The sequence below is a fragment of the Mesocricetus auratus genome, unplaced genomic scaffold (genome assembly GCF_017639785.1).
Source record: "Mesocricetus auratus isolate SY011 unplaced genomic scaffold, BCM_Maur_2.0 Super-Scaffold_100028, whole genome shotgun sequence".
NCBI lineage: Eukaryota > Metazoa > Chordata > Mammalia > Rodentia > Cricetidae > Mesocricetus > Mesocricetus auratus.
In genome coordinates this window covers 18,507,428-18,579,135 of record NW_024429209.1, presented here as the reverse complement: position 1 = coordinate 18,579,135, position 71,708 = coordinate 18,507,428, and the positions used below count along the sequence as shown (strand labels likewise).

Below are 71,708 nucleotides of genomic sequence, written 5' to 3'. Positions count from 1 at the left end.
TATCACTGTCCACCATTTCTCTGAAGGCCCCAGGGACAAACCAAGCAGAAACCACCCAGGTTCACTCTGGTGGACCAAGAAGTTTATTGGGGCTCCTTACAAAGCATGAACGAGGGAACCCCACAGGCCTGTGCATGGTCCTCCCCACAGACCTGTGCATGGTCCTCCCCACAGACCTGTGTGTGGTCCTCCCTCAACACACTGTGCCTGGAAAGCCTTTACCTACTTGGGATGATGGCTTCCTCCTGGCTGTAGCCCTTGCCACCCCCCCCATATACTTCAGTCCCTCCTTTGAGGCCACCTGAAATTAACACAGAGTTGCAGACAGTAAACCTAGCTGGGATGATTCTTTTGCAAGGGCGGCTCTGTTGAGCTCCCCAAGATGACAGATGTTCAACACAGCTGGATTTTCATGCATTCACCAGTGCGGGTCTCGTGGGGTCAGGGTAAGGATCCCCACCTTGTCCTGGTATAGACCCTCCCACCGCGTGCAGAGCTCCGACTCTCCGTTGCAGAGAGGAGTAATGGTCGGTCTACTGTCACAAGGGGATGTGAAGACCTAGGCAGGCCGTCCCTCAGCAAGGTCCCTGTCCTCTCCTTCCTTGTTAGGTAACCACCCCCTTTGTCTGCTACTGGCCAGCAAATGCCTCAGGGCTCCCCTCCGGCTGCATCAAGGCTCTCCCAGGGACCAGGACTCGCTGCCCAGTGCTCACCACCACCAGCACGGCCCTGTCCTGTAGCAATGGGATACAGGGCCACTGCGGGCTTGGACCCTTGCTAGGTGTCTGAAACCTGAGATGGCCATTCTTCCTACCTCTGTTCGGACCAGATCCAGAGAACCGTAAATTGCAGATTCCAGATTCCTTGGAGACTGCAGTTTGTTTTACTGAACAGAGTTCAAACATTTTACCAAATATTCAGCTGGGATGCTTTTTGTAGAAATATATACACAACCAACTTTCCTTTATTTGAAGGGAAGCCGGATGCTCGCGAAAGTAATCGAAAAGTCTGGGAGTTTCTGAACATTCCCGCCTCGCTGAGTCCACAACGAGAGGACTTGGCGCCATCTTCCGGCCAGGTTGTGTATTGCTGCTCAGGAAATTCTAAGAGAGGATTTTTGCTGGGGAGTTGTGGTGTCATCCTTGAACAGGCCAAGGCTTCAACGTGTTTACATTACGCAGACAAGCTTCTTAATTAAAAATTGATTTTTGCCGGAGCGGGGGTGGGGGTGGAGATGGGGGTGGGGCACCGTCTCAAGAAGCACTGCACTGAGTCTTTTGGGACCCACTGGTTCCACCTGGGCGTCTGAAAGCTTCCTACAAACAAAACAAAACGAACAAACAAACAAAATCCCAAACAGAGAAGGCGTTTGTTGACCCCCTGCCGGGAGTGTGGTGTCAAAGAAGGGAGACGTTCTCAATTTTCATGTTCATTCGGATGGAGTCCCCGCCAGGCTTCTCATTAGAACCTGTAAGCCAGGAGTGGGCGCTGGGCGGGGTGTGGGGGGCGGGGTGAAGGTGTGGGGGTGGTTAATGACTCATCTGAGACAGCCTCTGAAAACCTTGTGAGGAACTTGTTGCAGATAAAGGCAGTAATGGCGAGCTGGAGGAAGGCACATGGAAATCCCAGCTGTAAACAGGAGCGTCCACGTATTCCTAGATTGCGAGCGTATTCGAGAGACTTAGCATAGATTATTACCCTGCAGACAGACCTCTGGGCTCACAGAGCAACAAAGAAAACGACAACGATAAAACCCACTGGAGTCTCCCTTTATTCCTGGTGACCTCACGCCCTCACCGGACCTCTTCAGTTCACCTTTCTGGTGAAACTATAATATCAGATATAAATGGAAACACACCACACTCAGAGACTGCGGGGAAATTAACTGGTGGTCGGTGTGGTAGAGTCTGGTGGGAAAAGCTGAGAGCCGGTGAATGGGGACTGTGTGCACCGCCCACTGACAGGGAGCACCCAGATTCGTATTTAAGACTTTTTTTCCCCTGGAAAATGGATGAAAAGTCTATTCAGAGAAGGCAGTCTTACCTGGAGGGTGGTGACCAGCAGTGAGAACCATAGAGGCTTGGGATCCACGTCCCAGGATAGAACAAAGCCCCCTTTACAAACTGCAAAGCATGAGTCTGAAGCGAGTCAAAAATGAAGGTTGGACTTGTTTGCCAACACACAAAACATCAAACACATTTACGTAAGAACCAGCTCTCTGTCGGGGAGGGGATTTTGGGTGCTTGACTGTGTCTGTGTAATAATTTATACATATGTCTAGACTGACCCACTCTGTCCCTGGGGGCCTTGACAGGGCAGCAATTGCCAGTTGTTATTTACTATTAACACTTGTGATTTGGTAACAAATCCCGCCAGCCAGCTCCCAAATAATGACACGGAGACTTATTAATTAAGAAAGCTGGGCCTTAGCTTAGTCGTATCCCACGGGCTCTCCTAACTTAAGTGAACCCATTTCTATTGATTTATGTTCTGTCACATACCGCTCATCCTGACTCTTTTGCGTCTCCCTGCATCTCTGACATGCCTAGATTCATCAACTCCCCCTGCTCTCCGCCCTGAGGCCCTGCCTACACCTTCTGCCCAGCTATTGGCCTGTTCAGCTTTTCATCCCACCAACCACAGCAGAATGTTTTCACATACTGAGCTAGTGTCCCACAGCAGGGTTATTTCATTTTATTATGCTCTCATCTTCATAAGAAGATGGAAACTTAGAAGAGGACACGGGTTTTCATTAAAAACAGATTTTTAAGGATGCCATTTAAAAAAAACCTGGCAAACATTCATGTACAAAGCCTTTGTGGGGAGCCTCCTCTCCCCCCAGGGGGAAGAGCATTTCCTCTGTGTGTTTGATGTACAACATTGTTTATATCAGATGAATAAAACATCTGACCTGAGTAGGCATTTGAGCATTTGAGTTTTAAACCTTTGCGGAGAGAAGAGCTGTAAGAAAGGGGTTTAGGGGCTTTTGTTGTTGGTGTTTGTTTTGTTTTGAGAGACAGTCTCACTCCACAGCCTAGACTGGTCTGGAAGTCACTATGTAGCCCAGGCTGGCCTCCAATTTGTGGTGACCCTCTTGCCTCTGCCTCTGGAATATTAAGAGTATAATGGCTCTTGATGGACATACATGAACAAAAGTAACAACAGCACACCAGTGTGTGTGTGTGTGTGTATGTGTGCACGAGTGTGTGTATGTGTGTGTGCGAGTCTGTGTGTGTGTGCGAGTGTGTTTGTGTGTGAATGTGTGTGTGTGTGTCCATGCGCTTGAGTGCAGGTGACACAGAGAGAGACTTAGAGAGACAGCACTTTAGTGGAAAGCACTTTTAAGCACATACTACATTCCAACAGAAAAGCCTGGGTGAGGACCCCCTCCTGGGTCCGGGTGTGTAGGTACCGTCCTCCTGACAGAGCCTGTGCTGATGTAGCCATTGACAGCCCAGATGGCATAGGGGCGTTGGCAATGTTCATTGACAGCCCAGATGGCATAGGGGCGTTGGCAACGTTCATTGACAGCCCAGATGGCATAGGGGCGTTGGCAATGTCCATTGACAGCCCAGATGGCATAGGGGCGTTGGCAACGTTCATTGACAGCCCAGATGGCATAGGGGCGTTGCCCAGATGGCATAGGGGCGTTGGCAATGTCCATTGACAGCCCAGATGGCATAGGGGCGTTGGCAATGTTCATTGACAGCCCAGATGGCATAGGGGCGTTGCCCAGATGGCATAGGGGCGTTGCCCAGATGGCATAGGGGCGTTGCCCAGATGGCATAGGGGCGTTGCCCAGATGGCATAGGGGCGTTGCCCAGATGGCATAGGGGCGTTGCCCAGATGGCATAGGGGCGTTGCCCAGATGGCATAGGGGCGTTGCCCAGATGGCATAGGGGCGTTGGCAACGTTCACTGTTGCTCACCATGGATAGGCCAAGCGCCATGAGGGTTTTACTTAAAACCACTGCTGCTCTCTTCAGGAAACCAGCTGTATTGGTTTGTGTTAACTGTCCACTTGATGTAACCTGGGAAGAGTCTCACCGAGGAATTATCTGGATGAAGCGGGCCTGTGGGCATGCCTGGTGGCTAATTGCCTGATGGTTAATTGATGGAGGATGACCCAGCCCACCGTGGGTGGGGCCATTCCTTAGGCTGGAGGTTTGAGAACAAAGACAGCACAGAAGCAAACATCACCCTCACATCTCCCTGCTCCCAACCCTGGGAGTCTTGCTTAGGCCTTTACATGATAATTGACTGTAACCTGGAATTGTGAGATGTTTTCTGCCTTTATCCCCCCCCTGCTATTGTCTGCCCTGGGCAGGTGGTCCTGTGTTGGGAGATGTCATTCTGTAAAAATGTGTCTTATTGGTTTGAATAAAGCACTGTTGGCCAATAGGGGAGCAAGATAGGTGGGACTTGGAGTCAAGGAGGATTCTGGGAAAGAGAGGCAGAGGGAGACACGATGTAGCTGCCAGAGGAGTAAGAGGTCCGGACCCTTTTCTCCGGTAAGAGAAATACTTCGATTAACAATTAAGTTAAATACTTAAGTCAGAGCTAGCCAGTAAGAAACAAGCAAATGGCCAGGAGCTTCATATTTAATATAGTGTCCTGTGTGTTATTTGGGGACTGCAACTGTGGCAGGGCCCAGGCGGATGGCGGGGAAGGCTGCACTCTACAGTCCTGGGTTGTATAAGAAAGCAGGTTGAGTAAGCAACACGCCTTCATGGTCTCTGCTTCAGTTAATGCCTCCAGGTTCCTGCCTTGGCTTCGCCTTGTGACAGACAGTGGATTTGTGACCACATGAAAATACATAGACTTATAGAAATGGGTTAATGATTAAGACAGAGCTAGCCCATAAGAAGCCCTAGCCATTGGCCAACGGTTTATAACTAATATAGCATCCGTGTGCTTATTTGGGGCTGAGAAGGGCGGAGGGCCTGGCGGGACAAGAGAAAACCGCCAGCAATGACCCGCCCCTGGTGAGGTTCTGCCTTCCCACTCCTCCATGAGACCCAGCCATTACCAATCTGTGTGAGACTGCCAGTCAAGTTTTCCAGCTCTTTCTGTGGGCAAGATGAGTGACACCAGGTAACACCAATCAGAGTCTATATCTCCCAGCTCTTTAATTCAGCAAGTCAAAGACAGGCAGCGGTCAGAGTAGGTGATCTGAGAGGCTGGTGTGTATGGGCTGGGTTTCTATTGCTGTGATAAAATAACAACAGCCAACTTGAGGGTTTGAATAAAGCACTGTTGGCCAATAGGGAAGCAAGATAGGTGGGACTTGGAGTCAAGGAAGGATTTGTGTCTGCTGGACCCTTTTGACTCTGTCTCCACCAGGTCTCTGTGCCCCCACGGAGAAAGAGCCCCTGGCTTAGGAGAAGGGGCATGTGTCATAATGGCTGGTATTTATTTCTTAACCTATCCCTAGTCTATATAGGTAGTTGTAGTTTCTGTCCCAACCAACCCGACGCACACACACATACACATTTTGCCAGCTTATCACAGATAGTGTTTCTCCATTATGTCCAGTAGGTGGCACTGTTCGCCCGCTCAAAGAGCAGGGAGCAAGCTTCGTGGAGAAAACATAAGGCTGTGGTTAATTCCTTAAGTGGCCACCTGGCCTTCTTTCCAGGTTGCTGGCATAAAAGGACCAAGGGATGACGTCATCCTGCAAGCATGCCAGTCTCTCATGCAGAAATAGCTTTCTCGTTTAGATTAAACAGAGTCAGTGGCGATGTGGCCCCACTTTTGCCTCCTAGAACACCTGAAAAAGTACCTTCCATTTTAAAATTGCTCAAAAGTAAACAGCTCCACCAACCCTGGATTTACTTATTTTTTTGTTGCGTGTGCTTGATATTGCTATGAGGCTCCTGCTGAGGGAAGAGGACAACCTGTGGAAATCAACTCTGCGCTTCCATCACGCGTGTCCGTGGCATGGAACTCAGGCTGCCACACTTGGTGGCACACCCATTTCCTCCTGGGCCATCTCTCCAGCTCTGGTCTTTCATTTTGTGTTTTAAAACTGATGTGTGGAGAGGAGTGCTCGTTAGCCTTTGGGTAGTGAACTCTTTCCCCTTAGGACCAAGCCCGTCTGTACCAAGCACGTGCCTCTTGTTGGTAAGAGTGGGGTGACACGGCGTCTGGCTTTCTTCCATTAATCTGCAAACCGTCTTTTACCCACAGGTGTGTGGCTTTTGGTCTTTTAACAGTAACTGGTTAAAAAGAAAAGTTACTAATGGAATCGTGTTTAACAAAATCCAAAGTCTTGGTAGGAATCCCCATGGGTGTGTGTGAGCATGTGTGTGGCTGTGCATGCATACATGTGTGTGAGCATGTGTGTGGGTGTGTGTGAGCATGTTTGTGGCTGTGCACACATACTTGTGTGTGGGTGAATGTGAGCATGTATGTGGGTATGTGTGAGCACATGTGTGGCTGTGCACGCATACATGTGTGTGAGCACATGTTTGTGTGTGTGTTAGCATGTTTGTGGCTGTGCATGCACACATGTGTGTGGGTGTATGTGAGCACATGTGTGGCTGTGTGTGAGCACGTGTGTGGCTGTGCATGCACACATGTGTGTACTTGTGGAGGTCAGAGGTGACACCGGGTGTCTTCCTCCGTCACTCTCTGCCTTATTCATTGAGGCAGGGGCTTTACTTGATCCCAGTTCCGATGGTTGAGCTAACCAGCTTGCCCTAGGCAGCCCCACCTCTGCCTCCCTCCGTGTGCTGGCTCACAGTGGGCCACCACGGCAGCCTGGGGTCATGTAGGTGCTGGGGATCCAGGCTCCAGTATCAAGACACGGAATTCCTGCTTCTTCACGGCCAGGTCTCCCATAGTTCCTGTCTCTGGCTTCCTCCCCACAGACAAGCCCAACTGTCTTCATGTCCCTGAACTGCTGGAGACTGCACCCAGGGCCTGGCACGGTGCCCTCCCGCTGAGCCATGCCGAGTCCCAGTCAACTGAAACTTTCCTTTGCACACTGAGTGCACTCACCCAAGTGTGGTTGTTTCTCCCAATACTATGTTTATGAGGTGTATCTCACTGTTGGGCGGAGATATGTTTTTTTGTGTGTGTTATAGGCTATTCCATCGTGTACCTAGGCAGTCATTTTCTGTGACTGTGCACATCTTTTGGAGGTGCATGCGGTTTCTGAGTCCTGGGGAGTGCCGTGTGGTGGTAACAGTCAAGTTGGTACAACCTAGAATCAAGAGGAAGTGTTTGTGAGGGATCGTCTAGATCAAATGGGTGGAGGGCGTGTCTGTGGGGTAATCTTGATTGTCCTAGTTGGTATGGGGAGATCCCAGTCCAGTGTGGGTGGCGACACTCCTGGGTTTCAGCCCTGGACTGTATATAAGAGTAGAGAAAGCTAGCTGATTAAATGCACACGTGCATTTCCTGCCTCCTGCCGCCTCAGGTTCCTGCCCCTGACTTGCTCCCAGTGATAGACTGGGACCTGGAATTAATAAGACAAATAAACTGTCTCTCCCCGAAATTGCTTTGTGACAGGGCGTTTTTATCACAGCGCCAGAAATCAAAGTATAGCAGGAAGCTGCGCTGAGCTGCAGCAGGGGCCAGCCAGGGGCAGCTACGAAAGGTGTGTGCTGGCGGACGGACGGTCAGCCCAGGGGCTCTTAGCCCTGCCTGGAACAGCGTGTGTGGCAGGCTCCGTCGTCCCTGTGGTGGTAATGGGGTAGGCCTGCTCTCAGGGCCAGACTCTAGGGGGCAGAGGTTTCATTTCTCCATCCAAATGGGAAATCAAAGAATTACAGCATCTGAAAGAGAAGCCAGAGGTGGGTGGAGGAATGAGTAAGCCTTGAACCACTGTCAGGAGGACCTGTGTTAGAAGACCTGTATGGGGGGAGCCTCACTGGAGCGATGGCTCAGCGGTTAAGAACGCCTGCTGCTCTTCCAGAGGACAAGAAGAGTCCTGTTTCCAGGGCTTGTGTGTTACCCACACCGGGCAGCTCACAACCACCTGCAATTCCAGCTCTAGTGGCTCTGACGCCCCCTTCTGGCCTCTGTGGGTACCTGCACACACACACACACACACACACACACACACACAATTAAAGAAGACTTGTGCTTTTAAAGTTCTCACACTGTAATGGGAAAGTATTACTGTACTTTTTTTCCTTTTAGTTTTCAAAAGTGTCTTAGTTTGATAGTAAAAGCAAAACAAAACACGGCTATTTTACAATTTCAAATAATACAGTACAATGGGATCCTGAGATATTTCTCTGAGCATCCTGAATGTTGGGTGACACAATGCCAGGGCTCTTAGAGGCTGAGCTAATGAATGGATTTTTTTTTTTTTTTAGGGGAGGAGGGAACGAGAGAGGTGGGTGCAGGCGAGGCTGCCCAGTGGAGAAGTCCCCATCTCAAGGCACTCCATGCTGGGAAGAGGGAGAAACCCACGTTCTGGGAATTCTCTTGGCTCTGTTTCTTGGATCAGACTGGCGAGGCGCCTGCCAGCTTTAGGGAGACTCCCAATTCCTGGCAGAAAGGAGCTCTGGGAATCCCTGATGGATCCGGAATTATTTCAATCAGTTCTGGCTCCATCCACTAGAGGGAGCCAGTGCTCCCTTGCTGTGGCCTGTGCAAGCTTCACAGGCCCGTACAGGCCCTCACTGTGCCTAGAAGGTGGGGTCCCACCGCCTGTTCGAATATGTCAGCCCCACAGTGCCGTCTGAAACCATGTGGACTTTCAGGCTAACCTGCTTTCCCGAAAGCTCTGCGGGTTCAGAGCGACCCGGCTTTCCCGGGGTTCATCTGAGTTGGGAGTCTCATGCTACAATCTGAATTGGGGCTTGGCGAAGGCAGGGGGGAGGGAGGAAAGCTGCCAGCCATCCTCGTTGAGCTCTCCACACGACTGGGCAGGGGTGAGTGTGACGTGGACACCGCACCACGTGTGGGACATGAGCCTCAGCGGTTGGCGTCTGCACTGGGGATCCAGGACTTGAACAAGGAACACCCAGGACTCTGCCACTCTGCTGCTGGGAACATCAAGGAAGGCTTCCTGGAGGAGGTGGCCTAAGGGGGCAGGGCGGAGCCGGGCCTAGAGTCCTGTGGAAGGCTGGGTTCTGCCACCGCTCACTTGGAGGAATTCCCAGGGCTTCCTATAATCCCTCCTGGGCTCTGGCAGCTAAAAACATCCAAGTCTTGGGTCCCTCAGTGCCTGGGTGTGGAACAGGAGTGGAATTATGAAAACATTCCCCAGATCCAAATAAGCAGAGACTCTGGTACATTCGTTTATTTCCAGGAAAGCCAAGATGGCTTAAGTTTGTGGTGCATGGCAAAACTCCTAGAATGTTTTATTCCTTTCCTATGACCCTTCCTGTTCCCCTCAAGGCCCCTCTCCCCAGGGCACTCTGTCCAGGTCTGTTTTTCTCTCTCCAGCGGTGGTCCTGGGGCATCCTCAGGCGGTGTGCACGGGGGCGGGGTGGGGGTGGGGTGAAAGGTCAGCTGCTCATCTCTCTGTCGAATTCCGAGTTTGATCTCGCAGAGGCTGAGCCTGGTCTTCTCCAGGGGCTGAGTTTCGGAGGAGGACGCCCTAGTCCCTCCTGAGGTCCTTGAGAGCGATCCATCCCTTCTTCACCATCCTGCTCAATCCTCGATGCTCCCTCACCCGGAAGTCACCCCCTCTTAAAGAAAGGAGAGGAGGGGACTGGAAGGGGAGCCCAGTGGGTAGAAGATGAGACTTCAGTTTCCAGAACGCTAGTTGGGTAGGCGCACTGTAACTCCTGTTCTAGGGAACTCAACAGACGCCTGCTCCTGGCCTCCATGGACATCCTTACACACACACACACACACACACACACACACACACACACACACACACACACACACACACGCATGCACGCACACATCTTTTAAAAGAAAGAAAGGAATGGCTGGGGAGATTGGCCCAGCAATGGAGAGGACTTGCAGCTCTATCATGAAGACCACGGTGCCCACTTCCGGTAGCTCCCTGTAACTCCAGCACAGGGAGATCTAATCCAGTCTTTTTGTCCCTGTGGGCACCTGTGCACATGTGTGCATGTGCACTCATACACACACATGTGTATCCATGTAAAATAAAAATAGATCTTGCAAAGGTGGTTAAAGGGGCAGGAGGCAGGATGAGTTCCGAGTGGGTAAGGATCTGATGAGGACAGGTCGCCCTTAAGAGTAGCACAATCTGGTCAGCTCACCAGAATACCCGCGCAGCGGCAGTTAGGGTCGGATTCCGTGGGCTACTGACCCTGGACGCCCCATCTCGTGTGGTAGGTAGAGGACCGAGGGGCCTCTCACTCGGTTGGTGCTACTGTTTACCTTTCAGCCGCCAATCCTCGTTCTGCACGGATGGAGGCATCTGGAGGCATCTCCCACTTGCCCGCCTTCTGGTCCACACAGTGCTCTCTACTTCTCAGGTGGTGGATGGTGACCTGTGCAGGCCAAGGGGCAGGCAGAGTGGAGACTCCCAGCTGAGTCAGAAGCCAGCAGCACTCCCTATCTTCAGCCTTGCCTTGGACAGCGTTTCTGCTGCTGAGATAAGCAACCACCACTGATATGGTGGAGGAAAGGGTGGTCTGCTTCAGCTTATATTTCCTGGTCACAGTTCATCACCAAGGGAAGTCAGGGTGGGAGCTCAGGATCCCGGAGGCGGGAGCTGATGCAGAGACCGAGGAGTGGCGCTGTTTACTGGCTTGCTCTTCGTGACTTGCTGGGTCTGCTCTCTTACAGCACCCAGAACCACCAGCCCAGGGTGGAATCACCCACAATGGGCTGCATCTTCCCCGTCAATCAAGACAGCGCACCACAGACTTGCCCACGGGTCAGTCTGATGGAGGCCTCTTCCCAGATGCCTAGGTCTGCGTCTTTTGAGCAACGCCAACGGCCCCAGCCCAGCCCCTCCGCTCCCCAGTGCTTTTCTTCTGTCCCTTTCTACCTGTTTGTGGCTGCTTGGTCTGAGGGCAAATGGTTGAATCAATTAATAGGGGATTTGCAGAATCGCAAAAGCAGTCACTAAAGGATGATGTAATTAACTTATTCAGACTAATTGAAAATTTCCATTTAGAAGGAGCAGCCGAGTGCCTCCTTGCTTAACCGCCTTTCTAGAATAAAAACGCTCTCATGAGAAAATGCTGCCATGTCTGGCCACAAACCCAAGCCCTCCAAGGCTGCTTCAAAACTTTGGGAAAAGAACCAAGTCTTTTTCTCTTTCTCTTTTCCTCTCTATTCCTTCCCAAAACGTCCTCCAAGTTATAAAGTGCTGTGCCCGTGCCACAAACAACTCCAAGGTGTCAGGAAAAGGAAGTCCAGATGTCCAGCTGTTTGTACTAAGAAGTGTCTTTATTTTGCAAGTGGAAAAACCCCAGGTGGAAGAGAGCGTGTTTTCCTCCTGCTAGATGTTGATGTCAGTGGGGCAATGTGGGGGCAGTAAGCCAGGACTAGAAAACAGGATGCACCTGTGGCTATCAGCTGACAAACAACTCAGAGACCCTGTGGGGGCTAGGCCCCAACGTCTCCCCCTTTTTTATTTTTTGAAATTTTGTTTGAACTGTTTGATACTCTATAGAATCTTCCATATAGATTTCTTTGGCTATCAGGCCATGTTATAGGCTTTTGCTATTTTTCTCAGGGGCTACAGTCATGCTTTTGTAAAAAGTTTTTAGAGATGACTCACAAAATTGACCTTAAATTTGTAGCAATAACCAACCCTCTACAAATGCAAACAAACATTTATAAACAATATTTGGGAATGTGGGCAACGTTCTTTCCAAATTACTTCCTGCTGTTAAGGGGCGCTATTCATAACATGGGGATCATGACAAAAGTCAGAAACCTGTATAAGTCCTTATTTTCAGGGTCTATAAGGCTGCATCATCTTAGCTGTTTTAGATGTTGAATCACTTGGGCCACTCGTTCCGGAGGTCTTGCTTCATCAAACCATACTAGTCTGGAAGGAATCCACAGCTTTTTATTTTCTGTAGAAACAAAAGCAGAAATTTTTTCCCAAGTAACTTGTCCTTATATTTAAATTTAGAAGTCAAAGCAATTTCAAAACATGTAAATTGGATTATTTTAGCAGTATTGATAATCAAATGTCTTTTAGCACTTTTTGTTCCTTTCTTAGCAATTAAACAGTTTAAAGGCAACACAACAGCACACAGTATCCAGACTCTCTGTGTATTTTCCATTCCATATACTTTTACCTTTTTCTTTTCTTTACCAGTGCCTCCTTTACTAACTGTTACCAACAATTTTCTATCCATCCTCCAACCGAGGATGATCCCTCAGGCAAAAGTCTTAAGATTTACTCAATCCACCCTCCAACTGAGGGCGATCTCTCAGGTTCCCCTTTCTTTCCCGACATTGCAGGCAAAGGCCTGGAGATTTAATCTGGTACCCCTAACTTGGTACCCCTTTCCAATACACCCTCATAGCCTTACTTGCTGGCCAGCCTTTGAGGGCAGTCTCTCAGTTCCCCTTTACTTTCCTGACCTCAATGTATCAGGCAAAAGGCTGGAGATTAATTTAATACACCTTCTCCTTAGAAGGTGATCTCTCAAGCAAAAGCCTGGAGATTTGACTGTTCAATTTTACTGTTAGAAGTTGAGGTACCTGTTTTTAATTCTTTCCTTTCTTGAGTCTCTCCTTTCCTGAGTCTTTTTTCTATCCCATCTTTCCCAGTCTTTCCAAGTCTCTCTGGATCTCGGTGGGACCTCCAATTGCAGCGCCCGTGCCACAAACAACTCCAAGGTATCAGGAAAAGAAAGACCAGATGTCCAGCTGTTTGTACTAAGAAGTGTCTTTATTTTTGCAAGTGCTAAGAGGTCTCTCTCTTGTAGGAGGGAGCAGTCTTATATATAATCTTACAACACAGTGGAAAAACCCCAGGTGAAAGAGAGCATGTTTTCCTCCTGCTAGATGTTAATGTCAGTGGGGCAATGCGGGGGCAGTAAGCCAGGACTAGAAAACAGGATGCACCTGTGGCTATCAGCTGACAAACAACTCAGAGACCCTGTGGGGGCTAGGCCCTAACAATAAAGTGTTCTCACCGCTCTGTGACTCAAGCACAGGACAAGGAGAAAGCTGGAGGAGAGTGGGTCCTCTGGGCTATGCCTCCGAATTGGGAGGGTGAAGAATGGATATAGTATGGATTGGGGTGCAGCAGAGGAGGATTTCCACACTGTTGTCTCTGAGCTCCTGGGCCGGTACTTCCCCTTCTGGGATGCTCATGGGGCTCAGGGCCATGGAAGGTAAAGACTGTATCTCTTGGTCACAGGGATGTGGTAGGTCCAGAGCGTGCGAGTCTAGTGGAGACACAATCTGAAGTCGATGCTGGAGTGGCAGCAGCAGAGAAACTCAGTTTCACTCGGGAATCTGAGCTGCTAGAACTTGGTCTGATTTGGTGACGGCCAGCAAGCATCTAGGAAGGCCAGCCTGGGGTGGTGTGGCAGGGTCCATCTGCAGGCCTGCGTCTTCTTTCCCGAAGCACACGATTGCACACGGCGGCGTGTTTGCAGCACCCCTCCCCCAGACCTGGCTACGCTCTTGGTCTTTCCAACTGAGAGGGACTAAAAGAGCCATAAAAGAACAAATGGTTGATGCCATATAATGTTATGGTAACTCTTCCCACCAGCCTGGTCCCAGTGCCGCATCAGTCCCAAATGAACACGCAGGACGTTGTATTAATTATGAAGCTGTTGGCTGTTTTCTGTGGTTTCTTATCGGCTAGCTCTAAGTTATTAACCCATAACTACTAATCTGAGTATTTCCATGTGGTCTTCTCTTACCGGAGAAAGGGTCTGGACCTCTTATTCCTCTGGCATCCTACATGGTGACTGACTGTGCCTCCATTTCCCAGAATCCTCCACCTCTCCTAGTCCTACCTATCTTGCTTCCCTATTGGCCAACAGTGCTTCAGTTATCAACCAATAAGACAAACATATACAGAGAAGGACTTAACCCCATCAATATAACATCTGAGGTGGGGATTTGCTTGCCATTAGAGAGAGACACGCTTGAGCCAAAATCCTGGGCTGGAGGATGGCAAGTTCTAGTGAAGGACCTAAGTTAATCAGATCCAATGTATCGCAATATCCTGAGCTCAATAACCAGACAGTTGGATGCAAACCGCAAGAGGTTCATTGCTCACACAGGCACCTGCAGTAGCCTTAGCTAGCTGAGCATGCTGGGCTTTAAGACAGTTTTCTCTTTATATATATAATCTTGGCAAGCAATAGGGGTATTGCAAAAAGTGCGGGCATAATTTAACTTTCCTGGATAAACCACAAGGTGAAAATTAAGCTTATCTCAACAGTCTGGCGGTTTCATGCATCAGCATTCTGGACCAGATGTTCTTTTTGATCTGACCTTGTTCCCTGCCTAGGGGACCTTGGGGAATTTTCCACTGGGGCAACCTTCTGAGTCTCAAGGCGGGTGTATTGAGGTCTTTCACTAGGAACCTAGAGGGCAAAGGTCAGCAGAGAATTTTAGTTTCCATTTCAGGGATTCAGGATGAATCTCACTGTGTGTGTGTGTGTGTGTGTGTGTGTGTGTGTGTGTGTGTATTTGTATATAAGTATTGCACTGAGATGGAGGCCAGAGGTCAATGTCAGGTGTCTTCTCTGTCACTCTTCACCTTAGTATTTGAGACAGGGTCTGGCACTGAACCTGGAGCTCACTGAGTGGCCAGACTGACTGGTCAGTGAGCTCCAGGGCCCCCCTAGGCTCTTCCTCCCAGTGCTGGGGTTACAGGTGTAGGGCTCCATGCTGAGCTTTTCGTAGCTGTTGGGGATTGGAACTCAGGTCCTCACGCTTGCACATAAAACACTTAACCACGGAGTCACCTCACCAGCCTCAAATCTCTCTCTAAAAGCACTCATTTGTAAAGCTTTTGTATACATCCGTTGTGATGTACGTTCAGCATATGACTTCTCACAGCCCTCCCTACCATCCCTTGTCAGTTCCCTTTACCATCCTAGACAATTTTATTTCTTTCATGTCATGTGTATATGATTTCATATACCTCTGAAAAACCTAGGAACTGCAGATGAAGGAGAACCTATGATATTCATCTTTCTGAGACTGTCTTAATTCACTTATGTATGGAATCAGTTTTCTGGGCAAGTGGCGTAACTTCATTCCTCACAAGGACTGGAAGAAGCCCCTTATGTGCACACATCACCTTTCCGTACCCCTTTCTATTCCTGGGTACCTTGTTGGTTCCATGAGGGAGCAATCGTGGCCAGTGTTGCAATAAACAGAGATGCCCAAAGAACCCATGTGACATGCTGGTTTGGAGAAACTGAGTAAATACCCAGCAGTGCCACAGCTGGGTCCTGTGAAAGGTCTGTGTTCAGTTAGTTGAGAAACCTCCACACTGATGTCCGTGGTGGCTGGACTAGTTTGCATTCCCTCGGATGTGTATAAGGGTTCCCTTTGTCCACACTGCTGTTCGCATTTTTATTTTTTATTTTTGTCATTTATCTTCCTGATCACCGCCATACTGATGGGGTGAGATGGGATATTAGTGTAGTTTTGCTGTTTATGAAGGAGAGTTGAAGACAGCAGCAAGGGCCTTCCCTCTGCTCTCCTGTGGAATGCTCATCACTACAGGCTTTGCAGGCAGCGGACTCAAGTCTGAAGTCCAGTTCTGGGGCTGGGGATGGATATGGGTCTTTGAGCCCAGGGTCCTTACGGGTATCATGAGACTGATGACCGTTTCCACCGAAAGGAGGCTTGCTGGGAGCTCATGGGTCTGGAGCTTGGAACCAGGCATTAGCTAGACGTTACAAATGCTGCCTCTGATTGTTGTAGGCAGGGTTTGCTCTAACAGCTGAATGTAATGAAGTGTCAGGGTGGCCAGAAGAGACGGGACTGCAGAAGGGCTTAGCATATCCATGTGAGGAGTGTTCAGCGAGAGAGTCAGCCCTGTCACATGGCTCTGTTAATCATGCGCTTACTCTGCTCCTAATGGGGAAATCAGGCCGGATCTCACGGCCGTCGTCACATCGGCTGGTGTTTGCTTACTATGAGCAGAGGCTTGCATGCTTCATGGGAGCCATCCCTTTGGGGACAGTGGGAGCAAATGACTTTTGGTTTTACCAGAGGGTGCTGACTGCAGCTGGGTGGCCACCGGGCTTCTGAGACCATAAGGAACTCCAGGCACTAGTGACGGCTTGGAGGAGAATTAGCCTCTCCCAGGAATGAGCTTCCAGTGCAACGAGGTTAGCCTTGAAACCATAGGCGCACAAACAACAGGAATGGACCCGGCAGGTTATATATACACACACACACATATACATATATGTGACAGAAAGTTACCAGTTTGAGAGAGGGGTTTGAAGGAGGGGGACTTTGAGGGGCAAGTAAGAGGAAAGGGAGGGGGGATTGATATAATTCTATTCAATTAAAAGCATTAAAAAATGAAGAAGAAGAAACCGAAAGAACCCTCCTCTGTCAGTTGAGAGTGGGGGGACAGGAGAGTTAGTCTAACTCCACAGGCGTGCTGGGAAGTTGGATGGATGACACGGGTTTCTGTTTAATTCCTCGGGGGACCTTGAGTGGTGGATGTGATTGTCTTCTCCATTTTATACCAAGAAGGAAAAATGCGTAGACAGGTCCTATCACTTTCCCGAGGTGACACCCGGCCCACAAGAGGTGGAATGGGATCCTAATGGAGGGCTCAGCGGCTTACCTCTGAGCCGTACGGTCTCCGGTGGCCGAGTCAATCCATGTCTTAACAACTAGACAGGCTGTGCTGGGTCAACAGCCTCCGTGGCTCCTTTCCCCAGAGCTGTCCTGCTTTCTCTCTGGCAGGAGGGGCTTTGTGGTTCTTGCAGGGAGGTGGCCTTGGGACCCAGAAGATGGCATTGTATCCCCTAGAGCTGTAGTTCTAGGTAACTGGGGCTGTCTGACCTGTGGTAGGCTGGGAACCAAACTCAAGAGTCCTCCAGAAGAGACTATAAAGGGTCCTAACCAACAAGCTGTCTGCTATGTGGCTGAAGATGACCTGGAATTTCTGATCCTTCTCTCTCTGTCTCTCTGTCTCTCTCTGTCTCTCTCTGTCTCTGTCTCTGTCTCTCTCTCTGTCTCTCTCTCTGTCTCTGTCTCTATGTCTATGTTTCTGTCTCTGTCTCTGTCTCTTTCTCTTCCTCTCTCTCCCTCCTGAGTGCTGGTCTCACAGACAAGTGCCACCGTGCCTAGTTTTACAGGAGCTAGGCTTAAGAGAGCACCCTACCAACAAAGTCACTTTCCTAGACTGCTCTTGAGTCTGTGGGATTTGGAGCCAGACTTCCTGGAAACAAGCATTTGCTTTACACCTAGTAGGACTTTGTCCCCATCACTGGCCTCTCTCAGCCTCAGTTTCCTCATCTGTAAAATGGAATTCCGGAAGATGCTTGCATCCACACAGAGGTGCAGATTGAGAAAGCCACTACGCTATGCCTGGAATGCGCCAAGCACTCTATGGATATTACCTGGTCTTATGTCCATCACAACTTCTTTGTTTCTTTAAATTATTACTGATTTATTTCTTATGTGTGCACGTGGATGCCAGAGAACAGCTTTGTGGAGTTGGTTCTCTCTTTCCACCTTTATGTGGATTTTGGAGATGAATGCAGGTCACCAGGGTCGTGTGACAAGTACTTTTACCTGCCGAGCCATCTCCTGCATAGAGTGGGTGGAAAGGACCCAGGTCCCTCCCCATGGTCTAGTCCCCTGCCACTTACTCCCACGGTCCTTTTCTTATCACCCGAGACACGCAGGGAAATTGCAATTTAATTCTGAAATGAGCATTTATCTTTGCCTTGCTACCCAGGCCCTGAGTCATGGCGGCTGTTTGGTTTCATCTGCCGTAGCTCTTCCGTTAATAATACCCTATTGGATTGCTGTTGAGCCCGATGGATGGTGAAGCAGCCAGGAAAACATCACTAAGTAAACACAGCCCCAACCCTCCCTCCTCTCTGCCTCCCGTGCTGTCAGAAAGGAGCCTGCAGCTTCTCTCTTTGTGTCGCTAACTCATAAATGGAAGAAGCAGGTGATAAATATAGTGGGGATGATAGGTTTCTGAGGAAGCCTGAGGAATTGAAGGCTGGCTGCTGGAAAGCCAGAGAGGGTGTGAGTGGGCCTCAGAAAGGGGCACGTGGCTTCTGCAGCCACAGAAGGCCGCTGGCTCCAGCGCTTGCTGGCCAGGCCAGGCTCTGCCCTCACCCTGTGAGGTGTCATTTTCACACGGGTGGGGCATCCATACAATCGGCAAGTGCTGGCCTTCTGGGCTGTTCCCACAGTCCCCAGTGATGGCTGTCTGAGTGGACTGAGGTTGTCTCCAGAGTCCACAGGGCTTTGGCGGGGATACTGGACAAGGGCTCAGGATGGCCAGGTCGTGGCCCTGAGTCTTCACGGGTGTTTCATGTGAGCTGGAGGAACCCAGTTCCCTTTCTGGACCTCGGAGTCTTCTGTCCACAGGTCGCTTGACTTAGTTCTCAAAACAAACAAAAACAGCTGGCATTTCTCAAATGCATGGTTCCAAGTCTTTATTAAATTACTGACTTCCTACAACAAACCAGCTCCCTCTAAGGACATGGCCAGCACCCACCATAGAGTGAGGGGAACACCAGGACTATCGGCTCCAGGCACCCAAACAAAGCCACACTGCCTTGCCACCCAGAGGGATTGCCACATCTGCACAGTGGCTGTGAGCCCTGTCCCTGCAAAGGTGCAGGGCATGCTGGGATGTTCAGCTACGTTTCCTTGGGAGCCACCTAGCTACCTGTCATTGTGGTTCTGGGTGTGGGCCTCTTCTGAGTCCAGATGTGCACAGAAGACGACTCAGGCTTGGTCAATGACACGGCTACAGTCTCATCCTTCGTCACCTCCACTTAACATGGCATGGTTCATGTGTGTGTGTGTTCTCAAGAGCTTCCACATGGAGAGGGGTTGCCTGGGAATAAGACAAAGAGGAGGTGGGGGGAAGGTAAGGAGGGGTAGAGGTGAGTAAAAAGAGCAGGGTTTGGGGTATGTACCAGTGATGTAATTAGGCCATGCTTGGGCTAATGGAGCAGTAAATACCTGTGTTAGTTATTATTATTACTATTATCATTATTATTGTTGTTTTTTCAAGACAGGGTTTCTCTGTGTAACTTTGGAGCCTATCCTGGCACTCGCTCTGTAGACCAGACTGGCCTCGAACTCACAGAGATCCTCCTGCCTCTGCCTCTCGGGTGCTGGGATTAAAGGCGTGTGCTACCGACACCTGGATGTCATCATCATTACAATGACAAAATGTCCGAAAGTGCTGATCGGGAGGGAAGCTCTGCTTTGGCTCATGGTTTCTGAGGGTTCTAGTCTGTAGACTGAGCTGAGCTGCCACTCAGAGCGGCTCAGGTCAAGGTGGTTGGAGCACAGGGCAGAGGCTGTTCACAGCATGGAAGACCAGCAGGAGCAGAGAGCATGAGCAGAACTCAGGGCCAGTGTGACCTGCTTCCTCCAGCCAGACATGCAGCCTCTGGAACAGTGTCACCAGCAGAAGCAGAATTCACAGCAGGAGCCTGCTGGGACACATTATAGACTCAGCCTATAGCAGTTACCTTTATGCTTAGGGTAGCTGGAGCAGGCGTATTTATTTTTCTATTCATAGCTAAATAATTGCTTAAAAAAAAGTGTCCATATCACTGAAGTGGATGCCAAAACTGCCAAGTGGATCTGAGATCTGACCATTGCCGTGGCTGCATGTTCTAGACAGAGGTCTGTTTCTACCTTCGGGATGACTGTCATGTGTGTCCCCATTTTTCATGCGTGTGTGGTCAAGTACATGCGTGTGAGGGCACATATGGGGAGGCCCAGTGTTGATGTCCAGCATGATTCTCAATCACTCAATGCATTTACTGGGGCAGGCTTCTCAGTCAAAGCAAGAGCTCAGTGATATATGATTAGTCTTGCTAGCCAGCTTGCTCTGGGGATCGGGGTATGGCCTTCCAAGGCAGAGGCCTTCCAACGAGTCATCCAGTTCATCAGGCATTTTACATGGGTTTCTGGGGGATCTGAACCCGGGTCCTCATGCTCTGCATCACACTCTTTAATCACAGAACCATCTCCCTAGCCCCAGTGATGGCCATTGTGAACAGAAAGTTCTGTAAGCTGGGATTGTCTTAGATACTGTAAAGCTGTGATCAGCCTCTTGGCCTTGGCCCACTACGTGTTGGTAATCACCTTCCACGTCCGGTGTCCCAAGGGTGAAGACTCTCCAGGAATTGCCAGGATTTGCTGGGAGATAGAACTGCCCCCAATTTGATGTAGAACAATTGAGCTTTTGTTAAGGCCTTTGTCATGTCATTTTCTAAGGTGGTGTAGACACTTGTATGTTGCTCATGCTCTGGTTAGTAAATCCCACCCTCTTACACATACATTCCTAGTTAAACTCAGTGGGCCACAGGGCAAAACCATGATAATAGAAGGGAACTACTTGGGAACAAAAGAGGTAGTGAGGGGAACAAGAGAAAGTATGGGGATAAGTATGATCAGAATATGTTATTTACATGTATGGAATTGTGAAAAATAAATTGCCTGCTAAACAAAAGAACTTTGTTGTGGGGCTGGGCATAGTGATGCATGCTTTAAATTCTAGCATTCAGGAGGCAGAGGCAGGTGGATCTCTGAGTTCAAGGCCAGCCTGGTCTACATCGAATTCCAGGACAATCAGGACTACATGGTGAAACTCTTGACTGAAAACACAAAAGGCAAAGTCACACAAACAAAAACAAAAAACTCACCCCCAAATGAACAAAACAAATCACCAAACAAACCACACATAACTTTTGTCCTGGACAGTGTTCTCTCACTGGCTGTTAGAAATACTCTTGAGTGTAAAAATAGTAAGAATCACGCAAGATGTCACAGCCAGGAAAGGCGCTGCCATGCATGGTGACTTGAATTCAGTCCCTGGGATGCATGGTGGGAGAAGAGAATTACTCCCAAATTGACGGCTGACTTCCACACATAAGCCATGGCAGCCCACACTACCCCAAATGCTGAGGACTTCTGTGTAAGGTGATGTTACCTGTGCTCAAAGGCTTCCCGAGTTGGGGCAATCTTTGAGGACCATTGGTGGAATCCTGGAGCACACGTGCTATGTTGGAAGCATTTGTGATGAACAATGGGATTGGCTGCTGGAAGACGAGTCCTTCAGTGCTAAGATGGTCAAGCGCTTCAGTCAGTAAGAGCCCCTAATTTCTTGTTGGATTCATGTCACAGGTGGCAGGTGCCAGCCCAGACAACAAGCCTGGAAGCCAAGAGCATCATCAGTGTCAAAGGGGAGCACACAGAATGGCTGGGTCCTCTCAGCTCCTGACCGAGGGTCTCTCACACACATGCCACGTCTAAGCCCAAGATTCGCCTGCAAGTGAGTGACACCTGCCTTTGCCTAGCTACTCCTACTGAGTTGAAAGGTCACCTGCTCAGTGAAACCTTTCCCCATACCACATTCCAGTCAGAGGCCATTGGAGTCAGGGGAACTGCTGGGACTTGCCCAAACCACTAGCCAAGAGTCACTAGAGAAGGGAGTTTCAGTTGAGCGACTGCCTAGATGAGATTGACCTGCAGGCATGTCTCTGGGGGAGGGGAGTCTTGATTGTTAATTGATACAGGAGGGCACAGTCCACTCTGGGGGGCACCATTCCCTATGCAGGTGGTCCTGGGCTGTCTATGCAAGCTAGATGAGCGAGTGAGCCAGCCAGCAGCATCTCTATGGTTTCTGCTCCACGTTCCTGCCCTGACTTTCCTCAATAATAAGACTGTGATCTGAGGTGGAAGACTTTCCCTCTAAGCTGCTCATGGTTACAGTGTCATGTCACAGTAACTGGAAACTTGAACACCCACAGCCAGGGAGAACCTAAAATGCTGAGTCTGTGTCTCCAGGAATAGAGTCCAATAAGGAATGCGCTGAGCCAAAGGGAACGTGCTTGTTTACTGTCAAATATAGTCACGTCAGTGTGCGCAAGTACGGGACTGTACCTCCCTGCCCTCCTAGCCCTGCCTGCCTGGAGAGCTCTCCACAGCATTGGCTCTAGCTACCTTTAGGATGACAGCTGCCCCTGGCCACTCCCTCCCAGGCAGCCCAGGACTCCCTTCTGTAGAGAAGCAAGCAGCATCACCACTGAAGGTACCCACCGCCTCTGCAGCAGCAGCAGAGGGAGGAGAATGTGCTAGCACAGTGACAGGAGCTGAGCTGGGAGCCACTGGAAACAGAAAGAATGAGAGCAAAGAGAGAGACCTTAGAACCATGGCTGGGAAAGCAAAAACAAACAACAAAAGATCCACAGTTTGGAAAAGAAGTGATTAGTAAAAAAATGCACCAAGATAGAACCAGAGCACCCAACAGGTGGGCAGGTGCGACCTTGTTGGTCTTCAGCAGGTGAGCTCAGGCTCCTAAGAAGGCAGGATGGTGGCCACGCTGACCCTGGCCACACTTTCAGGCACAGGTAACAGGTACTGTGGAAAACCAGCATCAGGGTGGGTTCCACAGTCTCCGTTCCTGAAGTGGGGCTCCCACTCTCCTTCTCTTCCTCCCCCTCCTCCTTTTTCTCCTCTATGTTCTCTATCCCCTCCTCTTCTCTTCCTTCCCCTCCCTCCCCTTTCCTTCTTTTCTCCTTCCTTTCCTTTCCTTCCCTTCCCTTCCCTCCCTTCCTCCTTTCCTGCCTCCCTCCCCATTTCCTCTTCCTCCTCCTCTCCCTCTCCTTTGGAGACACTGTTCAATGTATTCCAGGCTGACACTGAGGTCACTATGAGAGTCAAAGATGACCACGAGCCTCTGATGCTTCTGCTTCCACCTCCTGAGCGCTGGGAACAGACATTGCCACCCTGCCTGGTTTCTGCAGTGCTGGGCTGGGGGTCGAACTCATGACTTATCTGTGCTAAGCAAGCCCTCTGCCAATTGAGCTACACACCCCCTCGGGGGTGGTTCTTACTGGTAGAGGTCTGCTAGTGAGTGGTAGTGAGAGCCTAGTGCAATGATCTGAATAAAGATTTACGGTTGGCAGCTACGCAGCACTCTATGAATATCAGACATGGACTTTTGCACTTCCAGAAGCAAATGGCTCATCTGCCTCCGGACGGAGCTCTCCCATGCCTGGACCCCTGCGATTTTGGGAGTTGCTGGAGTCTCAGAATGCTCTAGGCATGTGGCTGATTGTTTACAGAAATTGTTTCTATTTGAACACATATTATGGAATTTCCTAGAGACATCCAAGAAGAAAGGCTGAATACTCCCAAGACATGCCTCATGCCCTGCTTGGTTACTTGTTTTAAAAGAAGGGGCATCTCCAGCCCCTGAGTGACATTCTCTTTCATAAATAGGGGGGTCTGAAATTGTATTTGGTCCCATACGTCTTAGCCATGTCCTTAGGATCTGAAGATTGAGGATGCGGCACGTGGTGTGCCAGCTTTGAAATCTGCCTCGCCTGAAGAAGGTGACAGGCAGTCAGAGGAACTCCCATGCTGGCTGGTACCCTGCTCCCACCACCTTTCCCTCCTCTCTTCTGTCCCTCCCCCTCACAACAGCAAGGCTGTTGCTGTTCCAAGTGCGAGAAACAGCAGTGGGCTTTGGGCAACCGAAAAGGAAGCTGGGCTTAGGTAACGTGTCATGGCAGTGAGTACTGGGGAAACTCGTGGAAGAGAGCCTGCAGGTTAAGGGTGCAGATGCCTCAGGTCTGGGGGTCCCTAAGAGCTTTTTAGAGTGGCGACACTTTGCCCGAGCTCTGAGTGATGACTGGGAGTCACTTCTGGAGATTCAGGGAGAGAAAAGAACAAGGAGAGGTCCTGAGGACCAAGAGGGGCTAGCCTGTGCTAGGGAAGGTGGAGCCAGCAGTGTGAAGGTCTGAGGTGGGTCATTGGGCTGTGGATATTTAATGAGGTTTCTTTATTATAAACACCACGTGATACCTTCCAACAGGGATGGTAAGCTGAAAGCCGCAGCCCCTGGACTTCTCTGGGCACTCCTGGATCAACTGTGCTAAGTGGCTTACTTCTTTCCGTGATGTTTATTAATATAAGAGATTAAAGGGATCCTCATAGATGTTCTGAATTATATCCAGGGAAGCAGTTACTGAGACCATTTGGGAGTGTCAAGTGTGCACTGGACAGTTATGCCAGGAAGCAAATTTGCATTTGTTTGGTCAACAGACTAAGGCCAAGACCCAGTCTCCACCAGCTGGGTTCAGAGAGCATCTACTTATCAGGGTTCTGGGTACCAGTTTTGGGAAGAAATCTCAGGAGTTTGATGACAAGCTCTACTGACAGATGTAGTAAGCACCCAAGACCTGGTTAGTGCTTTCAGGACAGGCGTTAGTAAAGTGATGTGTGTTCGTTTATTTTATACATGGATCCACCTTTGCCATTTATTTATTGTAAAATGGCTATCTAGATGAGGAAGTAGAACTAAATTGGTTTCACATAGTCTTTCAAAGGGGCTGTGCCGGTCAGATGGGTCGGTGGGTAAGCTACCTGCTGTACAAGCTTGGGGACCTGAGTTCGGATCCCCTATACCCATGTAAAAGCTGGGTGCATTGGTGCCCATCTGTCATTCCAGTGTGGGAGAGGGTGTGTGGGGAGGAGGGGGTCAGAGAGAAGATAATCCTGGAAGTTCACTGCCAGCCAGGCTAGCTGATTTAGTCCAGGGTTCGTCAGAGAGCCTGTCTTAAAAGAGAGCCTGTCTTAAAAGATAAGAGGGGATGGTAGAGGAAGACTCCCCACTCCCCCAAGTTGACATTTGGGCTTCTACATGCATAGGAAGACATGTGTACACACACACACACACACACACACACACACACACACACACTAAAATAAAATTAGAAGACTCTCAGTAAGTACCTTCTCTTGAAGCAAAGCAACCCATCCTGGCTTTCCTGGCCCTAACTCAGTACTGTTTAACACCTCTAGACCAGGACAAGGCAAGGAGGCCAGAGAGGGTATCAGACTCTTGGGAGCTGGAGTTATAGGTATCCATGGCAACCCCATGTGGGCCATGGGAACCGAGCTCCAAGCCTCATGATTGAACAGCAAGTGCTTTTAACCCCCGAGCCATCTTTCCAGCCCCCATTTCTATGGTTTTTGCATAGCGGTACAGACCTGAAATCCCAGGAGGCTGAGGCAGGAGGACCACCATAAGTTAGAGGGCAGCCTGGTCTATGTAGTGAATTCCGGGACCGCTAGGGCTAAGGTGAGATGCAGTGGTGTTAAAAGAAAAAGACTAGCAGAAGCAATCGAGAGAAATAAGGGATTCCAAGTGGCTCAGGCCCCTTTCCAGTTCTTTCTCCAAAGGGTGGACACAGAAATGGGATGTAGAGAGTAGAGTCAGCTGACCTTCAGGCTCTGCAGTCTGGAGGGTCTGCACCCCAACTGCGGTACTTTCCCCTCCCAACCTGAAGTCAGCCATAGACAGTATAGTCAAACAGGTGAGAATGGCTGTGTTCCAATAAAACTTTATTGACAAAAGTGGGCACAGGTCCAGATTTAGCCCAGAGATTGTGTAGCAATTACCAGGGTGCTTTGGCACCTACTTGGGCAAGGCTTCTGGGAGAGTTTGGCATTTTTAAAGATCATCTTCCTTGATATATTATTCATGGGAAGACCACCAGCAGCTTCAAAGCTAGCATCCCACGGGAAAAATCTGGTCCTTCCCATCAAGTTTTAATCTGTTTTGGGGACAAAGTGAATGTGCCCTAAGTCTGTTCCTAGGCTTGCCCAGGTAATGATATCACCGTGTAGCTCAGGGTCTTCCCAAGAGTCCTGTGGTCTCAGATGCCCAGGACAAGACCTGCCACGTTCTTCGGGAGAGATGTGTGTGATCCCACACTGGGGTGCTCTGTCATTTGGATCTTTTGTAGCCGCAGGGGGGACAAACCTGAGATGGTGACTTTGAAGGTTTCTCAGAGCTCCCAGGGGCTGTGGGTCCCTTCATAGCTTCAGGCCTGGGTTCTATTGTGTTTGCCTAACATCTGGGCTTTTGCCAGTTAATTTACCTATAAGCTATGCACCGAATAAAGAGGAAGCAAAGCCATCCATCTAAAGTATTCAGATTTTGGCCTTAATTAAAATGCAGAATAAATATGTAAGGCTAAAGAGCATGAATTATAGATACCGGGGTTTCTATATTAAAATCGCCTTTCATCTGTGCAGGCGCGCATGTTTGTGGTGGGGAGAAAGCGTGTGTATAAGTCCATAGTAAGAATATAGTTATGGCCCGTGTGTGCTTAGCAAGATGGGAAATGGGTCTTTTGTGAGAGAAAGAATCCCTCTGCCTTTCTGACTCACTGCCTCGGGAGATTTTTTTTCCTACCTCGGTTTTGTAAAGGATTAATTCTGACCCTTGTTATTTAAATTGCTTCACCACTTCTCAAAAGGCCGCTTCTGGTCTCTCAGAAGTGCTGGCTGCCAGGCTGGGGCAAAGCTGTTTCTATGCCTTACTCTACCCTGGAAGAGGCTTGCTAGCTGGGAGGACCCGGCAGGCAGGGGAGGCTGCAAAGGGGGAGAGACAAGTCTCAGGTCTCTGACAAGGTCGGCTGGCCCTAGCCCAAGAGGAGACTTAGGGTCCCAAGAGCTGAAATCAGCATCCAAGTACGTGACAATCAGCCTGGGGATGGAGGTGGACAAAAGGGACCATGATAATGGCCAAGGTCAGGGTGACGATTTTATATAAACGTTCAAGCTTACAAATTGCTATCAGTTAGGGCTTACTTTAACTCATGGTTGGGGAGATTCATGCTGAGAGCTAATCTGCATTACTTAGAACATTGAAACACAAGCAAATTAGATGTGAAACCCAGAATTATCTTGTAATCAATCTGGGTAGATAGTGGCTTTTTGGGGGGGGCGCAGACAGACGCAACTTTGCTTAGAGGTATTAATTTTAATGAGAAGTGGTGGTTAAAATGGAAAGGTGAGAATATTCTATTGCTGCATGAGACACACACACACACACACACACACACACACACACACACACACACACAGAAACATCCCTGACACCCGAGCTGATAACAGGAGCGGCTGTTAGTTACTTGTTGTTGTGATAGAGCACCCAACAGAGGCACCTTCAGGAAGGAATGGTCCATTTCAGCTCACAGCTCAAGGATGCAGTCCATCATGGTGGGAAGGCATAAGGGCAGGAGCTGGGCAGCCGGTCACATTGCATCTACAGCCAAGAAGCCAAAAGCAACCACTGCTGGTACCCAGCTCACTTCCGTTTATCCAGCCCAGAAGCCCAGCCCCTGGAAAGGCAGCGGGGTCTTCATCAATTAACCTGATCTAGGGACTCCCTCATGGACATCCCAAGAGGCATGGTTTGAGATCCTGTCCAGTGGACCGTCAGTATTAACTGTCACAGGGGCTATCTGGGAAGAGGGAGCAGCGGAGGGAGGAGGCTGGGTTGAAGAGGTAGTGGGGTGCCTGTGGTCAAAGGACACGGTATACTTGAACGTTATGAAACCCGCCACTTTGTACAGTGATTGTATACTAATCAAAAAACCGCAAGCACCAAATGCACGAAGGATGCCTCTCTAGTTTGTACAGCGGGTCCTGGCTCCTGCTGTGTTGCCTGGGGAGTAGGGGGCACTGTGCCAGAGGCAGAAGCCAGGCCGTTCCCTGGTTTGGACATTGCTATTCAGTCTGCATTTGGGTTACTTTTTTTTTTTTTTGGTTTTTACGAGACAGGGTTTCTCTGTATTGTTTTGGAGGCTATCGGTCCAGCCCGGCCTCGAACTCACAGAGATCCGCCTGCCTCTGCCTCCGCCTCCCGAGTGCTAAGATTAAAGGCATGTGCCACCACCGCCCGGCTGCATTTGGGTTACTTGTAACAATTGTGTGGTCTATAAGCCTGAAGGTGCCTGTTGCTGTTTCCAGCTGAGGATGGAGAATATGGACAGGACTGAAAGCAGCAACACAAATCCCATTAGTTACAGAATATTTTTTCATAATGATTTTTTTATTGTGTGTGTGTTTTTTTATCCTAATATGGTCTAGAAGTTTCTGTTACATAGCAACATAGCATTTTCTAGGAGATGCTGACTTGTGGAAAGTTTGGTTTGGGTGTTATGGTGGTTTGAATAGAAATGGCTCCTATAGGACCATAGAGAGGGGCACTATTGTACTGGAGAGATGGCCCAGAGGCTGGGCTGGAGAGGTGGCTCAGAGATTAAGAATACTGGCTGCTCTTCCAAAGGTCCTGAGTTCAAATCCCTAGCAACCACATGGTGACTCACAACCTTCTGCAATGAGATCTGGTGCCCTCTTCTGGCCTGTAGGGATACATGCAGACAGAGCACTATGCATAATAAATAATAAATAAACAAACAAACAAATAAATAAATCTTCAAAATACAAAGAGGACTGTAGCACTATTAAGGGATATGACCTTGTTGGAGTAGGTGTCCCTGAGGGGTGGGCTTTGAGGTTTCAGAAACTCAGACCAGGCCTAGTGACTCACTTTCTCTTTTTGCTATCTGCCAATCCAGATGCGGGACTCTCAGATCCTTCTCCAGCACCGTGTCTGCCTGCATGACTCCATACTTCCCACCGTGACAATAATGGACTAGACCTCTGAACCTGTAAGCAAAGAAATGCTTTCCTTTATAAGACTTGTGGCCATAGCTTGCTTTGCAAATTTCTATTTTTTTTTTAGATGGGGTATCACTATGTAGCCCAGGCTGTCCTGGAACTCGCTATGTAGCCCAGGCTGGTCTGAAATTCATAGAGATCTGCCTGCCTTTGCCTCTGAAGTGCTAGGATGAAAGGTGTGTGCCCCAATGCCCAGCCCGTGGGTCTTCTATTGAGAAACCCCTGATACAAAGTTTCATGGCTGGCTATCTTGCATGATGTCCCTTAACTGGTGGCATCTCTCGATAACTGGTGACATCTCTAGAACCTTGAAGGTGTGTGGAGCAGTTTAAGCAGGTGAGATGAGGTCAGGGAACCATGGTCACGGGGCACTGTCTTTGTGAGATGTGTTCATGAGTACGGTCAAATTCATTCACCCACAGCAACTCGTGGCTACTTGCAACGCACAGTTGCAGGGTTGGGGTGGGATCATTGTCTGCTCCACAAAGCCCCATATGCCCTATGATCCCTGCGCTTGAACTTTCTGGCATATGGTGGCTTCGGGATGCAGTTGTTGGTAGAGTGCTTGCCTAACATGCAGGAGGCTCTGGGTTCAATACCCAGCTCTGAATAGGGTGGGTTTGGTGGCACAGGCCTGGAATCACGGCTCTCAGGAAGATTAAGAGTTCAAGGTCACGCTTGGCTATGTAGTGAGCCTGGGCTACATGAGACCCTGAACATTTTGGTATTCCCTGACTGAGGAGAGGAGTTGGCTGTCCCTCCAAATCTCTGTGTGCTACTATTGCTTCTGATGGCCAGATGGGGAGGTCGGCGCACTGGCTGACCTCATCAGACCGGCTTGGTGCCATTTTAGCAGGAAAGTGGCAAATGTGTTGATTTCCTTCCTTCCCCTCTCGTGCTTTTTGAAGCTGTATCAGAGATTGTTGTGTGGCAGTCATCCGTTTTCCTCTTCATTAGACGACAAAGGTCAGAGGCCCGGTTCTGACTTGCAAACTCAATTTGTGGCTAACTGAAACATGTCAGGGACTTCACACGGTTAGCAGGATGGCATGCTGTATGTGTGTGTGTGTGTGTGTGTGTGTGTGTGTGACAGATCTCAAAGGCAAAAATATTTACTTCTTCCTTTCCAACTGGGGGACCCCCCCACCCCCGCCATGCTTTCAACAATTGTGCCTTCAACAATGGAGACACTGAAAGGCTGTCATCAACTGTCGCATTTTCACCTTTTCGCTTTCTTCTCCAGGAAAACAGAGAATGTCAGACTCTTGCAGGCAGTTACCACAGACCCAAGTGCCCCCATTACCTGAGTTTAACACATCCACTTTAAAGCATGGAAAATTGCCTCTAGGTGAACCCTTGTCAACTTTCCTGGAGCAAATGGGCTATAAACTATCGTGACCACAGAGCCAGTGCTTTTTGTTTGCAATTTAGAATTATGTGTGCTTCCAAAACCCTTCTACTTGGTTAAAAGTGCGCGCGCTCACTTGAGTGCATGGGCATGTATGTGCATGTGTATGGGTGTGTGTGCGTGCATGCATGCATGTGAAAACATGTGTTAGTGAGGTCACACATCAACACCTAGCATCTTCCTCAATCACTCTCACTAACTTTTGAGACAGAGTCTCTCACTGAAAGCTAGACTTGCTGGCCACCGGGCAGCTCTAAGGATCTATACATCTCCGCTTCCCCAGTACTGGGATCACACACATGTGCTGCTGCTCTCAGCTTTTTCCATGGGTTCTGAAGATTCAAAGGCGATCCTTATACTATGTGTCAAGCACTTTACTGATGGAGCATGCCCCCTGTCCCTCCATTCCCCCCACTTTAATACTGGGGATTGAACTCAAAGCCTTGGACGTACTAAATCATCACACCCAACCCCTTCCTTGTCTTAAAAAAGTCTTCTAAAAATAAAGCTTATGTAGCCAGGTGGATAGATGATTCCGTGGTTAAAATCACTAGATGCTTTTCCAGAGAACAGGGATTTGGTTCCCAGCATTCACACATCAGTTTGCAAACTGTATGTAACTCCAGTTCTTGGGAACCCAACGCCATCTTTAGGCCTATGCAGGCACCAGGTGCACAGGCATACAAGCAGGCAAAAAGATTCTATAAACATAAGATGATGATGATGATTATTATTTATTTTTAAGAAGCTGTGGTAGATCAAAGTTACCTAAGCTGGCCTTGACTTTACCATGTAGCCTGGTCAGGCCTTGATCTTGCCACCTTCTTACTTCAAATTCCTGAGCAGTTGAGATGATTGGCCTGTGCCACCATCAACCTGGTTGGAGACAGTTTTCAAGAATCTGTGGCTGTCGTCAGCAGAAACCTGTAGAGGCATGTGCAAAATATATTGTGTCTTTAGCATCCAGGAGAACCTGCAGTTTTGATAACTTTAATTGGCTCCCCGAAGCAAAATTATTCCTGGAACAACTAGGGCATAATTCCTAAAACATGGCAGAATCTGGCCTTAGGAAATTTCTTTTAATCCTAATATATCAAAATTACTAGCTGTTTACATAAGAACCGTTCTGTGGAGGATTATCTGTTTAGGATGAAATGTGTACTAGGAATGAATTGCAAATGGAGAACAAACTTAAAAGTTCAGACATTGTGTGCAAGGTCATTATAGCTTTTCCAACATTGATTTAGTTTTTATAATTGTATTGGTTTCCTTATCTCCTTTCTTCCATGGTTGTTTGGTAGTTGGGTGATGTCAGAGCTGTTTGCTGAGACTTGGTTGGAAGTTTTTGTCAGTTGATTTTTTTTTTCCTTTTGAGGTAAGTTCTTATTCTGTAGACCAGGGACTGGTCCCAAATTCATGGTGTGCCTTTTGTCACAGTTGACCTAGTGTTGAGATCATGGGTATAAGCCATGCCACACCTAGTTTGGTGGGAAAATTCTCCGAATTATTTTTTAAGTTAGTGTATGCGTCTGTGTGGGGGCATGTGCATGGTGAGTGCAGGTACCTGTGGAGTCCAGGAGAGGGCATCAAAGTCTCCTGGAACAGGAGTTACAGCTGGTTTTGAGCAGACTAATGTGGGCCCTGGGAACTGAACTTGGGCCCTCTGCAAAAGAAATTGACATAAAACTAGCTGACACAATTTATGACATTTATTTATGAACACACACACACACATACACACACGCGTGTGCGCGCACACACACACACATTGTGGTATACTTGTAGAGGTCAGAGGACAATCTGTGGGAGTTGATTCTCTCCTTCTAATGTATAGGACTTAGGACTGCATTCATCAGGCTGGGTGGCAAGTGCCATTACCTGCTGAGCCATTTTATCCGCCCTAACTTAAAAAAATAAAGTAGTGAAATAATTCTAGTCCTGCAGAATTCCCCCTAGAGCCTCATTTCACAGGGCAGAGGAGACCAGACTTGGCCTGTTATGGTCACGTGGCTTCCCTCTGTCTCATTCTCCACTTCACTTCCGATGACAGCAGTGCCTGAGAGGAACCTGTGGAGGCTTTGGGCTTCAGAGAAGCTGTTTGTAACTGTCAGGTTGAGGTTCCTGATGCTGCATGGTGCCGTTGCCAGACCCCCAACCCTTCTTTTCGGGGATCCCCGAAAACTGTGGCTGCTTACTGTGCCCAGGAAAAGGGCAAGGTTTGGAGGGAGGGTGAGGCAGCAGAAGGTTCAGGGCTGCGTGTGAGTGAAGACCTGGTTAGGTGGGGCCTGCAACAGAGGCAAGCAGAGCAAGCCTTGGTCAGGGCGGTGGCGGGCGGTCCCAAGAAGGGTGTATCCCAAAGGTTGCCAAGTCCTCTACAGTAGGTGAGGCAGGCTTGTGGCTGCAGGTTGAAAGCACAGGAAGAGATGTCACTCCTACACAAATGGTGTTCTTTGAATACACCCAGAGATGTGTCACTGCGAGTTTGGACACCATGGGGGCAAGAGTGACTTGAGTTCAGGGCTGCTGTCTGGACAGCACGGACTGAGGATGAAACATCCTCAGTCAAAAGAGACGCCTGTGATGGGGGCTCTGAGGTGAGTTCTCTTCTCTTGAAACGAAGAACCGGACAGGCTTGGTTTACAGGGCACAGGCACGAGCATTCTCTCTCTCTCAATCTCTCTCTCTCTCTCTCTCTCTCTCTCTCTCTCTCTCTCTCTCTCTCTCTCTCTCTCTCTCTCTCTCTCATTTGGCTCTTAGTCTCTGTTCTGTCACCCCTCTTCTTCCTTCTCTTCTCTCCTTCTCTCCTCTCTCCCTCCTTCCCTCCCTCCCTCTCTCCTTCCCTCCCTCCCTCCCTCCCTCCTTCCGTCTAAATTCTCAAGACCTTGAGCTTCTGGAAGGTACTTCTTCTGCAGCCTTCTGTGCCTCTGTGTTTCACCCGGTCATTGGCCTCCATGGTTGAGACTCAACACTCACAAACTTGAGCCCTGGACGTTCGGGTCTGGGAAAGGATACATGTATGCTGGGAGGAGCAGAGAAAGGTTCCTGAGAGACAGTTTTTGTGCGCACACAATGAGTGGTAGCCTAGGTGTTGGTCTGTGTAACTTGGTATGTGTGTGTATGTGTGTGTGTGTTGAACTTGTGGTGACAGCAGATATTGCTGGCTGCACAAGAATGCCCTGCTCACCCCTCAGACTCACATGTAGCCAAGGATGGTCTTGAACTCCTGATCCCCCTACCTCCTGAGTGCTGGGATTCCAGGCATGCTCCATCAGGCCTGGTTTATGCAGAGCTAGGCACAGAACTCGTGTATGTGACAGGCAAACCCTCTACCCACGGGGGCGGCAGTGGGATGGAATGCCTCAGTTTCCTTGTATGTTAAAAGGAAAGCAATTATATTGTTTTAGTTAGGGTTTTGGTTGCTGTGAAGAGACACCATGACCACGGCAACTCTTTTAAAGACAACATTTAATTGGGGTGGCTTGCAGTTCAGAGGTTCAGTCCATTATCATCATGGCAGGGAAACAGACAAGGTGCTGGCTGCCCATTGGCTTATAGGCAACAGGAAGTTGAGACTCTGGGTGGCATCTTAAGCATAGGAAACCTCACAGCCCACCCCTACAGTGACACACTTCCTCCAACAAGGCTATGCCCACTTCAACAAAGCCACACCTCCTAATAGTACCACTCCCTATGAGATTATGGGGGCCAATTACATTCAAACCACTACAAGCATGAACATCGAATTGTGTGTTAGTTACTTTTTAGTTAGCATTTTATCTCATTTCACATGACAAAATACCCAACAAAAGCAGCTTAAGAGAAGGAAGGTTTCTTTTCTCACTGTTTCAGATGGCTCACTGCATGTTGGCATGGCTCTGTGGCTCAGGCAGAGCATTCTGGAGTGGTGGCCAGTGGCAGAGTGGGATCTTTACTCTTGGCTGGACAAGGAGACAGAGATCAAGGCAGGAAGCAGGCAGAGATGACATGCTGCTAATAATATGCTTCCTTGGGATCTCCAGTCAGATCTCCACATGTTAAAGGTTCTAGAGACTCCACAAATGGCCCCATTAGCTGGGGACCAAGCACTCACATCCCAAGCCTCTGAGGGACATTGTACTATCCAAAACATATAAAAAGTGTTGATTCATGCAGGAAGTTACCCAGCATGATACACACTAACTTAGAGTTTGAGAACTGGAGTGTGAGGTTTCTGCTTTGCAAACCCACTTCATTAAATGCATCAGTGAATTCACTCTATGAAGAGGTTCATCAAGCCAGCGGAGGGTCAAGGCTTGCTACTTCTGTTTTATAGATACAAAGAAACCTTAAGTAGCTGATGCCACCCAGTAACTGGGAGAACTGAAGATGGAGCAGGGTCTGAAATGAGTGGTGGAGCAATGCTGTGTGTGTGTGTGTGTGTGTGTGTGTGTGTGTGTGTGAGATAGTGGATGTCCAGAGGGAGGGGCCAGCTCCTGGTATGGTACCCTGTCTCAGCACCCTGCATGCAGGGCTAGGTAAATGGCTGGGATCTGGGGCCAGGTTGGGGTTAGGGATTTCCTAGTCATTGCCTCCGACAGTTGTTGGCCAGGAGCAGCATGGTGGGACATAGGGCACAGAGCCCCTTACCCGGAGCAGGGTTTCCGTCAGTACCTTTCTATCTAGGCCTAGGTCTGGAGTAAAGAGTTGGTGACCTCCATCGTAGTCTCACATTAGGATGATTCTTGGTGGGTTTACTTTCTCCAGGTCTCCTCTCCTTTGCATTCTGTTGGGGAGACAGCAGTGGCATTGCTCTACGAACTCCTCAACACCATTGCAAGCCTCTCAGGTTGGACGCTGAGGAGCAGCGCACAGCTCTGCTGGAAGGGATAACAGTAGACCAGGAAGGTCTCAGGGATCCAGAGGATGTATGTGTGTACACATGTGCATGGTGTGCATGTGTAGGCGTGTGTGCATATGTGTACATGCTTGTGCTCAACAGTGTGAGCCTTTGTTGGTGTTCTCGCTTAGTGCTGGGCTGGTTAGGTAACAAAGACTGGTTGGTTGCTTTTTTTTTTGGTGTCTGTTTTTCTGGAAAATTTGCTTCCAACTTGAGGTACCCTGCATTTTAAAATTGTTCAAAAACCATGGACATTTGATATTGTGTGGGCTCTTGGTGGGCTTCAAAGGTGGATCAAATTCTCCAGCTAGGTTGTCAGTGGAGTGTGAAATATGAATGGCATGGTAGCCCATCGTGGGGCTTGAAGATGGTTTTGGCTGTGGGTAGTACTGCTCTGTGGAGGGGAGAGGTCCAGCTTTGTCCCAACACTTGGAGGGGAGAGGTTCAGCCTTGACCCAGTGTCTGGGTGTTTTTGGCTCAGAGTAGCCATTGATAAAACAAGAGGGTCATGGGTATAGTAAAAAAGAAAGCAGCTGAGATTTGAAGAGGCTTCGTCTGGGTCTGGGGAGGGGATGAGCAGCTCCAAGGCAGATGAGGAAGGTGGGCATGCCTCTCTGTAAGGCTGAGGATTGAGCACCAATATGAGCTAGGATTTGCCATCACCTTTGGCTCGGGGAAGCGAGAATGATGCAGTCCAGGCTGAGTCTGTGACTCACTGAGTGAGGCCGCAGGCACTCTTAAATCCTGCCTTCTATCCTATAGCCATCCACACCCCCAACCTTGCCGTGCGGCTTCTGCTTCTGAGGTGGTTCTCGAGTCTCTAGACTTCTTCCCACTGCTGCTACCCCAAGCCAGGTTCTTCCCCTTCTGCTGCACAGTGGCCTTCCCATTGGTCCCCTGAGTGGTCCTGTTCATGCCGGTCCACTCTGATCTACTAACATGATCTGTTCCCTGTTGCTGTTAGGGTAAAAGCCGCGTTCCTCGTGAGTCTCCAGCATCCTTCTGGTTCTCGGTTGTCTTCATCTTTGGTCCTTCTCTGTCAGTGGGTCAGTCTGGTTCCTCCTTGGGTTGTCTGAGTGTCTGGGATGCCCCTAGTGTCCTCTGGGACACTGCGCCTCCTTTGGTAGCCACCTTCATTTTAGAAGGCAGCACAATCCACTCGTCCAGCAGACATTTGCTAAAACTGTATATGGGCTGGGCATGGTTCTGAGTGATGAGTCCCTGCCGCCATTGTGATGACTCATCTTGATCATGGGCCTGATGGGAATGAGAAGTGCTTAGGAAATTTGTAAAATACACCTCTGAATGTGTCAGTGAGTCCATTTTCAGAAGACTAATTAAGGAAGGGTGTTAGTATTCAGGCATCTATCTGTACTGGCCTGTCCTTGGGGTTCTGACAGGACACGCCCTCAGCTGCAGCCACGAAGAGCACCACCTGTGCACATTCTCTGTGTTCCCTTTTAAAAGTGCCCTGCCTACCTCCCATCCTCCCTTCTCTCTGTTTCTCTCCCTCTCTCTGTCTGTTAGTTCCTTTCTTTCTCACACTTCTCTCTCTGCCCCTCTTTCTTCTTTCCCATGGCTCCTGTCCCTGAGGCCCATTTCCCCCTCCCTTTTCCCCTTTGTTCTATGGTCCTTTCCCCCTAACTAAAAAAAAACCCTCAGCTTGAACTCTGTTGCATGGTGTCTTTCTCTCTCTAAGCTGCTTTTTTACAACATTTACCCCGAGCTACCCTGAGCACGGAGCAGCATCCCACAGGGTGGGGTTGGTGGACTCCAAAACCAAGAGACAAGTCACCCGTTCTTCCTCCTGTTGCTTTTCTCAAGTGTTTGATCATAGTGACGTCAAGTCTACAGACACGGAAAACCACAAAGTTTTTAAAAAATTTAATTTTATTTACAGATTGGAGGGTGCAACCCTGGCTTCTTGCTAGCCAACTGCTCCAGCTACTAGAGCTGCAGCCCCAGCCTCAATGCGTGTTTCCTCAGTAAATATCAGCACACGTGCGTGCACAGGTCAGAGGGGCGGAGCAGGGGAGAGGCTGGAGTGAGAGGAGGGGTGAGCAGTGCTGCAGGCTGGCCTTTTATTGTCCTTTGGCGGGGTCTTGTGTAGCCCTCACTGGCATGGAACTCACAGAGATCCATCTGCCTCTCCCTCCCAAGTGATGCTGGGATCAAAGGTGTTTCACAACACATCTATCAAGGACATCTGCTTTTGAGGAGGTGAATTTCTAGGGAGCTTTGGATGAATTAAGGAAGCAGGTCCAAGAGTCATAAACCCTTTTTGCCTGCACCCACTAGTGTCTGTCTGTTTACCAGTCCCCGTGTCTCAGTAGCACCCATCACAGGTGAGGTTTTCACGCACATACCTGAGCAGTGTGTGCAGTCAAATTGGTTTCTGATGAGGTTTGTGGCTTCAGGAAGCACAGGCTGTGCTCTGGTTTTCTTGTCCTCACAATGCTGCATCTGCAGCTGTCTACTCGGCATATAGAGCATGCTAGATAAACATTCGCTCTCCGAATACTGCCTTCTGTTGGGAGAGCCCTCATCCGGCTGGCTTTCTTCTTTCTTTTGCATGTATATATGTGCATGGCATGCATACGTGTGTATGCCGTATACACGTGTGTGTGTGTGTGTGTGTGTGTGTATAGAGGTCAGAGATTGACATCCAGTGTCTTCCTTGATCACTATTTTATATACTGAGACTTTCTCAGGTCTCTTCTTCAACCTGGGACTCTTGGATTCAGTAAATCTAGCTAGCTTGCTCTGGGGACCCCATTTCTGTCCCCTGGGTGCTGGCTTTACAGGTAGGCTTGCCATGGGTATTTGGGTGCTGGGGTTCCAAACTCAGACATTTGCACATAGCACATAGCACATTGCCCTTTGAGAACTGGCAGGCTTTCGCTCTTTCACTCGATTCTTGCAGGATCTGTTCTGCAAGCCTGCAGTGCTCTGGGCCTCAGAGCACTGTGTCTGAGAGGACATCACCCTTTGGTGGTGGTGGATAACTTTACATCCTCAGTGGGGAGGGGGAAAAGGGTGGTGGGAAGCAGATCAGGCCATGACCAGGCAGAGGGAGGGCCAAAGCTACATCACAAATGGGCTGTGCGACTCTTTCAGTGGGCAGAGACAGAAAAAAAAAACAGTTGTGGGATCTCCCCATGGAACCAGTTGCTATGGAAATAAAATCATCCTTTTTCAAGAGGACAGGAACACTCCCTCCTGTTGCCACCTACTCTCTCAGACTGCCTTGTCAGAACACCTGGCAGGCAGGGTAGCCTTTAAAAGAGTGAGTGTCCACAACAGCACCGTGGTGTGGCAACACAGTGGCATTTTATACAGCCGTGAAAAAGGAAGGTACCGTGTCAGTGCAGGTAGAGCTGGACATTGTCAATAAACCACTCTCAGGAAGATGAACAGTGCGTGTCTTCCTAGGTTGTGTCTGAAGGACATGAAGGCAGAAACGGGAGAAGGTGGGAAAGGAAGCAAGGTGTGTATACACTACCATCTCGAGTTAGCTTCAGGTGAGTCATACTCTACCGTCTTTCATCCAGTAAATACCCAGTGAATGTTAATAGTTTGTGATTTAGTGCTTATAATTTTATCACAGTGTCCATGTCATGTTATTGAGACCTTCCTGAGGTTTGTGCCTGTCACCCCCCCCCCCCCCCGATGGTTCTTGTACTGGAATCCTGTTCCCCAGTGTGGCAGCGTTTGGGAGTGGTGGACCCTTTAAGAGATGGGGCTTAGTGGAAGACAATCAGGCCATCAGGAGCATTGCTCCCAGAAAGGACAGATGTGGTTCATTTCTTGGCTGCGATGACGACTTTTGCATGGCCACAGCAGGCCAAGTTCTGGTACGGCGGCCGAGTTGTGACAGACACTGCATGGCCAGAAAATACCAACTGTCCAGTGTTCACAGGAAACATGTGCTGACCTGGGTACAGAACAAAGCCCCTGCCATGCCCCAGGGTGAGAATCCCACCAACAGACAGGACAGCTGACTCATTAGTGGGGCTTTTAATGGTGATGCTCCAGATTGGGGGGCGGGAGCTCTTGATTTTTTTGTCTGATTTTTTTTTCTTCTTCTACTAGGAAATACTTGTTTGATGACTTAGGAAAGTTCATTGATTTTTCTTTTTCCTCAAGGAGTCCTACACATGTAACCAGCCTCCTCACCTATGTACATATATTTTTCCTACTCTTCATCTTTCTTTAAACAAAAGATTAAAAAGGAAGGAGAGAAGTATCTTCTTTGAGCTCTCGGGAAGGCTGTGTCAAATTTCTACGGTGTGCTCACAAAGTCCCCGAAATCCAAATAAAGGGAATGGATTGAGAGGGCTGTAAAGTGGAGGGAGGAGGCTGTAGGGAAGGGGCCAGCCTCCTGCACAGCCCTCCGTTACACAGCTTTACCGTCTGTCCAAGTTTTGCTCCAGATCAAACCCAGGGTTATAAAGGGCTCTGATTTGGTAAATCTTCTTTAGGAGTAAAGAGGGAATCTAAAGCCTCAAATATCATTTGAGATTAGAGTGGCAAGTGAGACTGGGGTTTAGTGTGCATTCTCAGATGTAGAATGGAAGGACATGGGGTCCAGGCTAGGGCAGTTGCTGGGAGTTCAAGTTCTCCCAGCGTGTGGTCACTGGTGGGTTGTCCTTACCCAAGTGGATGGTGCCACATGTACTTAGGCAGCACTAACTGGACTTAGTGAGTTATGAAAAAAGAGCAGGCATGAAGGTGGGGAGGGCAAAGGCTCTGGGATCTGGGTGGGAGTGGGAGGGGAGATTTGGGTTGGAAATGATCCATATGTATATTGTATATATTTATGAAATTGTCTAAGAATAAATAAAATTATAAAAAATAGTCTTGGAGCTAGAGTACAAAAGCCACTACACATACAAACACCCTAATAATAAGGAATTCCTAAGGCTGGGATTGGTGTGAAAGGGTATTTAGCTCAGTTCCTGTTTTCAATAGAAGCATTTACCAACTCTAGGACTACTGACATCATCAAATCTGATATGTAAAGTGATGCCTTGATTAATTTTAATGGGATTTTCCCCTACTACAACCGTGACATTGAGACCCATGGTCCCACAAGCCCCTTGGAGCCCAAGACTCTGACTAATTATTACTGGACACTTTCAGCACCTCGGACAGAGTTCAGACGATCAAGGTGACTCCTCAACTCTTGGTGAATGGGTGGAGAGCATTATGAAGAAAACACAGCCGTGGTCAATGTGAATCCTTCTAATTTTAACTGGTTTACTTACTCCCTTCTATTTCTTGTTCAACTGGCTAATAACTTTAGTATAAAAAATTGGAATGCAGTAATTTAGAAATCCCCCGGGTGTCTCTTCTCCCTGCTAACCCACCCTCAAATCCCTCACCTTGAGTTTTCCTTTGACTCTGTTTTAAGTTCTGTTCCTGTGAGGTAGTGGGGTATAGCACACAGCTGGAGAGTTCCTGGAATGAATGAGGTTAATAATTCTGAAGCCACTACGGATAATTTGTAAGGCAGAAAATCCAATTATAGATAATTAGGATTTAACCCAAGTTCTTTTGAAATGGCTTGGTATTGCCTTATGGCCATAAACAACCAAAATTAATTAAAAAAACCAGCTACTAATTTCAATAATTATTTATAAGTTTCCCAGGACTTTCTTACTGCCATGTCCTCACCTTCAGCACCCTTAGATAGAGATGCAGATGCCAGGGTGTGTCCTACAGGCAGCGGGACCCTGGTTGGAGCATGCCCCGATCACACCTTCATGCTCAGGTGGCATCTAGGTTCATTAAGCTTTCATCAGGGCGCACAAGATGAATTGACTGCACAACGTGAATGATCATTCATGATCCATCCTTCTTCCTGTTTATTTCCACCCACAGCCATTTTTTTTTCAGAAATAGAAAAGGTATTTGTTGTGAAAATATCCCATCCACACAGACTTTACAAAAACCACAGAAGGCAGGACCCACCACTAATTCGCCACTCTGAGGTGACCCCAGTTTACTCCCCTTGGCCATCTTCCTGTCTCTGTGGGTCTGAGTTACTGCTGTCCTTGCTCCGTTCTGTTCCTGTTTGGGGAGGAAAGGGTTGATTTGGCTTACACTCCAGGTCAGAGTTCTTCATTAAGGGAAGTCAGGGAAGGAAATTAAGCTGGGCTAAAGCAGAGACTATAGAGGAATGTGGCTCTCTGTCTTTATCTCCTGACCACGCTTAGCTGGCTTCCCTGTGTAACCCAGGCCCAACTGACTAGGGCTGACACCGCCCACAGTGGGCTGGGCCCTCCCATGTCAATCATCAATCAAGACTATCCCTCAGTTGAGACTCCCTTAGATGACTTTAAGCAAGTTGACAGCTGAATCTAAGTAGGACATTCCACTTCTTGTCAAGTTTACATTACTTTAAACTATAACCGTTCATTTCTTATCCACAAGATCTCATGTTGATATTACAACATAAAACAGAGTACAGCTTAAAAGTTCAACAATCTTTAAAATAGTCCAGGACTCTAAAAGTTCAATGCCTCTTTAAACGTTCAAAGTATTGAGCTGGAGAGGTGGCTCAGTAGTTAAGAGCACTGGCTTGCTCTTCCAGAGAACCAGGGTTCAATTCCCAACACCCACATGGCAGCTCACAACTGTCTGTAACTCTAGTTCCAGAGGATCTGGCACCCTGACACAGATACACATGCAGACAAAACAGCAATGTATATAAAAAAGTTCAAAGTGTCTTAACTATGAGGCTCCTGTAAAACTAATAAATAATAAATAAATAAATAAATAAATAAATAAATAAATAAACCAAGAGGGAAGAAACAGAGTATATCTGTATCTACTATAATCAGATCAAGGCAAAACCCCGAAGTGTAAAAGCTCAGTGCCCAACATCTTGAACTCAAATCGTGGTCTCCTGAGTTCCATAGTGTTTGGACATCCCTGCTTCTCCAGCCTTGCTGTCTGAGCACACACAGTTTGCCTCGTGAGGCACGGGCCACCTCCACTTCAACCGGTTGTTGGCAGGTGTCCCATGGTCCTGACCTCTCTGACACCCTGCCCTGAGGTCTCTGCTGCAGACGAGACTGCATCTTCAACAACAGCCTTCCCTGCCCCTCTTCAGGAACTCTGCCCCTGCCCCACAGTGCCAGGCCCCAGGCTCTCTCCATGACCCCGTCAATCTTACATCTTTCATGTCCTGAAAGCCAGTACTGTGAGGGTGACTCTTACACATTGCCAAGTTTGGCTGCCAGCTTGGGAGGCAGCTTTAGCCTCCTTGGACCACGTCTTCTCTGCATTGGTCTTACAGCCCCCAATGAAGTACCGAAGGTTCACTTCAGTGATGTTTGCCAACCAAACCACAGATCCTTAATCTAAAACATCACATAAACAGCCTGGCTGCACCACACCCTTTCATCACCCTGGCCTACAGTGCCTCAGGTCCAGAAACAGTTTATCCAGCTGAGAATATAACCTCCAATCCAAAAAGCTCAGGTAACTCATTCCTTAAGTAGTCTACTCTGTAATTTGTCACAGCTATAGGTTTGAAGGCCACAGGGACCTTTTTGGGGTTACAGAGCTTTTCTACGTGGTAATTCTCACAACAGCTATGTGGTTGCACACTTTTTTTTAAAAAAACAAAACCCACCTCACTGCATTATACAGAGATAAAAAGCAACGAAGTCTCACACAAATCAAGTCAACCGTGTGTGGTGCTTTCTGTTCACACAGCTTCCAAGATCAGGGTTCTAGAATCATTCATTCCCTAAAAAGCATCAGTAACCACACCTTTAAAAAACCTGCAGTTAAACTCCGCTGGCAGGGTGTGCTTACGTTAGCTCACGCATCTGTTTCTCCAGAGGCATCGTGAGGGCCCCTCTGTGTGAACGAAAGTTGGTGGTAAGCTGTGCTGTGAAGCGGTCCACATTGTTGTATCTGGTTGGGAATCATGTCTACTGTGGTCCATGGAGGATCCTGCAGGGTTGAGGCTGAGCACTGGGTGTTTCCCTTGACATGGGTCAGCATGGCGGACATCACCTTGTTGGCCCTCCCCCACCCCCGCTGTTGATCTCACTTCACTTTCTTATCTTGGCCTGCCACGCGCTTCAGTTTAATACTCAGATGTGGAGGCAGCGCATCTGAGATCGTCAGTGCTCTTGGTCTAGGCCATCACTGTCCCCCTTCCAATTAGCCTTTCAGTCTATGCTTTTGCTTAGCTTGACACATATCAGTGGTATCAAATAAGCAAGCTGTAATTAACACATACTTGGATCTTGCGCTAGGTGCTTTTTCCTTTTGAGTTAGAATACACGTCCCGCAGCTTGAATAGTTACATGCTAAGCCAAAGGGATGTTTCCACTCTCCTTTTTCCTTTAACATATATTTAATATAGTGTACATATAAATATATATATTTCTATGTCCTTAAGTCTTACAATAAACTATTTCTTTTTGTTATTAATCCCAAGACCTCTTTCAAGCTAGGCAAAGTACTCTAATGTTAGGCTGCACCTCTGGTCTGTAAATTATATTCTGACTGGAGGAATTACATTGTGTCCCAGCCTGGGTGCAGTGTGACCAGCTGTCTCCCTTCCTGTGGCCATGCTTCCTCATTATCGAGGATTGTGTTCCCTTGAGCTGTATGTGAGAACAAACATTTCCCTAAACAGCTCCTCATGAGGCATTATGTTACAGCAATGAGAAAAGTAGCAAATACAATGTATCTTAAACACACATGTAGTGCAGTTGCTGTGGAAACATTTCCGAAGTAAGAGTCAGGGATGCTTCCTGCGATGCCTCCCACATCTTCCCGTGATGGAAGGGGATCTTGCATCCAGTGTGGTTTCTCAGAATGGAAACATCTACTCCATGCTTACGGCGTGCCAAGGGTCTTGTGCTTGTAAGGCTATTTACACTTTCTGGCACTCACGCAGCTGAAGAGGCAGGAGTAACTCTGCGGTGGTGGAACTGGGACTCTGAGACTAAACACAGTGCCCCAGGTTCCAGGCTTACCAGAGGAGGACCTTACCAGGTGTGCATGGCTGCACATCTGGCCGTGGTTCACCAGAGGAGGACCTCACCAGGTGTGCGTGGCTGCACATCTGGGTTCGTAGCTTTTGGTTCTTCCCTTGGGTGTCAGCTGGTCCTGTGGGAATCTGACACCCCTGTCCAACAGTTGGCTCTTTGCCATTGGGCTTGGGGAAGAATTTTATTTCCAGAAGCCAACAATCAGAGTGGTAGTCAGATAATTAACTTGTCTCCCCTGGAGGGGCTTTGCTCATGGGACGGTCTTCAAATGGGGCATGAAAAGGCACTTGGCAAATTGCAAAAGGAAATAACACTTCAAAATGAAAAACGGATGCACATTTATCAACCAGGGGCAGCAGAAGAGCAGGCGCCATCCATCTGGGGCCACCACCGAGCTCCACCACAGGGAGTCAGAGCCACGACGAGTGCTGTAGCCTTCCTTGATTCTAATCTACCAAAGCCGATGCTGTTTCCTGATTTTCTGTTACCCAGATCATTCAGGCTCTTCCGTGTTTTAGCTTATCTATTTGTTTCTGGCTACAGCTTTAATAACGGTGAAATATGCCAAGGGTGCCCAAGCAGGCGTTTCCAGTGTGCCCTGACAAAGCTCTGAAGATGATTTATTTCAGATAGATTTGAACACGAAATCCATTTAAAGATCATTTATTTATTTACTTATTTATTTAGTGTGTGTGTGTGTGTGTATGTGTGTGCTTGCACACATGCATGGGCACATACATGCCACAGCACATATATGGAGGTGAGAACAATTTATGGGCATTGGTTCTCTCTTCCCACCGTATTGGTCCTGGGGATGGTATGCAGGCAGTCAGGCATGGCAGTAAGCACCTTTATTGGCTGAGCTGTCTTGTCCTCTCTACAAAAAAAAATAATTTTACCACTGAGAGAAGGATCATCAAATAGAGGTGTGCTTCTCTCCCAGGTTGGATCTTCTGATGGTGGAGGGGCAGGTTGTTCATGGAACAGAAGTCGCGTTCCTGGAGGGCAAACAAAAAAGGCTTATGGTGACCACGGATTGTTTATCTGAGGACCAGGTAAACAAAGTGATATATCTTCTCCTCTTATGCCATGCAGGCTCACCTGCTTGGGACCGTCAGAAGAATGGAACGCACGATGGGGGTGTGCTTAGGTGTGGATGTGTATCCCAGCACAGCCTCACTAGAGAGATGGGAGGCCAGTGGTGAATGCTTTTGAGTATTTATGAACATTTTTGAGAGTGGGCCTCATGTAGCCCAGATTGGCCTCACACACTGTAGGTAGACAAGGAAGACCTTATACTCCCACCTCTCCTGCCTCATCTCTTGAGTGCTGAGCTTGCAAGGCTGTGTCACCACACCTAGTTTAAGTGCTGAGGCTTAAATCCAGGGTCTCAAGTATGCGACATACAGGGAAGAGTACTACTGACTTTACTACATCCCCTGCCTGAAACTGGCATAAAAAATAAAATTAGCTGAAACTCTTTTACTGTTAGTTATATCCATACCCAGCAACATAAGGTTTTTTTTTAACAACCAATTCTTAGGAGCTCAAGAACCCAAATTTTCTTCTTTTCTTTGTGCCTTCAGATTCTAGGATGTTGTACCGAGTGCACTGCATGGCTCTCTCCCCGACTCTACAGTGTCTTAAATTCCTACCTTGGCTCCAAGAGGCTGACGTAAGGCTCCCCACTTGCTTGCAACAACTCCATCAAACATTGCAGTGGCAACGTTGAACTGAGTGGTGCCATGAATGTCTGTGCTAGCTCTTAGCATTGTGTTAAGAGCAAACAGACTTTATGCCGTGGGCTACTGTGATCCAACAATAGCGCTTTCTTCAGCCTACGCATAAAACATACCTTGAAAATTTACAGGCCTTTGTATGTAAGTTGGATCAAAGAGATTTATAATTTTTACATTCTCACTCTTGCCCTATCTTGGAGGGAAGTGAGTTTTGCTTGGAGCACTTCCCTTACTAAACAGAACCAGAGCACCATGGTTCAGCTGTTAAGCTGACGCAAACCCAGGGTCACCTGAGGAGAGGGAACCTCAACTGAAGAATTGTCTCCAACAAATTGACTTGTGGCCATATCTGTGGGGCATTTTTCTAAATTGCTCGTTGATATAGGAGGATCCAGCCCACTGTGGGCGGTGCATTCTGTAGGCAGGTGGGCCTGAGCTTTACAACAAGCAAGCTGCTAACAGTTCCTGTGTATTCTCTGTTTTGGTTCCAGACTCCAGGTTCCTGACCTGAATTCACACATTAGCTTCCCTTGATGGTGGACTATAACCTGCATTTTAGTTAGGGTTGCAATGGCTGTGACGAAATGCCATGGCCAAAGCAACTTATGGAGGAGAGGGCTTTTTTGACTTACGCTTCCACATCAGCATTAACCCTTTAAGGAAGTCAGGACAGGAACTCAAATGGGGCAGGACCATGGAGGCGGGAGCTGATGCAGAGGCCATGGAGGGAAGCTGCTTACTGGCTTGCTCATCATGGCTTCCTCAGCCAGCTTTCTTACAGAACCTGGGACCACCAGTCCAGGGATGGCACCACACAGAATGGGTTGGTCCCTCCCCAATCAATCACTAAGAAAATGTCCTACAGCCATATTTTATGGAAGCATTTTCTCAGTTGAGATCCACTCTTTTCAGATGACTCTAGTTTGCGTCAAGTTGATATAAAAGTAGCCAACACAACCTGTGAGCCAAATAAACCCTTTCTTTCCCAAGTTATTTTTGGTCAGAATCATTCATCCTTCCACTTATCCATTCACCTATCCATTCATCTATCCATTTACTTAGTCACCCACCCACCCATTCAATGCCCAACCCATCCACCCATTCATTTCCCCATCCATCCATCCATACATACATACATACATACATACATACATACATACACACATCCACCTATCCATTATCCATCCACCCATCCTTCACCCCTATTCACACTCTCACCCATCCATCCATCTTCACAGAGTTTTTTTTTTTGTTATTTTTCTCGTTGTGTGTGTGTGTATGAGGCATTGTGACATCTTGGGTTAGGCATGATTGATTTTTCTTTATAAGGCTTTGATTTTAGATGATAAACTTTCTCTCCACCATGAACTCCTATTCCACACTTGACTGATTTTCTGAAGCAGAGGGAGGAGGCAAAACTCACTTCAGTGTCTATTCCCAGGTCACAGAATTCACATGAAAACTTGTTAAAGCAGTGTGCTACTTAGGAGGCTCTGGTATGATTACCCACCCCCAAACCTACAGAGTTTGTTGTCACATCCAGGCATGGAGTTCACAAGACGGTGGGAAAGCAACGACAAACTTGGGTCTGAGTCAAATGACCTCCAGATCCACTTTCAGCAGAGAAGCATGATGACCTTTTAACACATAAACACTTAACAGATGAAGTGACTTCTTGGTCTAACTGAGTGTAGCACAGTGCTCCGCCTCACCTACCAGCTCAGTGTCTGACACCGGGCACGCTGGATACTCTTGTCACATGGAGATCTGTTTTTCTTTTTATAGACCTCACAATGGCTTGTGTCACCCCTGATGTTTTATTCATATAGTCAGGATACCAGATGTTCAAGGAGGTTGCGAGCTGCTTGCCTCATTGTGACAAGCAAGGGCTTTTCTCTGTTGTTTAGCATTTCTTGGTTCTACCTCATGTGTGATGCTAGTTAGCAACAGAAGAAAGGACTGAATAACGGAGTAGAAAATGGCCAATGGTTGAGATGTGTCAGAATTGTGTGTGTGTGTGTGTGTGTGTGTGCACGTGTGCATGGGCATGCATGTATTGCATATGCATGGAAACCAGAAGGCCACCTTTGATGTCATTCCTCAGGTACCATCCACTTTGTTTTTGATACCTGATAGCCTCACTGAGTAGGCTAGGCTGGCCGGCCAGTACCTCTCAGGGATCCATGTGTCTGTATGTCTGCAGCACTGGGATTATGGGTGTGTGTCACTATGACTAGACTGAATTCATGTCCTCATAGTTGCAGAAGAAGCACTTTACCCACTGAGCTGTCCCCCCAGATCCACACCAGAGTCATCCTGAGGTCAACTTAAAGCAAACTCAAGCTATACGTTTCCTCTGTCCTATTATAAACACTAACTTTATACATTAAATTGTGTTATTTTGTTGTTTGTAGATCAATACTTAATGTTTCATTTGGGTCATTGATTTGACCTTTCAAGATGAGGTGTTTTTTTTTCATTCAATAATATTAAGGTAATCTTCTCTATCATATAGAAGCATGGAGTTGATCAAGTTATTGACTAAATGATCCATGTGAAGCAATTTAACAATGTATGTGGTACTTGGTGTGCTCTCATTATAGTGATGAGGGTGATAGTAATGATGGTCATGATGGTAAGGATGGTGATGATGATGATAGTGTTGGTGATGATAGTGATTGTGTTGATTGTGGTGATGATGGTGGTGATGGTGATGGTGATGATGATGATGGTGATGATGATGATGGTGTTGGTGATGATAGTGATTGTGTTGACTGTGGTGATGATGGTGGTGATGATGGTGACGATGGTGGTGATGGTGATGATGATGTAATGGTGGTGGTATAGTAATGGTGATAATGGTGGTTGTCTTAGTTACATACATGTAATTACATGTATCACGCTATCACACTGTACCCCACGAGTATATCCAATTAAAAGCAAACTAAAAAAAAAAACCCAAACATCAGAAAAGGCATGCCACTGTTAGTACTTTGAACATGATACTCTCAGACTTTTCCACATGCTTGTAGAATTATTCCAATTCCACATCCCTTCTTAAGTAAGAGTCACTCCACTACTGTTTCCACTGTGCTTCAACCAGGTCACACCACACAGGGTTCTGTAATCTGCGTTGCTCCACACAGGGCTCTGTAATCTGCATTGCTCCACACAGGGCTCTGTAATCTGCGTTGCTCCACACAGGGTTCTGTAATCTGCATTGCTCCACACAGGGTTCTGTAATCTGCATTGCTCCACACAGGGTTCTGTAATCTGCGTTGCTCCACACAGGGTTCTGTAATCTGCGTTGCTCCACACAGGGCTCTGTAATCTGCGTTGCTCCACACAGGGTTCTGTAATCTGCATTGCTCCACACAGGGCTCTGTAATCTGCGTTGCTCCACACAGGGCTCTGTAATCTGCGTTGCTCCACACAGGGTTCTGTAATCTGCGTTGCTCCTCTGCCCATTTATCAGGGGCACCCTCTGAAGTCTTACTCTAGGGCACACTACACAGTGGAGAAGTGAGACAGGACGGGTAGGTTGTACTATCTCCTTCCTGTCCATCTGGGTTGTCTTAGGTGGTGGCAACAGCAAGAAAATTTCTGTCCTCTTCACGTGCCTGAGGATGGGGACAGCTCCAAGGTGAGCGCAGTAATTACCAGGTTGAAGAGTTGCTAAGCAGCACCTCTCCTTTTCTCTTCCCATTGTCTCCCCCTCTATTTTCTTTCCCCTCCCTCCCTCCCTCCCTCCCTCCCTCCCTCTCCCCCACCCCTCTCCCTCCCTCCTTCCCTCCCTATCTCCATCTCTCCCCCTCCCTCCTTTGTTCCTCCTGGAATATATAGGTGTATACATATAACAGGGTAGTCTCAACCTCTCTCTGTAGCTGAGGACGAACTTCCGAGTCTCTGGATGCTGGGGTCATGGGTGGGGTCGCAGGTGCGCACTGTCACGCTCAGCTTACTCTCTGCTTTCTGGAATATTTGCTCTCAATTCCCATTCGTGACTTGGCCCACTCATCACATGTCAACTGTGAGGTCCTTGCTCTGATGGAGGAGGGCTTACCTAGCACCCTGCAATTGCTCATGCGTGCCCCGCTGTGGGGTGCCTTGCTCTCTGCTGCTTGTCTGGTTGACTGCTGTTCTCCTCCCCAGGCCAGCTTAAGTCACACACATCCTTGGATGCCTCCGTTGAATGAATTGGTCCAATCAAATTTCCTGTCTTCTATTGTTGCAGCAGCAAGGAGCCTTTTATTACCAAAACTGCTCACGTTTTCATGCAAGATCTGACAATACAAACAAACAGACCTAATTTGTTTTATTTACATTTTAAATATCTATGTATCTGTGTATCTGTGTGTATGTATGTATGTGTGTATGTATGTATGTGTATATCTCTCTATGTGTGCATGTGCAGGTGTGTGTGCCTGTCATAATATGTGTAGTAGACAAGAGGACAGAGTTTGGGAGTTGGTTTTTTTCCCTTTCAGCCACTGTGTTCTGGGACAGAAATTAGGTCATCAGGCTTGGTGGTGAGTGCCTTTGCCCCCTGAGCCACCTCACTGGCCCTGTTTTAACTCCCCCAGAGATAAAATGCTCTCCTGCTGCCTGCACTCGGGACACCATCTTTCTGGTGCCCACCTGTTGCACCTGTTGTGCGGCCTGCATCCGAGAATGTAGTGAGGTGGTCGGGATAGATGACACAGAGACCGGTCGGTTGCTTTAAGAAAACTTTATGCTTCCCAAGTCAGCTTAGGAGGAGACCCCAGTCCGGCTTAGGAGAGAGCTCTCAGGAGAAGTCTCCCCAAGAAAAAAGAGCTTCCCTTTTTAAGGACTTCTGCCATCCATCTACATACAATTCTTTCCAGACTTCTCACCCTCCTGGCTGGTGGTTTAATCTCCGGCCCCAGAATCGGGGAGACACCGCAGGGGGGACAGGAAGAGGCATCTAGCCGTAGGGGGTGTGAAAGTCATGGTATCTCAGTGAGTGAGCCCTTATCTGAGCCCTATCAAGAGCTTTAAAGCACTGAATTGTTTTCAGCAAACATTACACAGCTGCCTGCTCCCAGGCCAAAGGGGAAGTGGGTTTCTGCTCAAGGTCTGGTGTCCCCACACCCACCTTACTCCTCTGCAGCTTGTTATCCATTAAGCACAACAACCTTAAGTGTGGTTTTCTAGTCACTGGATCCGTTGTGTTCTTCTCCACTGGGCTGCAATGCTCAACTTGCCATTGTATCTACTGAGCCCAGCACGTGTCTGGCCTCGTGGGAAGTCCTCCACGAAACTTAATGAATACACAAAGAGCTAAGAGAATAGATTACCTTTGTCACTTGAGAAATTATGCCATGTAATTAGCCACACTGATTTGGAAACAGAAAACGTTTGAATACTTAGAGAAGATGAGAGGTATGAAGGCCAATTCCTACTTTCTCCCGGAGAAGAAATCAGAGTCAGGAGAGGAATTTGCAACCCCCCTCCATCAATAGACGGCAAAATTCAGCTGCATAACCTTAAAACCCTGGCAATTAACTTGGTTTGAAAAGGTCAGCAGCAGTTACATTCCGATCCCCTGACAAGCAAAGCCATCCAACAGAACTCCACTGAAATTAGAAACACCCTTGGCTGAGTCCATCAGAGTCTTGTTTATGATGCCATACTATGGGGAGGGAGGGTTAGATCATTATTCCAAACTTCTCTGCACTGCAAGCAAGGCTTTCCCTGCCATTCAGCATGGACAACTGGATGTGGAGATGTGTACCTGTAATAATCGCCGCATTCGGGAGGTAGAGGCAGGAGGATGGGTTGTTCAAGACCAGTCTCGGCTATGCAGAGTCTTTAGGGTGAGCCTGGGTTACACAGCACAGCGCCTCAAAGCAAAAGCAAAGCCAACTCAAAGTGGGTATAGCCTGTTGATCTTGCTACTGTTGCCTGAGAGCCCAAAGGTGTGATTAGCTTCTGGTTGTCCAAATGCCTGCTCTTCAGAGGCCATCGATTGATCTATACACTCATGAGCACCCAGCTTTCTGTCACCCGTCAAGTTCATGTCATTCACCAGTGTTCGTCAGGCAGAGGAACCCGAGGCCCTGGGAATGCAAGCAGCTGTCTGAAGTCAACCGTAGGTTCTAGAAGGTTCATACTAGTGCTCCACTGACTAGTATCTCTCTTGCTGTCCTGTTGGATGGCGAGCACTCTTTTCCATCTCAGACACTGTGGGTGCAGAAGGCTTGCCCTGTGCTGTGCACATGGATAAAGGGGCTGGAAGAGAAGATGGGCGTGTAGATGAAGATGACGAGCGAACCATATATGTAGTTACAGCTTCTCAGGGGTAACTGAAAGGTTCAGGCATTATGCTGGCCTGGCAGGATGCACTCAGGCAGCACTCTGGCCAGCCCAGAGTTCCGTGAGAACCACGCAGGTGCAAAGGACCCCTTTAAAGGACTGACCCCTGCCCGCTTACACTCTTTTTACTCTCTTACTCTCATCATCTCATCCTCTCTTTCTCTCTCTCTCTCTCTCTCTCTCTCTCTCTCTCTCTCTCTCTCATTTTATCTCTCTCAGCTCTGCACAGGTTGGTTACTCCTCACCCCCACTTCCTCTCCCTGTCCACCAATAAAACTCCATGTGGGATCGTTGAGTCACAGTTTGTGTTACGTTACTGGTTAAACTTAGACATTTTAACAACATTGGTTCCCTGACCGGGAACCGAACCCGGGTCGCAGTGGTGAGAGCACCGAATCCTAACCTCTAGAGTAACTGCCTGCCAGTAGTCTCTTTAGTGCTTGCCCTGTAGTCTCCTGTGCTCTTATGGCTTGTGGGTGAGGCAGCCCCTGTACAGCCAGCCTGGGCTAAGAAGACATTTGGGAAGAGCCCCGGGGAGGTGAGGAGCAGGAAAAAAGTCTTTCTAGATTGTTCTTATCTTCCCATGTTGCTCTAACAAAAGCACTATGAACTGATATGAGTGTGTGCATGCGTGTGTGTGTGCATGCATGCGTGTGTGTGTGTGTGTGTGTGTGTGTACATTCATGCCTGTGTGTATTTGTGTATGCACATATAAGTGACTTGACAGACATTTACCATTCAGCATTCTGAAGGGTGGGAGATCCAAGATCAACGCTATGATGGGATTCTGTGGCTGGTGAGGGCTGTAGATGGTGCCCCTGACTGTCTCCTGTGGCCAGAGGGGGTGAGGGATCTCCACAGTCTACTGTCACCTCTCATGACACAATTACTGACACAATTGCTTCCCATAGGTCAGAGACACCAGTCCTTTCCGTGGGAACCTTGTTAGGGAGGGATCCTACCTGCTGTCTAGCCTCTGGCCCTCCCCCAGCACGGGCGCTATTCAGTGTAAGGTGCAGAACAGGCGTCCTTGGCCCCAGCCTGGTGGCTTACCATCCTCTTTAGCGTCAGGCCAACTCTCCGTTCATGCTCTCCTTGCTGATCCAGTGACCTCCCCACACCCTCCCCTCTGACCTCCCTGGTGATACCAGCTTCCCCTCTATTTCTCAAAGGTACCTGCCAGGCCCTGTTGCATCCTGGCCCCATTGATCTTGCTATTAGGTACCTTTACCTTTCCAGACAGGCAAATGGGCTCATCCCTTCGTTTTCTGCAGGTCTTTTCTCAAATGCCTATTCTGCCCAAAGGCCCAACTGGGCTTCCTGCACAAAACGGATCCCCTGTGTCTGTGCGTTCTCCTTCCTTGTGATGACCAGGAACACCTGCCACAGCATGTCTTTGCCCATTATCTATCTCTTCCAGGCCACCATCCAGACCATGGAATAGAGAACTGTCTACACCATTCTCTACTCTATCAGCAGCACACAGAATAGGGCTTTTGGCCTGGAGCAGGGACTTAGGGGTGTGATGTACCCGAGAACGAGTTGTGTCACACTAATTGCTTCAGCAGATCACGGACCAGCTGTATTCTTCCATGGGTCAGTTGGATGGTTACCCTCACCTGCCATCTCTGCGGACTCCATCATAACCACCCCACGGCAGGAAGCATGGCAAGACAGATGAGCGTCTGAGCCACACCTGTGCCACGCCCATGCCCCACACGACAGCTGAGTCTGACATGGGAATGAGAAGATGCTCATCTGTTGGCTAAAGGGTGTTCGGGGACATAGTGGGTGTGGTTTCCTTTTCTGGCTCTTAGGGGAGATGGGTTCCAGAATTCCTGGAGAATGTCACTCCAACATCGTTTCTGCCACGGGCACCCCCCCCCCTTCCAGCAGCAGAAAAGACGGGATCCTGCCACCAGGATAAGACAGAGAATTGCAGGTGCCCTCACAGGTGGGAAGTGTGGTCCATCCTTGTAGCTCACAGCTACCTTCTCCAGGGACAGAGAGCCTGCGGCCTGTACTGGAGATGGTGCTTGGAAGAGATTGAGAACAGTACTCACTTACCTTACGAGCCTCAGTCCCGAAAGCCATCATTATGGCTGCTCTCACTGCGGCAGGAGTCAACAGTGCAGGTGACAGCGCTATAGCTTGGCGGTCACCCAGGGTCACAGATAGACATGGCCGCAGATGTAGTCCCAGGTGATGTTAGCCAGAACAAGAGTGGATAGCACGACCGGAAAGTGGAAAGCTATTTTCCCTTGTTTCTAATTCTAGGAGAAAAAGTCAGTTGTGATTTGAAAACCACAGACTCTTCTAAAATCCGATTTATCTATTTTTCCTTTCTTTATGCGTGTGAGTGTTTGCTTGCACGTATTACCTGCACCATGCACCTGCAGTACCTGCCAAGGCCAGAAGAGGGCATCAGATTCTCTGGAACTGGAGCTACAGATGGTTGTGAGCCACTTTGTGGGTCCTGGGAACCAACCCTGGGTCCTCTATAAGAGTATCCAGTGCTGTTAACTGCTGAACTGTCTCTCCAGCCCCAATTGCCCATCAAAATTATTTATTTATATGCTCATGAGGATGCAATTTTAATAATGAATTGTATTAAGGTGCAATGTCTGCTAAATTATAAAAAAATGGCTAAAAAATAAGTTGACCCAATTATCTGCTACCAACTGCTGTCTTCTAAAAAGTCAAAGTGATGAGGAGATTGTCCCATAGGCAATGACTCAGATCTGGCAGTATATTGTCCCATGGGCAATGGCTCAGATGTGGCAGTAGATTGTCCCATGGGCAATGGCTCACTTCTAATGTACTTATTCAGACCAGGCAGTAGTGCTTATTTTCATCGTACTCATTCAACTGTTGCTGGTGTTATTGGCAAGTTACCCTGGTTTTCCACTGTGTGGTCACGACATAAAATTTCAACCCAAATCCGTGTGTTTAATCAGGATACTGCGCTGCCTTACATGAAGCAGGTTAAGTAAACAATACAGAAGGGGATATTGATGGTGAGCGCATCACGGAGGAGGAACATGAGGGACCAGCCCTGCAGCACCCGACTTGACTGACTGCAGTGAGAGCGGGGAGCACGGGCCAGCTGCACTCTTGGCTGCCTTGTGCTATCGGATTAGCCCTGGCTCCTGATGCTGCCTGCAGTTCACCGTCACCTTCCAGTGACTTTGAACCGGGTCCGCTGGCCACTTTGATGTCAGTGACTTAGATACTGCAGCCTGCCCATGTCTGTGTGAGACCATGGTGACCCAGTTAGTCAGGCCTAAGTGGCCTTCCCGTCAGCATTCAGGGACTCATTAGAAGCAGTCGGAACAGGCACAGATGTGGCATACAGCTCTGCCCTTTCTACGGACCAGGAATGTAGTCAAAACACGTTCTGGGTAATGTCACCGAGCAGCCTTCCTTTTCCTCCTGAGTGCTTTTGTGCATTCGAGAACCTGTCTGGGCAGAGGAGGAGAAAAATCCGACGTGATGGGAGTCCATCACCAGCCCCATTGTCTGACTCCACCGAGGTGCTGAACAACAGCTGTCTGAGAACAAGCCAAGTGGTCCTCTGGAACCATGCGAATGCACACGACAAGGCACTCACCGAGTGTCTCTGAGCAAAGACAAGGCTGTGTGACACTGGCGCTCCTAGCTTTCTCCCATGCCAGTGGCTGCTGTCGTCTCCGGGGATGATGTTGCAACAGAAAGTGTGCTATGGTTGGCTTAGTGCAACGCGTCGCGTTGCTGCTAGAGCGGTGAGAGCTGCATGGGCTCTGAGGGAGCACGGTGTATTCCCAGACGCCCTTGAGTTGGATTCTCAGGGCCGGCTGACGGGAGGTCTGATGGTGTCCCCATCTTGCGGGTGGGCTAGTACTCAAAAGGACTTGATTTCCTTTCATTGTTTATAAGTAGCATAAGTAGCAGAGCAGGCTCTGGAAGCAGCCTTGGTATCCAGGTCTATGTCACCTAAAGGTGTGTGTGTGTGTGTGTGTGTATGTGTGTGTATAGGTGTGTGTGTGCATGTGTGTGCTGTGTGCGTGCATGCATGTGTGTGTACTCATTCATATGTTGGTGCAGGCATGTGTTCATCCACGCAGAGTTCAGAGTTCACACCTGGCTGCTGTCCTTCATGTGCTGTCCACCGTGCATGTGTGTGTGCATGTGTGTGTATAGGTGTGTGTGTGTGTGCTGTGTGCGTGTGTGTGTGTGTGTGTGTATACTCATTCATATGTTGGGGCAGGCGTGTGTTCATCCACGCAGAGTTTAGAGTTCACACCTGGCTGCTGTCCCTCATGTGCTGTCCACCGTTTTTTGTCTGTAGTTAATTTTTCATTTATTTGTTTTGTGTGCATGCACGTGTGTGAGTGTGCGCATGTGCTGTGGCCTGCCTGTGAAGGTCACAGGACAACCTGTGGGAATCTGTTCCCTCCTTCTACCATGTGGATCCCAGGCATTGGATTCCGGTAACCACACTCGGAGGCAAATACCTTTACCCACTGAGCTGTCTTACTGACCCACATGTTTTTTGTGTTTTGAGACAGGATCTGTGACTGGCGTGGATTCCCAAAGCAGTCTAGAAAGACTCAGGATCCCAGCTGTCGGCCTCGCTGATGAGGCTGGGCTGTGTCCCACCATGCCTTTTTATGCACCTGTTGTTTCTGAGCATGGGCTCTGGGGAGTCCCATTTGTGTTTTGGTTTTTGACACAGGCTCCAGAGTTTGAACTCTGGTTGTTACATTGGCAAGGCAAGCTCTTTTACTGACTAAGCTGTATTCCCAGGCCCAGCTTTCTTTTATTTTAACAACAACAAAAAATAATCTTAAGGTTTTTGCATCTTGATGTCCAAGCTCCTCCACCTTCTAGCTGAAGGATTCAGCACACTGGCTGGAGTTAGGTAAAACTAATAAAGGGAGGAATTGCAAGCGTTGCTTTCCCGGAAGCCAGGAAGACCTGAAGCTACACAGCAGGGCTGCTCCTGGGAGCTGAGGGATGCGTAGAAGCACAGGGCACTGTCAGCCTTTGTCTCGGGACAGCCATGAACAGCTGGCCACCTTGACCCCTCTCCTGCCCTCTGACTTTTTCTGGATGCTGCACTTTGGCCAAACCCTGTCAGAAGCCAGAGAGAGAGTGAGGGCGTGGTTGATGGAGCCCACAGAATTTACTTTCAAGGTGAGAAACAGGGCAGAAAGGGTTAAAGTTTGGACCTGAGGGGTCTCGGGGAATATTCACCACAGACCCTTAGCCATTCCGAAGCCCAGTGATCCACCATCTGTGACAGCATCACAGAGGACCATCTCCATAGAGGCTCAAAACAGTGGTGGGCGGTAACCTATCGTGTAGTGGCTTGGGCCCCAAGTCTAGGTATGGCACAGCCAAATCCATGGCTTCACCGTATCTTCCGTGCTACTGTGAGAGAGGCTGAGTCACACACAGTTAACCTCTGCACGCAGCAAGGGAAGGATGTGCGTCCATGCTCACACAGATGCTCATAGCACCCAGTACCTTCCGGCTGTCAGCCAGGGGAAGTGCTGGGCTCACAGGCTCATGTTCCTACAGCCGGGAGTTTTAGTGGAGCATGCCTGGTTTTCCCTGTATGGTTTCCTGTCTCCTTGCCTCCTGTGCAGCTTGTCTTCTCTGCTATCGCAGTTACTGTTGCGGGAACCCGGCATCTATAGTTTGCGAGCGTCCTTGAACTCCGCTCTGACACTCAACGGCTGTCTCAATGCCCCACCCCCCTTTAGATCTTGCAAAGTCTTGTCAACCTCAACTGGTTCCCACCTCTGGCATCTCTCTAGAAAACGCTCTTCAGTGTTCCAGTTCTCCTGGCTTCCCGTCATTTCTTCTTGTTATGTAAGAGAGAGACCTAGGGAGGAATCTCCCACAATTCCATCTCCCTCACTGCCGATGTCATCTGTCCCCTGGGCCTGTTGGTTTCAGTTCTAAGATGACTCAGATGTGCTCACTTTTCCCTTCATGATTCACTTTTTACTTTGAAGCAATATGCACTGCAGAAGCAATGGCCTTCCCTTGCCCTCCCACATGCCTAGAGGTCACTAGAGAGGCCAGGCAGACAGTGACAGCCTGTCTACAGACCATGCCCAGAGTCGGTTCATTCCCTACCAACACCCTCCTCCTGTCCACCTCCCCAGCCTACCCAGTCTGTGCTACTCATGGCCTTGGACATCTTCCAAAGTGCCAGGAATATTGGGAAGTAAGTTTATACAACATCCCTTGATTTGAGATCCTTTTCCCTCCCTTTCCTGTCTCCTCTCTCCCTCCATCCCTCCTTCCCTCCCTCCCTCCCTCCCTCCTTCCCTCCCTCCCTCCTTCCCTCCATCCCTCCCTCCCTCCTTCCCTCCCTCCTTCCCTCCCTCCCTCCCTCCCTCCCTCGCCCCCCCCCCCTCTTTAAATTGGCTTTTCAGGATAGGGTTTTGATATGCAGCCCCTCTCTTTAAATTGGCTTTTCAGGATAGGGTTTTGATATGCAGCCCAGGCTGACCTGGAATTCACAGCCACCCTACCCCAGCCTCCTGAGCACTGGGCCAGCAGTCTTGAGTCAGCCAGTGCACAGGAACCAGTTTGGGTTTGTTTGAAGTTTTCTCATCACTAGATCACGGCAATGCACTTTCAGCAGGAATTCGGATTGGCCCAGAAGTGGCGTGAGCCCCGTGTCCAGTGCATCGTATTGGGAATCTCATGGTATGAGTATGTCTCGTCCCCGGCTCTGCTGTCTTCAGTCACTGGTGGCAGTGATGTTGGCCAGCTATCTCTGCTGTCAAGTCACTACGCTGCCCTTTGTATGGGGTGTCTTGTGGACCATTCTTCTGAGGTGTTTCTGATATGCCACCATACCTTCAGCCCCTCCTAACGGGGGTTCTGTCTGGCTACAATCATGACTTTGGTATTTGACCAGTGGTGTTTTCCTGTTTCCGTCTCCCACCCTCAGTTACTACCTGAAGCATGGACTCATGAATGTCTATTCAGTGGGTTATAATCCATAACTGTCACTATTTATTTTCTTACCGATTTCCCAGATTTGACCCCTGGTGGCTCCTCAGAAGTGTCCTTTATCCCTTCATGTCCTGTTCTGAGTCTGTCTTTCCTCTCTGCTACAAAACTAGTCCCGTCCTCGTGTTGTGAGCTGAGCGGTAACCCGAAGACAAACAGGTTACAATTCCTGGCCCTTGGGGATGTGACCTTATCTGGAAAGAGGGTCTGGGCCGTTGTGGGGCTAAGGTGAGGGTATGCGGATTAGGGACACTGTTAAAGGCGAGCGGCGTTTTGCAGCATACACAGAGAAGAGTGGCACGGGGGAGGGATGGATAGAATAGGCCATGGACGGAGAGGGCCATGTTGAAGGCAGAGGTCAGAGTGATGGGGGCATAAAGCAAGGATGATTGGCAGCCCCCAGACGTTGACAGATCGTGGAAGTTTCCATAGCCTTCAGGGAGAGCAAGACCTTTCTTACACCTTGGCTTCTGGCTTTTACAATAAATAGTGTCAAAATGTATTTCTACTGTTTTAAGTCATCCAGCTTGTAGCATTTTGTTACCGCACTCCTAAGACGTGAAGTCAGGGTCAGTTAAAAATTGTGTGTGTGCGTGTGATGCATGAATGTGCATGTGTGCATTCATGTGAGTGAGTGAGTGTGTGTCTGTCTGTCTGTCTGTCTGCCTGCCTGTCTGTCTGGAGGCTAGAAGTAACCTTGGGAGTCATCCCTCAGGCACTGTCCACTTTTTATTATGAATGTTTTGAAACTGAGATTTTAATTGGTCTGGAATTCACCAAGCAGGCTAGGCTAGCCAGTCAGTATGCCTGAAGGATCCCACCTCTCCAGCACTGGGGTTACCAGCTTGTGCCCTTCTACCTGGTATGTTTCAGGTAGATTCTGGACATCATACTCTGGTCCTAATGCTTGCAAGGCAAGCACTTTGCTGGTTAAACCATTTTCCAAGGCCAAATCCCTCTTTTTTAAAAAAAATTGGAGAATGGCCTTTTGATACTAAGACCTGAGAGCCAGCACTTCCCTCACCATCTCCCGTGTTGACTTGGTGCCATCTGTGTCCTTGCTTGCTGGTATGTCCAGTTCTTGGTCTTGGCAATCTTTTATGCTCACATTACACCCTTCTGCAGGATGCCACGCCATCTTTTCCTCGTCAGATCTACCCATGCACTGTAGTCAGAGCCACCATCTTTTCCTGCCTGGGGGCTTGTCCTTCTGCATACATTCCTCTTATTGGTTGGTGAATAAAGCACTGTTGTGCCAATGAGGCAGGAAGATAGGCGGGTCTAGGAGATGAGGAGAATTCTGGGAAATGTGGGCAGCATCAGTCGCCATGTAGTCCACTAAAGGAGAAACAGGTCCAGACCCTTCTCCGGTAAGCCAAGACCATGTGGAAATACCTAGATTAATAGAAATTGGTTAATAATTAAGACAGAGGTAGCCAGTAAGAAGCTCTAGTCATCGGCCAATAGTTTCATAATTAATATAAGGCCTGTCTGTGTGTTTATTTGGGGCTGAGACGGCTGTGGGACCAGGCTGGCGGGAGGAACAATCCGTAACACACCCACATCTGCTCATCCCTCTTCTGACTCGTCACTCTAATCTTCACAGTGTGCTAGAATGATCTGATGTAAAATAAGCTCTCTAAGGACTGAAGAGACGACTCAGTGATTAAGAAAGTTTGATGCTCTGGCAGAGGACCCAGGTTTGGCTTCCAGAACCCACATTGAATGGCTTCTATCCCCTGTGACTCCAGTTTTAGGGAATATGATGCCCTTCTAACCTTTGTGGGTACCAGAATGCATGTGGTGTACAAGCACACATTTGAAAAAGACACTCACCCACATAAAATAAATCTAAGCAATTGCAAAATAAGCCTTTATTCTAGAGGAGCTTAGATTTACAAGAAAATTGTTAACCTGGAAGCAACCTAGATGCCCCACAACTGAAGAGTGGATAGAGAAAATGTGGTACATTTACACAATGGAGTACTACTCAGCGGAAAAAAACAATGGAATTCTGAAATTTGCAGGCAAATGGATGGCACTAGAGGAAACCATCCTGAGTGAGGTAACCCAGTCACAAAAAGACAAACATGGTATGTACTCACTAATATATGGATTTTAGATATGGATCAGGGGAGTCTCAGCCTACATTCTCAGTGTCAGTGAGTCTGAGAAACAGGGAGGTTCCCAAGAGAGATGCATGATACCCCAGAGAAGTGGAATGAGGCAAGATCTTCTGAGCAGATTGGGAACATCGGAGGAGGGGAGAGGGAGCCAGGAAAAAGAGAGGTGGAGAAGAGGAGGGGAGAAGAAGGTATGGGGGAGCAGGAAATTTGAGTCAAGGTAAGAATAGAGGAGAGCAGGATGAGAGATACCATAATAGATTGAGTCATTATAGGCTTGAAGAGAGAGCTGACTCTAGTGAGATCTCCAGATATCTACAAGGATAACACCAACTGGCAAACTAAGCAGTAGTGGAGAGACTACATTAATAACCCCTCCTTGACGACTACCTTATATGCCATCCTAGAACCTTCATCCAGGGACTGATGGAAGCAGAGGCAGATACCCACAGCTAAACACTGAAATGAACTCCTGGAACCCAGTGACAGAGATGGAGGAGTGATGAGCAAAGGGGTCAAGACTGTGCTCGTGAAACCCACAAAGACAGCTGACCAGACAAAGGGGAGCTCTTGAACCCCAGGCTGATGACTGACAGGCCAGCAGGGAACTGATCCAGACTCCATGAATGTAGTTTCAGTGAGGAGGCCTCAGAAATCACTGGGGCCTTGGGCAGTAGATCAGTGTTTACCATGGTTTATGAATGAGCTTTGGGAACCCATTCCAAATAGAGGGATGCTCTCTCAGCCTGGACACATGGGGAAGGACCTAGGTCCTGCCCTGGATGAAATGATAGACTTTAGAGATCCCCCCAAGGAGGACCTCACCCTCCCTGGGGAATGATTTGGGGATTGGGTGGGGGACTGGGGGGGGCTGGTGGAGGAACAAGGGAGGAGGGATAGGAGAGGGAGCTGGGATTGACATGTGAAGCATTCATGCTTCTAATTTAAATAAAAACATTACAAAAATAGTACAAAAATCCCCCATGTACCACACACTTGGTTTTCTGTGTCAGCGTTTTAGACGAGGACAGAGTGTTGTCTGTAGGCAGTCCTCCAACACTGAGATGTGTCATGAAGTACGGTCCACACTTTATTCAGGGGTCCTTGGTTTTGCGGATGTCTTTTTTTAGTTTCTAGACCACAGGTCATTCAATGGCATGCCACCTTTGGCTCCTATGGGTTGGGATGGTGACTCTAATTTCCCCTTGTTTTGATGACCTTGACAATGTTGTGAATTACTGGTCAGGCATTTTGGGAATGTCCCTCAGAGGGGGTTTGCAGGACGTCTCCCTGGGACCAGGGTTATGAGTTTTTGAGAGATCTCAGAGGCAGAGTGTTGCTCTCATTATGTGGTATCAGAGGTGGTATCCTGCTGCTCAACATGATTTATGGCTGTTGAGCTGATCTTGGCCACCTGGCTGGGGTCGAGTCTGTCAGTTGTTTTCCACTGTTGAATTGCTCTTGCCCTTCTCCTGCTGGACTCACTAGGGGGAAGTCAGTGTGGGTGTCGCACGCTCACGCAACAGGAGGAGCTGTGCCTTAGCTGCTTGAGCACAAGCACCCGCATTAACCTGTGGAGTGCGTTCTGTCGTCCTTCATTTACTTATTTCTAGGGACTGATTTATTTGATGTGTATCAGCGTTTGCCTGCATGAATCCATGTGCACTGTGCGTGTGTGCTCAGTGGTAGCAGAGCCCAGAAAAGGGTACCCAGATACCTTGGAGCTGGAGTTACGAACAATTGTGAGCCAAGGCGTGCTTGTAACCAAACCTAAGTCCTCTGCAAGAGCAGCCATTGCTCTTTTATTCTTTCATTTATTTTACTTCCCAACCACCGTTTCCCCTCCCTCCTTTCCCCCCATTCCTACCTCTCTTCTGCCTCCCCGGAATCCACTCCTCCTCTGTTTCTGATCAGAAAGGGGCAGGCCTTCCATGGGTATCAGCAAAGCATGGCAGATCAAGTTGAGGTAGCACTAAGCTCCTCTCCTTGTATGAAGGCTGGGTGAGGCAACCCGGTATGAGGAACAGGTTCCCAAGAGCCAGCTAAAACATTGAGGAAAGCCTGTGCTCCCTCTGCTAGGAATTTCACAAGTAGACCAAGCTACACAATTGTCACTCATATGGAAAGGGCCTAGGTTGGTTCAATGCAGGTTCCTTGGCTGTTGGTCCAGACTCAGTGAGCTCCTGTGAGCCCAAGTTAGTTATCTCTGTGGCTTCTCTTGTGATGCATTTGAGTCCCCTGGCTCTTACAGCCTTTCCTCCCTCTCTTCAACAGAGTCCCTTGAGCCCAGCCCAGTGCTCAGCAGTCACTGCTCTTAAGCACCGAACCGTCTTCCCATCTCACGTCCTCTAATTACTTAGATAACCAATTACTTATGCTAGTCTGCACTCACAAATATTTGCTTTCTACTTGTGTAAGTTAGCCCTTATTTACCTATTTCAAACAGGGTTTCATCCTATGGCTCTATGGCCCAGGCTGGCTTGAAATCTACTATACGGCCTAGGCTGGCCTCGGACCCACAACTGTTCTTTTGTCTCACCCTCCCAAGTGCTAAGCTTACCCGTGTGAGTCAACCACACCCCAGTGAGAGGTAGACTCTGGGGGATGTTTCAGCTTGCTGCTGTATCCTTTTGTTGGGTCCTACGTGTGTGTGTGTGTGTGTGTGTGTGTGTGTGTGTGTGTGTGTATGTGTACACACCATCATGAATGTATAAAGCATTCTTTGGCCATCAGGTCAAAATTTTCAAACCGGATATTGAACCCATGTTGTCATACATCTGAAGCAAATGTCCTACCACTGAGCAACAGCTCCAAGCCTCCTTGTCTATTTGGCTCTGCAAAATGCTGCAATCTAGTTTTGGTCTAGTCCAAGAATTTCTTCTGTCTTCATACTAGCAGGATGTGACATTCCTGTAATTCCAATAAGGTCAACTTGAGTTTCATAGTGGGTTTGAGGCCAACCTGGGGTACATGAAACCATTGTCTCAAAGAACCAAAACCCAAACCAAATCAAAGGATATCAGATAGCTAGGAGGGCATTTTGTCTGGGTATGCCTGTGAGGATGTTTTCAGTAGAAACTGGCCATTGAGTCAGTGGACCAATACAGGAATATACCCTCTTGTCCAGCGGTGACAGGCCACATTCAATTGGCTAGGAGCTCAGATAAAACAAACAACCCCTGATTTTTTTTTGGAGCTTGGCCATATTCTTCTGCTTGTAGACTTCAGAACTCTGTTTCTCTGACCTTTGGACTCTAGGACTTGTACCAGCAGCTCCTCTACCCCTAGGTCATTAGATTTCAGCCTAAATGATAAATGATAAGTAGGTGTTTTATTGGGGATGAACTTACACAGGTAACAGTAACTGTCTTGGCATCCCTGATTGAAGGATGTAGATCCGGCCTCTCCAATGCTCTCTGAGACCCAAGAAAGGGGCTTCCCTCCCCAGCTCCTCTACCTTAAACGGGTCATATCTACATCTGAAACCACACCCAAAGGTCATGGCCATTGTTACAGGCCCACAGGCAAGATGCTGCTATATATTAGTATTTGCTGATTCTGCTGACTCAGCATTGGACGAAGAAATGCTTCTAGTTCTCCATCTTATAGACTGCCAGTCATAAGTTATTCCACACCCTATCATCCATCCATCAATCCATCATCTATCTATCTATCTGTCTGTCTGTCTGTCTATCTATCTTTCTATCATCTATCTAATCTACCTATGTATCAATCTATATATCTATGTATGTGTGTATCCATATATGTATGTATGCATGTATGTATCTATCATCTATTTATATCTACCATCTATGTATTTATATCTATCTATCTATTCTGTATATCTCTCATCTATCATCTATCATGTATCTTAACTGTATCTATCTATATATCTGTCATCTATCTATGTATCTATGTGTCTGCATATCTATATCTGCTTATCATCTATGTATCTCTGTATCTGTCATCTATCTACATCTACACATCTATACATCTATCTATCTATCTACCTATAATCTATGCATCTTTTTATCTGTCTGTCTAGTTCATTGCCATAATCACCACAATCATGACCATTGATCTGTCTCCCTAGAGAGTCTCATATAGATGTCTATTCTTCAATAGGTTTCATTGTTCTTAGGAATCCCTAATGTTGCCAGGAGTTTGGGAGAGGTTGACTTGACTGAGACCCACTTGTCTGTGGAAGCAAAATCTCATACTCTGAGGCCTGGGTTTTATCCAGGTGCTAGGATTTGGGAAGCAGGGTAGGGTTCTGTGCTGAACCAGGTTTCTCTTGGTAATGGGAACCTAGGGAAAAACACCAGCTAACACACAGCAGAGTGAGTTTTGATTTGCATCAAAATCAGATCTTCCTAAAATTTTCCAGTCCTTCAGCTGCAAGAGTGGGTCTGAATTTCTACTCCAAACTAGGAGCTAGTTTGCTGCTAAATGGGTCCACTTGGACACATCCAGAGGAACACTGTGTAAAGGAGGTAGAGAAGGCTTTGTGCTCACATCTGTGGGGTGGGGAATGACTCATCTGTCAGCCCCAAGCTGGCCTCCTCCACATCCCCGGAAATCATTCATGAAGTTCCCAGAACAACAGTACCTTAAAGGGACCTTGCTTCTCTAGGCCTGGTAAATGCTTCTTCACTCCCATCCAGGCCTGGAGGTGACACTCAGGTGGCTCTTTGAAAGGAGTCAGGCTTAGGCAGTTAACTGTTCACAGTCAATGTGGATGTGGGGTCCCAATGGGAAGCTGGATGGGTCAGGTCCATCTCCCCGCTAGTGGAGAGGAAAGAGCTGTATTCAAGAGTCCCTGAACCCATGGAGTGGCAGCCCAGCAAGCTGAATGACCCCTGCTACATGGAATGGCACAGCCGTGCCCCAGCTGCCCCAGCTCAGGGAACAAGCAGCAATTCCCCATTGTTCTGAGAGAGGCTGCTGTGAGGGTTAGGGTCATTTACATTCCCAGCTGGCTTTTATTCCTCTGAAACAGACAACATACCCAGGAGCCTTTGACTATTTAAAGACTGCTCCCTGGCAAGACATTTGGGTAATTGGGCATTGATGTTAGTCTCCTGTCACCTTTATATATAGTGATGGTCATGTGGCCTTAAAGGCCTTGTTACCCTTTAATTGGAATTTCCCCGTGGGAGGGGCCTATGTGAGCCTTAAAGGGCCAGCTTGGAGAAAGAAAGACAACCTCTGGCACTTTCTTCCCTCGTTTTAGTGAGAGCGCTTGGACTGTGAGGAAGAGAAACAGACTTGTGATATATTTAGAAAAAATAAAAGAGGAACAGGAAACGGTTATTTTAATACAGTTCCCGGCTGAAGGATGTAGTTCAGCTGGGGAACACAGGCCAGAGGTGACAAAGCTCCAGGGACCCTGGGACGTACGCTGGTCTCCTCCCAGCCCTCTTGTCTCTACACACCCATCTCCCTTGTCCCTCTCTTGACCAGCTTTCAAGTGATTCTGCGCACCCGTCACAGAATGCTGCTCCCATGTTTGCACGGGTTTCCACCTCATTTCAAGCCACCCACGCGCTTGGACTGGCGATGTCTGCATGACAGTCCCAGATCCTGAGAAAGTCGGGCTTGGGATGGGAGGCTCACAGTCCTGGGAAGAAGATAGTGGGTGGGCTCTTCACAGAGAAAAGCAATGTCCTTCCGGGACGCGGTACTATCTAGGGTAGCAAAGGGAACTAAGCGGAAGGATGTGGGTGAGAAAGGGGAGGGGATGGAGGGAGGGGAGATATGATCAACGGACACTATCCTCGTATGAAAACGTAGGGTGCCCTGTGGGTTCCACCCACATGGGTGGATTATGTTACTCTTAGACGTTTTGGGGTTTTAAGCAAAAGTTAGCTATGGGATACTTCCTTGTGAGTTGTTGGCCAGAGAGGAGACTCCCACTGCCCCTGGTTGCTTGCCAGAACTAGACAGCAAAGCACTGTTGCCTAAGATCCCACACTCTTTGGTTATAGGACCCAGAGACATCTGACTGTAACTGAGCTGGACTCCCTCTGCCTGCTGGTCAGCATACACAGCGCCTGAAGGTGCTAGGCAGCCTGCTGGAGCAGAATCATCGTCAGCGGGCTTACTCAGGTATGGACCTCCATCGCCACAGTGTTTACCTGGCTGGCAAAGACACACCCACTAGTGCGGTGGTGGCATGACCGTTGAGGGTGTAACCAACTGCCTTCTTATTGGAAACACGACTGGTTTTACAAACCAAGTCAAAACGCTATGGTTCGCAGTAGGGAGCCCATGGCTGTTGTTTTGCTAAGAGGACATATTGTCAAACTCTCTACCCACAGACAGTGCTGCCCCGACATTGGGAAGAGAAGCTCCCTTTTGCAAAGGGTAGAAGCTAATACAGAGACTTGTATTTGGCAAATGGGCCGAGAGTAAGTGACCTCCGAGTGCCCAGCTATGTCACCCCACTAAAGGCCCTCGAAGCACTGTAGAAGAGGGAGCAGAAAGAGTGTAGGAGTTGAGGATGGGGAGGAACACCGTGGAACACTTCCATCCAGATAGGATGCGGCCATCGGAGTCAGGCTTGCACAGTGGCTATGCATACCTATACAAGTCTTACACAAGACCGGACCCGTCAACATTCCATCGTGGATGGGGTAGGGTCCCAGGAGGCCCTCGCCCTTCCAGGGGAACTAGAAAGGGATGGTGACATTTTCTTCAGTGCTGTAGCCACTGGTTAGTTGCTCATGCTCCAGCCAGTGGTCCCAGACCATGTTGCAAGCAACCCTAATTAAACTCAGTGGGTTAAAAAAATATCAGGAAGCAAAGAGTAAACAATGGGATCTGACACCCTGATTTACAGAGAATTAAAGCTTGTAGAGCTTCACGATCCAAAAAGAAGGAGGAGGAGAAGGAGAGGCAGCAGCAGCAACAGCCAGGCTGGCGAGATGGCTCTGCAGGTAAAGGCACTGCCAAGCCCGATGACCTGAGTTCAATACCTGGAACCCCCTGAGAATTGTCTTCTACCTTCCACACACATGCTGCAGAACGTAAACACAGGAGCACACAATAAACAAATAAGCAAATAGACAGACTGCCTTATGTAACAATATTATACACAATGAAAAATTCTAAAAGAAATGTTTTAATCTTATGAAAGACCAAAACAAAATGAACAAATCAAATAACAAAAATCAAGGGAAGCATTTCTGAAACAGCCCTTACCCTTCTTGACCATCCTACCTACCCGCCCTGTATGGGATGTGGAAAACTGAGGCTCGCCAGCCTTTTCTACTTGAATGAAGATTGTTGAGGAAATAGTTTTGTTTCTCATGAAAGTTAGTGATTTTCAAGCTATAGTTATATTTTGAAAGAAGCAGAGTTATCATTCATTAGTTGGAGCATGTTGCTTAACCAAAGTCTTTTTACTGTGTAATTTCGTCAAAAGGAAGTATCCTCAAAATAAAAGAGTGAGTGAGTGAGAGTGAAATTTTAGTTCCAAAGGAGAGTGATTCCTAAAACAATCCAGGACAGTTATGTAAAGTTCTTTGGTATTTCCGCCTTCAAAAAAAATTAAATTCAAGAAACGGACAAGAAGGAAATAAAAATCCACAGGAAAGACAAAGTCACCTGGAGGATCAGAGGTTCTTAACATCCCGTAGCCCCACAGGGTGTGGCACTATTAGGAGGCGTGGCCTTGTTGGAGTAGGTGTGATGCTGTTGGAGGACCTGTGTCACTAGGGGCGGTCCTCACTCAGAAGCCCAAGCCAGACCTGTTGTGTCTCAGTCTCTTCCTGCTGCCTGCAGACCCAGCTGCCTCTTCAGCACCATGTCTGTGTGCCGCCATGCTTCCTGCCACGACAACAATGGACTAACCCTCTGTAAGCCAGCCCCAGTTAAATGCTTTCCTTTATAAGTGGTGCTGTGGTCATGGTGCCTCTTCACATCAATAGAAGCCCCAAGACAGGTGGTAACTCCTCTTGGCATGATGGTGCATGCCTGTTGGGAGGCTTCGGCAGGAAGGTGGCGAGTTGGGGGTCAATTTGAGGTTCCACGATAGCCTGGACGGTCAAAAAGACGTCAAAAGATCCTGTCTCAACAAAGGCAAGCCCTGGGTTATGTAACTCAAGTCAAATGTGTCTCCTTCTCTTCCTGTATCCTATGATGGACAGACCCATCTGGGAAGATTGCCAGACATGCCAGGCCTTAGTCACTGAATTTGAGAAAGTTCTTGTTAGGTGTGGTGGCCTGCAGTTTAATCCCAGAGCTCAGAAGACAAAAGCCAGAAGCCCTGAGAGATTGAAAACATCCAGGGTTACAGATTCAGACATTTCTCCAAAACAGAGAAAGAAACAAAAGACTTGAAGTTGGGAGGGAGATGGCAGCTATGTAAGAGAGGGTTAGGGAGGGCAAGACCTGGAGGGAAGGCATGGGAATGGATAATACCAAGAGGCATTGTATACATATATAAAATTATCAAAATATGCTTATTAAACAAAACCAATCGGCACACAAGAAAAAATAAACATAAACTACAAAATGTAAAATAAGTTTTGACGTAACATGGTGGTGAATTCCAGTTGATCTTTATTTCACTTTACTGCTATTCCCATGAACAGATGTTTCTCAGGTAAGTTATTGTTCATTGCTCCTTTTTCATACATTTCAACTACCCTAAGGTGGTCCTTACTGATGACTTCACACTTGACAGTATGTTTGGCATAGCAGCCTGCCTCAATTTACCGTCCACTGCAAACCCTGCCTAAAATACCCTCCTTTTGTGTGTGTACATGACTGTTGAGGCTTCAGAGTCGATTAAAAATACGCAACTCATAAGTGCAGAAAGAAAAGAACAACTTACTAGCCTTTCTCAAATTTGAGGAAGTTTACATGTGTACATTTTCTGTTTCCCTTGTAAGTTTAGTTGAGAATGGCCAGCACTTCATGTGCCTTTATTAACAGGAGTAAAATATCTTATTTTCACCAATATGCAAAAACCAACAACACTTCTCTGTCACATACATAGTAAGTTTCTTCTTGGTCAGTTGTGGACACTGCTATCTAACAAAGGGTTGGAGGGAAAGCTCTGGTCCCTACCGCACATTATCCACCCGCCGGTCTGGTTCAGTGACTTTGGTGGCTTCTTTCTCTCAAGTAGGAAAAGCTCTACACATGGTTTCTGGGGGCTCAGTGATACTTTTCATATTCCCTCCTTGAAGAAATAACCACCTTTACTTTTAATACCTGGAATTATTTATATATACTTGATTGTTTTATTTTAGTATCTATTTTTGTGATGTATGTATATGTGTGTATATGTTTGTATATGTGTGCTTGTGTATGTGTGTGTGTGTGTGTTTGTATGTGTGTGTGCTTGTGTGTGCAGGCATGTGGAGTCTAGAAGTTGACTCTGGATGTCCTCGCCAATCACTCTGTACCTTATTTATTTAATTAGAATATTTATTTTAGTTTTGTGTGCACTCTGTGTGTGTATGTGTATATGTGTGTGTGTGTGCGTGTGCGCGTGTATGTGTGTGTATGTGTCCAAGGAGATGTGTGTGCAGGCATCTGCAGAAGCCAGAGGCATCTGATCCCTCCTGGAGCTGGAGTTTCAGGTGGTAGTGAGCTGTCTGAAGTGGTGTGGGAAACCAAACCTGGGTCCTCTGGAAGAGGCGAATGAGCTCTTACCTGTTGGGACATCTCTCCAGCTCTACAACTTTGTTTTTTGAGACAACGTCTTCTCACTGATCCTAGAGCTTATTGCTGTAGCTAGACTGGCTAGCTAGTGAACTCCAGAGACCCAGCTGGTTCACCCCCTAAGTGCTGGGGTTCCAGGCATGCTCCTCCACCACCCACTTTTACATGGGTGCTGGGGATTTGAACTCAGGTTCCCATGGCTGCATAGCAAACAGTTTACTCACTGACACATCTTCCCAGACTGCACATTTATTCTTTCTTCATGTGTTTTGAGACATAGTCTCATTCTGTTGTCTAGGCTGGCCTCAAACCCTTAGCCAACCTATTGCCTCAACCTCATGAGTTTGGGATCACAGGGTTGCACCACTGTATCTGGCTTCAACTTGATTCCTGATGGATCTAGGCAATAGCTGTGCAAATGTGTTTACTCTTGAATGGTTCTGGCATATCCCAAGACTCAATGAATAATAACTATCTGGGTTATCGGCTGCAGGTTGGGGATAGGTAGGAAACTGCCTGTCTCTCTGTTCTCATGAAAAACAACTCCCCAAGCTGTGTCACTAAGGTTGTCCATCCACAGTGGGTTTATGGGTACTCAGATGCACAGGGTCACGCAGGGTTCCAGGTTGATGGCTCATCCTGTAGCTGTGGCTGTACCTTTTGGAATAGGCAATATCTCCTGTTGCCATGGAGAAGAGAAAGAAAGGTGATGGAGAGCCAGGCCTGGGGATTTCCCAGCTTCAGCACATGACAGCACACTTCGCGTTAGCTCACATCCCTCGGCCACACCAGGGTATGCGGCTAAGAGCAGGTGGCATGTGTACAGGGGAAGAAAAGGGAAGAGAACCAACCAGAAGGGAGTTTGCTTTCGTACACGAATCCAGGTTAGGCTCACACATTGTGGACCACAGAA

At 48.2% G+C, this 71,708-nt stretch overlaps 2 long non-coding RNA genes across 2 annotated transcripts; one reads left to right on the top strand and one right to left on the bottom strand.

Annotated features, from left to right (window-relative positions):
- Positions 1-18,524: 18,524 nt before the first annotated feature.
- On the bottom strand, positions 18,525-24,958 carry LOC121134438. The gene is made up of 3 exons (XR_005871518.1): positions 24,861-24,958; positions 21,052-21,273; positions 18,525-18,936 (listed from the first exon to the last, which is right to left on the bottom strand). It is a non-coding gene; the product is annotated as an uncharacterized LOC121134438 (long non-coding RNA).
- Positions 24,959-28,545: 3,587 nt separating this feature from the next.
- On the top strand, positions 28,546-68,952 carry LOC110341721. Its single transcript, XR_002383702.2, has 6 exons — positions 28,546-28,594; positions 38,321-38,409; positions 44,852-44,963; positions 45,495-45,583; positions 67,108-67,228; positions 67,441-68,952. It is a non-coding gene; the product is annotated as an uncharacterized LOC110341721 (long non-coding RNA).
- The last annotated feature ends 2,756 nt before the right edge of the window (positions 68,953-71,708 follow it).